Source organism: Pezoporus flaviventris, unplaced genomic scaffold, assembly GCF_033815535.1.
Source record: "Pezoporus flaviventris isolate CSIRO_AGI_PZ_B2104156 unplaced genomic scaffold, CSIRO_AGI_Pfla_v1 ptg000007l, whole genome shotgun sequence".
Lineage (NCBI taxonomy): Eukaryota > Metazoa > Chordata > Aves > Psittaciformes > Psittacidae > Pezoporus > Pezoporus flaviventris.
In genome coordinates, this window is record NW_026892555.1 from 22,600,764 (window position 1) to 22,672,575 (window position 71,812).

Genomic DNA, 71,812 nt, shown 5'->3' on the forward strand with positions numbered 1-71,812 from the left:
AGGTTCAACCCAAAGATCCTGTGGAAAGAGCAGTGCTCCTTTCAAATGGAGAAGGTACTTACACAATAAATTGGTAGTCTGTGCGTTTGGTATAAACCAAAATAGAAGTCTCGCACTCTTGTTCTCCAAAGACTAGAGCTATCATTTAATGTTTTAATTAAAAGTTTCCTCAAAGCTACTCATTTGATTTTATTTTGCTTTGGTTGTTCTGCAGCAAGTTTGACAAGACTGGCACTTTGCAGGCCTGTGCAGCAGCATATGTAATTAAAGTCAACAGGAGTTATGAAGTCTTTAAAACTGAGCCAGAGTGGCTAAAGCCAGTAGCCCAAAATTAGAAGCAATATTTTCAAAGCCAGGTCATGTTCCCCGTGTGTTTGTGTTAGAGCATCACCTAGGGGCTGCAACTGAGATTAGCACTGAATTATCCCTGACATTATAGGGGTACATACAGACTTGGATGCTTCCACGGCAGACACTGTCACAGAGACAACACTCAAACAAGCCCTAAGCATTTTGATGAGAAAGCTCATCTGGTAGATGTATATATGCATATACACAAGTAATTTATGCATTTTTTTAAGCAAGAACCACTGAAATACTGAACTGGAGGGCATAGCCACTGTAGAACACACTTTGGATCATGGCCATAGGAATGCTACTGCTGTAAATTCCCCTAGTCAAAAAAACATTAAATAAGCCATCCAGTTATTTCATGATCATCTGCAAACTGAGATCCATGAAAATTAAACCCATGTGTATGCATAGTCTGGCACTCACATAGTTGCTGATTATAGGAATTCAATGTTTACAATTCACATTCTTTCCCACACTTTTTTTCTGAAGTAAAAAGTCATTTGGTCTTACCATTATATAATTTAGACTGCTGAGGACAGGACTGCTCCTTTGTGAAAGAAGCAAAGTCCAAGCACGAGAGACCAATTCCAGCTTTAACCAAGAGATGATGGAAACACAAGAAGATACAGTTTAAATTCATCATCATGGCTTGACTTTGCGAACGAAGATTTAGGAAGGGTTTTACCCACGCTTACTACAAGCGTGCTGATGACTATAAAGGCCAATGTGGGGGAGGCAAACCTGGTTGCAAAAAGCACAGTGAAGGGTCTCCTTGGGTGGTATAGGCGGGACATGATTCTTTCTACATTCTTTTCTCCTCAAGACTAGTTCTGCGTGCGTTCTCCAAGGAGACAACGGCGTTATGTATGGTGTGTCTCCAAGTCTCCTGATTAGAAGACAAGGTGGACCACTGATTGTAGTCAATATGGCCAAGACTGAGGTACTGTTTCAAGGAGTCCTTCTTTGGGGCGCTTCTCTTGCAGCAGCCAGTGGCGAGTTCACTGTAAAACATAATCTTAAGGAGGCGGCGATCCTTCATCCTAGAGATGTGCCCTGCCCAGCACAGCTGCGATTTCAGCAATTTGGCCTCGACACTGGTGACCCCTGCCTGTTCAAGGACAGTAACATTTGGCGTAGTCAGTCCAATGGATGTTTAGAATTGTATGGAGGCAGTGGGGATGAAAGCGTTTGAGGAGTCACAGGTTATGGCTGTAGAGCCTTCAGAAAACTCTATAAAAGAGTCTGGTGCAATAAACACCTGAAGAAAAGTACAAAGATTAGTGTCTATAGAGCCATTGTACTGTCTACTCTTTTATATGGGTCTGACTCATGGCTTATCTACCACCATCACCTGCGACTCCTCAAACAGTCCGAATTAAAGACATAGGAAGGAGCTGGAAATAAAAAATGATCCTCAACATTTCCAAAGCCCTTTGAGATAACCGTGACTTGGACTAATCCTTAGAATATGAAGGAACTTGATGAATTTTGCTGAGCAGCTATCCAGAGTGAAAAACACACTATGGAAGACTCATGCAGGATCTGCTCTTTATGATGTTCTGGAGATGCATAGCAAACTGTACATTGCCAAATGCAACAGCATGTCTGGAATCCTCCAGAAAACAGAAAAAAACCCAAATACTTCTGCCAGACCTGACTGGGGTTCTAGAGCCATCCTGGTGGTTTATACATACAACTCTCATGTACAGGAAGGTTACTGGCCTGATTGGTGCCATGATGTAAATCAGCATTCAAAAAGATAACAAAGAAAAGCCTTTCTCAGCAAAGCAGAAAGTTCCAGTATTCAAGGCCTGTAGAGGGAAGGAACTGAGGAAGAAAGAGAATGCCATGCTTCTCTACACAGTAGACATCAGGCTAGTGCCAACAGCAGAGGAGCAATCAACAGCTCACAATAGGTTTTGGATATAAAACAACTGGAAACTGCTGATGTGGAAACTGTGGCAGCAGTGGAAGCCAAAGCAAAGTGTTTCTGATACTCACTGACACCTTTATACTGGCAGAAGTTTAGTTGCCAATAGTCAGTCTTGCGGTTCTTCTGGAGGAAGTCTCATTTCTTCTACATGAAAGCCTATCATGAGGCCATCTTGCAACTCTGCTCTCCCATCCAACAGTAAAAGCAAGAAAGAATAATGAAGACAAGATTTATCCTGTATACTAGAGAAACTTCAGAAGGCATAATGTAACTGTTCATGTGATCAGATCTGCTGCTCCAAAACAATAAATTACAGCAAAACCTTAGTGTGTACTATAGGCTGTTCAGGAACTGCTGAATTGTCAGCATGAAGTTACATAGAATAAAATGTAAGAGCTTCTAAAGGCAGTATATAATAATTTCCTATGCCTTGCAGGTACAGACAAACACACACGCTGGTCACATGGGTTGATTTACTGAGTTATTGCAAAATACAATACTTTGCAATCAATACAGAGCAAGTCTATTCAAAAACTATTAAATACATGGTAACATCTGCGTCCTCTTGTGATAAAGTAAAAAATATCAAAGTTTTAACAGCTGGAACATCAAATTATGATCTTCACAGAAGAGTAACAAAAGCACTGGTTGAAATCACACTCCAAATATTAATTTGATGTGGTTCGTAATCTATGCAGCAACTTTAATACTGGAATCCAGTACTCAAGCCTAGCTCTCGTTCACTGTATACCTGCATTTTTAAATTTTCCATTTTTATTTAATCCACTATTTAAAGTTCTTGTCACTACCTCTGCTTACACCACACTGCCCTGAATTAGGCTCCCCTTCAATGACTGACACTATTGATGGCCAGCCTCTGGAGGGCCAATTCAGATCTCTCCATAACAGCCAGGGAGATCACTAGAGGACAGAGAAAGGGAAGAAAATCAGAAGAAGGAAAGTAGGAATGCGAGGCTGTGACAGAACAAGTAATTAAGAACATGACAGTGCACCCATGACTGTTACAAAACACTGTTCACGCAGCGGAACTCATACATGGATGTTTGTCACTAAGTGATTTGTCATTGTAGGTGTTACACACATACAGAATTCAGCAATAGCGCAGTACACGATAAAATTGAGATCACTAATTTTACAGCAGTGATCAAAAGCACCTTTTCAATGCCTGGCAGTGCAAAGCTCACATCCAAAATGATGGGGCTGCAAACACAGTAGTCAGTCAGCGGAGGACTTGTGAGAACACATGAGAATTCCAGCCAGAACTGCTGACAGAGGACACAAAGGGCCATTTTCCAAGCAGCACTTGAATAGTTTACTTAAGTTCCCCCTCTCCCTGGCCATCTCTCTTTTAGAGTAGCAAAAAAACCCAAATCAATACAAAATAAAAACCCCAAAACCAAAAAACAACCAAAAAATCCAACCAAACATAAAAAATTGAAGTAAAAAGATTTCATGGGAAATATTTTTTAAGGTGTTGTCAAACAACATTTCTTCAAGGCCAAGCTGTTGTAATAGTATACAGAAGTCGGCTTCCAACAAGATGACACTTCACATATGCCTTTCCAATAATTTTAGGGTGCAGTTCAGCAGTGTGAGCACCAGGTTTGCATTTACAAAATGTGTGCTTGTCCCCTCAGGCAAGTAGATATTGTACTTCAGTATGTGCTTACACATGTAAGCTTTGTATACATAGTTGGTGTGTATAACCCCGCAAGTACAAAACAGGCTCTCATCTTTGAACACTATGGTATTTAAGATACCTAAACCATTAGACTTCCAATCTTTTGCTTTGGTATCAAATCAATAGAAAATTTACAATGTCATTCTTCAGTCTTGCACAGACTGAGTTATTAACCAAGAAAATTAAAAAGTAACAAGTCTCAGTATGCAAAGGAATCTACAAATTCATTCATCAATATGCAGTACATTACAAATAAGGAATTGCTATAGTATGAATGAAAACCAAGTAGCTGTAGGAAAGCTTGAAAGTCTTCCTAACATATCTGCTCACGTAACAGATGTTTAATGCCACTGTAGCAATGATGATACAACAGCTTCTACTACGTTACTTCCCAAGTTGTACATTTTATGCCTGATTGGAAAGGTGGGTGGGAAATGAAGGGCCTCTGAGGTGTTCGGCAGCAACGCTTAAGTGCATTGAAAACACTGATAGTCTGTGGCACACGGGAATTAATGGATTACACAGGATACTTTTTTTGTATTTACAGTATCATACACTTGCATAAAGTCTCTGCTGCAGTTTTGGTTTTTTTAGTACTTAGCCTGTGGCAAATCACAATAATATTATTCAAAGAAAAAGGCAATCCCATTTTCTTACGAAGACTAAGTGACTAATGGGTATTACTTACCTTTGCTTAAGCTATCGACCCCTCTGAACCCCATAAATCCCAAAATCTAACTGGCACAAAAACCTTTTGATAACTTAATACAGGAACTGATGGCTCTTGATTGTTAACCTCGACTTATCATTAAGCTCCTTGCTGGAGAATTACCCACTTTGCTACATGTCATAGTTAATACATTAAAAAATAATAACAAGAAAAAAAAACAAACCAACAAACCCCTCCCCCAAAAAACTACACACAAAAAAACCTGCAAGAAAGACTGACTTTGCTGTTGGGTTTCTGATTGCATAATAGAAAATACCAAAGCAATGGGGTCTATCACAGTAATATCATGCTGCCTCTCAGATACCAAAGACTACAGCAAGCCTTCACAAATAATGATGCTTATGGAAGCAGCAAGCAACTCAGCTTCAGCAAAAAACTGCCTTATCACCAGGCTCAGTAAGACATCAGAGCCTTCAAAGCAGTTTCTGATATCAGCCTAAAGACACTGGGATTTCAGTTAAGGCAAAGGCAAATTGAGGGGAATAGGAAGGAACATTATACTTAATGTGGCACAGCTGAAAAAATGATGTAAAGGTGGAAAAAACAACTAAAGGACATGATATCTGTCCCTGAGGGCAGGAGGCACAGCCCTCTGCTCTGCAACAGGTTTTTATGCAAGTATTTTAAAACCTTAAAAAAAAAAAAATAAATCAAATGTGTAACAATCAAGCAGAAGGACAATGCAGAACAAAAGAACTGTGTTCAAAGACTTCACATCCTTTAAAAGAAACCTGTACCCATTCCTTCATTGGTAAAATCTCATCACCAGGTCTAAAGAGCCTTTTACATAAAAGCAAGCAGATAAAGTATGGAAATTTTAAATACTTACTGTTGTATAGAAAAGTTTAGTTGTGAGACTGAGAAAGAAGGGCAGAGTTGCTTTTAGTCAAAGGATTGCATACTCTTCTAGAAAATAACAAAAACATAGTAAACCAAACCAAATCAAATCAACTATGCCAACTGACTATCAGTTTACTAGCCTTTAAGATATTAAAAATGCACTTGCAACACCTGAACACAAAACAGGGTGTACCTGCTATGACAAAATTACTTTCCTTTCCAGCACACTCTCCATTAGCTTTTGGTGCCACAGGCTGAAGAAACTAGATTTAAATCAGTGAATGGCAAGTGTCAGCAGGCAATGATCACCACTACACTGGTGGCTCCATCCTGATCATCCTTTTCCTCCAACACGTCCTTTCTTTAATCTTTAAATTTAAAAATCAATCTTCGGTTTGGAAATTCAGAGCCATGTCTGATTTTCTTTGTCACTTCTGGTCACACTGTAGGGTATCTTCAGAAACCATTCTTACTTCTTGCCAATTCCATTCGTTACTTTTGATTTGGAGTGGCGATTCCTCCTTCTAGATGAATGGCTTTCACTATTGACTGAAAGTTTTGGTGGACTATTGTCAGCACCTGCTGAAAGGGAAACATTTTTTTTTACTATATATTTTACACTGTGGAGCTGTTGAGACAGTAAGGCTACCTAAAGCTACAGTGTTTACAAGTACAGATTTCAAGCTAATGCAAACTGGTTGATACACTCCATCTAGTGGCCTATTTTTTTTTAATAAAAATTCTTAAGACTTCTGTAAAATTCTTCCTCCAAAATAAAAATAAAAGTGGAAGTTTGCTATAGCAGGATACAGTGCTGAAACATCCTCCATGTTAAATGACATCAGTAATTAAGCCTCCATATTTTTATTACTGGCAGGTGCTACTACCAGAAATTAAAAATTATGGAAGTGAGGTCACAGATTCTTGTAAGATTATATTTCTTGTTTTCAGTCTTTCATATGACAGACCATAGATTGTAGAATGGTTTGGGTTGGAAGAGACCTTCAAGATCATCCGCTTCCAACCCCCCCTGCCATGGACAGGGACTCCTTCCATTAGACCAGGCTGCACCAAGTCCCATCCAACCTGGTCTTAAACACTGCCAGGGATAGGACAGCCACAGCTTCTCTGGGCAACCTGTGCCAATGTCTCACCACCCTCATAGTGAAGAACTTCTTCCTAATGTCTAATCTAAATCTACTCTCTTTCAGTTTAAAACTATTCCACCTTGCCCTATCGTTACATGCCCTTGTAAAAACTCTCTCTCCAGACTTTTTGTAGGCCCCTTTAGGTATTGGAAAACTGTTATAAGGTCTCCCGTGATCCTCCTCTTCTCCAGTCTGAACAAGCTCAACTCTTCTATTTGACTCTGAGAAAGCAGAGGTTGACAATGGGGACTGAAACAAGAATTCAGGAGGAAAAGATGAAAGAGGCTGAAGTTTGTAATTAATACATAACAGAAAATCATAGAAATATTTACTTGGCCTAAATTCTCTGGCATATATAAGCGGGGCAGGGGGGGTGGTGCAGAAATTAAGTTCAAGCAATTTTCCTCCAAAGTACAAAAAAACCCCACAAATTTACTACACTGAGAATATCAGCATCCAGAAAAAACATGTATGAAATAGAAAGCAGCTCTGCTGTAGGGCTTTCCAAGCCTATGATAAATAAGAAATTGTTTTTAATGATACAAACACATGAAGCATAAACTCTGAGAAATAACTTCCAAGTGGGAATCCTGATAATTGTTCAGTAAGTAAGACCACACTATAGAGTTAATGGAGGAGGCAGGTAACTTACCTTTTCTCACTAGAGGGCAGTTAAGTCAGAGAAGTAGGCTGCTTTTGCTGTTTGTGACCATCAGCACTACATTGACTAGGCAAGTGTCAGTTAAGAATACAAGCTCCAGGGCATTCTTGACCGTTTCTTAACGAGCAGGACCAAAACCACAATTCATATTCATGTTTCAAATCAAACACACAATGTTCAGAGAAAAAAAAAAACAACTGTCCACAACAGTTATGAAATGCATAATAACCTAACAAGAATGGCTTGGAATAACAGCAGAAAAATTCAGCTGCTTCATTAAAAAAAAAAAATGTATTTCTAAGAGTTAGAAGAGAAAAAGCTGCAAAGCAGAATAGCTCTGCAGATGACAGATCTGTATAGCTCCTGCATAGATGTTTAAATAGGTCCAGTCGTCTGCAAGGTAAGTTTCTCAAGCCTCATTTCCTAGTGTTGAGTCTTAATGCTACCACTTTGAGAATATAGAAGCAAAAGTGACAATACCTTTACTGAATTTAGAATGAAGCCAGGAAGCATCTGGACTGTATGGGCTGTCTTCACTTTCTGATAAGGTCTGCAAAAACAAGGACACACGTCATCGGGATGCTCATGGCTCCTGTGATCAGCACTTCTCCTGTTTGCAATGAGACTTGTAAACTTAAATGGTGACAGAAGTCCTCACAAAACATTCAGCCAGTACTTAGGACTTTTTGCTTTCTAGTTAAAAGGTACAACATAAATGATACAATAAGAACTCACCACCTGCCATGTAATTTCTTATGTAACCAAGTATTCTTAATATTCCCCTAGCATTTCACCTGTACAATGGGAACATTAGCTAACCATTCATCCCTGAAAGCTTTGCTAAAATTACAGCGTCATGTTGAGTAACTAAGAGGACAGCATTCTTTAGAAACCACAGTCTAATCTGGGATCTACCCAAGGCCCTCTGAATTCAGAGTTCTTTCTATTGACTTCAGCTACACTCTAGGCCATCCTGCCCTCACCCTCATTTATACTAGCTCTGGTAAAGAATTCTAATATCTATGAGCATAGCAGTATTAACTCTGGTATAAAACAAAACTGGGCTTCTTAATAAAGTACCTTTTCTCGGAGGCCATAGTACTCTGCATACCAAACCATGCCATATAAACACAGGAAAGTTGTAAAGGCCTAAACAAGGAAAGAGAAGAAAAATAATCTGTAAAACTTCTTTCCAAATTTATTGCTGGTTCAAGGTCTCAGAGTCCCTGGAGATTCTACATTCAGAGACTCACGCTCTTTCTCTCTTCATCTTTTGACAGCATGAGTAAGACTCATGCTTCAGCTGCAAGGTACACATACATTCTGCCACCGTGGGGTGTGCAGACCAATTCTCAGCAGAACCATGAGAATACATACACATCACCCACACGCATGCATTATGGTTCTTGTCTTCACCCGGTACAGTCATCATACAAAGGCACTTGTATGTATATTATCAGGGACAACCAGTGTGCGAGAAAAACTAATTCTCCTTCAGGCTGGGTTACATGTTTGGTTTTGTGGTGCTCTGATCTCAGGAAGCAATTCAATGCTTTTCTGAAGTTTCAGGAATAAAATTGTCATGCTAAAGAAGAGAACAACACAATCCGACTCCCTATTACCTGTTCAAACTGTTCCCAACTAGAAGGGAGTACTTATCTGTCAGCCAATTATAAATGCCTTATTTTTCACTGATGATTAAAAATGTGTTTGGCATCAGAGTTACAAGTATGGCAAGACAGACATCCATTTACTGTTATAAAATGGGCATTTCCTGCTGCATTTGCAGTAATCACACTAAAGTACAGAAAGTTGCAGGCTGAGCGAGAATGATTTGCCTGATAAAACAGGGTTCTTTATGTCATTGTAAGACTTCAGTGTGAAACAACATGCATTACTTATTAATGTTACTCATTAACTCCTGTTCCTTTCCAGTGGATACTATAGCAAGTACCACTAAAGTTAGCTTCATTCAAACTCACATTTTATCTCATAAAGCACCCTAAAACTACTGTTTGTTTAATCATTAAACACTGTTAAAGTGACTATATTCTGCTATTTGAATAAATAAGAAAAGTTATTCTAGTCCCTTTAAAGCGTGTTCTAAACAAACTAGCATTTGCTTTTCCTAGTACATGCACAGAGCTCTTTACTGGAATTCCCCCCACAATGATCCCCTGCTGCAATGTTCCAGAGAGGAAACTCTTTAGATGCTTTCAATGCTTTTGCCATGCTTTATGTTTCACATGAGAAATCTCACTTACCACACAGAGAAGCCAAAACACAACGTACAGTATTTGTGTTTTGGAAAAAAGATCCTGTCCAAACTTTATGCACACAATAGCTTCAAGGAAAGCAATAACCCTGTGGGTAAATGAAAGACAGAGGAGGGGGTAGAGTGGTTACAAACACTGAGGATTTAACTCACATGTTCACAACCCAGACCTCAGACCATCAACAATAAACAAGCACTACTCTCTAGCAAGCGCTCCAACACCACCATTAACTGAAATTCTTTGGGAAATTTATTTTTCTTTCCATAATTTTCATCAGCATGAACAGCATACAAAAGCGATCAGCTGGCAGTTCACAATTCCATGAGCCTCTGTTTGTCCAGGGAACAAACAGGAGTGTGAGCCAACAGCAGAGATTTCTATTTATTCCTACCACCGTGCTTCAACCCTCAGCAGACATAAATTTCTCTTCTATACTGAACAAGCAACAGACTCCCTGCTGGGAGAACTAGAACTGTGCTTTGGGTATTTCATTACTGGATGTAAATTTACTACAATTCTAAATAGGCTACTTGGCTTAATTTTCTCACTAAAATCCATCTGAATTAACATGAAAAAGCATTTAAAATTCTCCGAGATTCCACGCATTTGCTCTGGTTTATGTGTAAACTCAGGATCCACAATATAGTAATCAGAGGTTTTCAGGAAAAATCTGAGAGGAAATACTACAGTATTTATTTTCCTCTCTGGCATTATAAGAATAAAACCAAGTATTTCTGGCTCTCTCCCTGTTATCAGATGTGTGCATCTTTTCAGGCTCAAAGCTATGGAGGCTTGTCCACCACTTCATACAATAGGTCATGAATCTATCACCTGCCATGGGAATATATTTAATTTGTATAGGTCCTGGACAAAAAAAAAATTACGTATTTTTAACAAATACCAGTGTAGAAACATGACTGGTGCAGGAAGAGTGTAGAAAATTGACTCTTCTCAAGCTGAAGCAAATCATGAACTATTAATCTTATAGAAGTTTAATACTTGCTCAATAATGTTCATATGTGCTACCTTGAAGACACATGCATGAAAACTACTCCTCAAACACATGCGGGAACACTTAACATCAGGTCAAGTTCTCCAGTCACCCAAACACACCACCACTGGACACATTCTCTACCAGCACTCTCCATGACCAGAGAGCTGTCAAAAATGGCTCTCTTGCTTGGCAGACAGGACCTAGCTTCTTCCATGAAGGAGGGAGGAAAGATGTGTGCATGACTTAACCACTGGTTTTGTAGAGATGGTCTCGGTGAAAATAACAAATGATGGCTTTCTCTGTATCATCTAATGTGATTTACAGCACAATGAGTGGGGCCAAAATTAAGAATCATGGAATTAATGCCTTATTGACCAATACTGCAAGTACATATTAGTAAAAATGCAAGTGCATATTAGTAAAAACTTGAGAGCAGTGTTACTCTACTGGATCACCAATTATTTTTCTTTCTTGGCTTTGTACTATTCTTACTGATCAAGCTGCAGATTAGAAAATAGTTAAACTGAACTCCAGCAGCGGTAACAAAGACCACCACCAGGAAACAACCATATGATGGCATGATATACTAGAAGGTGTAAAACAATAGGCTACTTTCAACAAGGACTCAAAAAATTATACAACTGTGTGCTGCATTTATACATTCTTTCCATTGTTCTTGTCAAGAATGCTTGGGTTAAGCACATTGTACAACAGGACAGCTCTTACAGTTAAAGAGGTGGCAAATCGAAAGACGGAAAAATGCTAACAATGGAAGGTATTAGTGTCCTACTGAAGGGTCATGAGAATACTCCATAGAATTAAAGACACTAAGTGTTATTCAGTCAAAATGGCCTTATAACATCCTAACAGATATCCCTTTTTGAAAGGCTTCACCTTAATGAAAATGGTGTAGTTTCCAGAAGAGCTGTTGCACTGGCCTTGTTTATGCCTTGTATCACACTGACTGTCCATCTATTGAGAGTGCTGCTACAGTATATGTTGAGTCATAGAGCACAGTTTCGTACTAATCAAGACACTAATTTTAATTATTCCCATGGTTAGGCTGTTACAAATTCAGTTTGTGCCTTTAGAAGTGTCTTAATCGACACAGCTACGAGTATTCTATATAATTGCTTCTAATTGCTTCAGAAATTATATTCTGGGTAATTAATCTTCTGGGAAATCCCTACTTTTCCAACAGACAACAGGAACTCCTGGTGTTACTCTGTTTTTTTCTGCAAATTAAAGAAATAAGCAGTATCAAGGATAATACTCCATGCACACTTCCCGCAATTAGATGGGACTATAGATGAATATTCTGTTGAAGTTCTTGTTATGAGATTATAAAGAAATATTTGAGCATCTATTTATTGACATGTGACATTAATGTGTTCAGAGAGAGCTTTGAATCAAGGATAAGGGTTTCTGCAATACTTAATTTTTTAGAGCCAGAAAGTAAACATTCAGCATCGTATTTCCCTTTGGTTTCCAAAGGAATATGTTTACACTCTTTCTCTTGGATGAAACAGAAATGCATCTTTCTTAATGCAGAACTTGAAAATTCTTCCCCCAGAATTAAAAAATTGTTTAAATGTGTCTGGTATAAAACTCTAAAATTACCATCTATAGTTGAGAAAATTTCCTCTTTCATATAAATATCTCAATTCCTAAACTGTTTACAGATTTCAGTAACATGGCTATTCAAACATGGCTCTCCAAAATATTAATACAGTTGATCTGCAACTACTAAGATGTTTTTGCACAAACAGAGCAAGGTTATTTGATTCTGATTGTAAATTAAATGGTAATATTAACTGTGCAATTAATGAGTTACCTTCAGTACTAAAAGCGTGCTCCATACCAAACCCAGAAAGACAGGTTACTCTGCCAGAATCACTTGAAAAGTTCCTTTTTAAGGAGTGTGTATTTTACAGACCCTCTTTAGGAATCATAATATGTGTTTTGAGGAGAGGGATCCTCCTTAAATAAGGAGTTTTAGGCTTACAGAAACTACTATCAACTCCTACACAGCACCAGTAAAACTAGACAAGAACAGTTACCACCTTTTGTATGTAAATGGATGTTACAGTCCTGAGTTTAATACAGTAAGGAAGGTGGTAAGTCAGTGAAAGAGGTTGAATATTTAAGCCCAGTCAAACCCAGGAAGACATGTGTCACCTTGTCCAGGGTACATTAAAGCAAGAGTAGAAACCCCTTCAATTACACTGCAGTATGCTTTGCTCTCATCTCAACTGAATGTTAAGAAAGGGATATTCTTTATCATGGTGTAGTGCATGTGGAAACAAGGCTTCCAGCCCAGCACTATTCCTACAGACTTTGTAACGTTCCAAAGACTAACAGTAAAGATAAGATAAGTTTGCCCAGAGCACTGTCTGTAAACTAGACCTAAGTATTTAATGGCTCATTGAAATGCCATTCCAATCTAAAACAGTACTAGATTCTTCTATTAAACATGAAAATGGTTCAGACAATTCTGGAAATCAAGCATGCACTAATCTTGACAAAGAGAATGAAATGGCTGGTTTTATTTAGAATAACTGCCATCAGAAATTAGCTTCTTGAATACTTTCTTAAAATACATTTTTTTTTTTTAAGATGTGATTTAGGATCTTGTATGTTGTTTTCTCTTGTGTAAGCTTCCAAGCCCTAAATCAAAAGGGACACTACTACACTGCTTTATTACAAGAAGCTTTTGCAATGCTACAATAGCATATGCTTCAGGTTTCCAGAACAGTAAGTTTTAGTCAAGCCATCTGGAGAAGGAAGTTCTCACCAGAAGCAATCATGCAAACTCTTCATTTAATGGTCTCCTCCAAGAGATATGTTGAAAGACATTGTAAGTAACCATTATTTGTAGTATCATTCCTTTCCCTCTTTGAGAATGGAATAGAAATAGATGATAACTATGGTTTGTTTCACTGTCTCCTGTTGTGATTCCACTAACAGTAGCAATGCCCACCTTGATAGCCAGGTAAACAGTGCTCTGATGACAGGCAAGTGGTAGAAGCAAAAGCTTTATCCTTCTCACCTGACTGAGAATATGGGCAGCAAAGCCAATGCTACTTTGAAAGAGCCTAGCTTTATCCAGCAGTTTCTAGTTCTTCTTTCTGTTCTTCTCCTTACTCATTCCATCATTTCCCATGTTATACCTCCAAATCCAGAATTTTCCTTTCCTCTGAACTTGCAAAAAGAAAAAAAAAATAAAGAAAATCTCTCTATACTGTTCCTTTATACTAAAACCAACACAAGACAAGGACTGGCTTCATGCAAAGCCTGTTCCCGTGCTGGACTCACACTGAACATTTGTCCAAGTGCTTTAAGAATGCATCAAGAACACTTACCCGAACACCCAGCACTGAGTTCCCACCCTCTTGCACTGTGTATCTGTGAGGTATGCATAGTATTGCCTGAGAAGGAAAATGAGAAAGTTCTTCAGAGGATTTACATTTGGAAAACAAGTTTATGTTACAAATGTATCTATACTGAAAATGAAGTGCTGATGGTTAAAATCACATGCACTCATGCTGGATGTTTACCAGATGGCTTCAACTCTACTAGAACCTATTATTGCATAGATCAAATAGCTCAAAACAACACAGAAAATCCTGAGAGCAAGGACTGGGAAAGCACCCAAACTAGTAGGCTAACAAAGCTATATATTTGTCTCCTGCCTCTCCACTGAATCTCCAATTCTTCTGGGCAAAGTGCAACAACTTTGGAAGAATTAAGAGAATTCCCCACTTCTTCCACAGTCTTTAACTTACTAACAATTGCATTTTCTTGAGAGTTACAAGTTTGAATCTTGAAAGAAACTGAATATAGCTACTCCATGTCCTGGGTGAGTGGTCTAACCACTGGCATGTTTTCCTCTCAATAACAGAAAAGAATTTCTCACTAATTTCAAATCAGTCTGCAGATCATTCTGCTCTGTTCTTTATGCTCCCAAATTTTAGGATCTTAGAGGGGGGGATTCCAAAGAAGCGAAACCAAAGCTGTTCTTCTCAGTCTCTGATTTCCAATGACAGATAAGAAAGACAAATACTATTAATCCAACAATAAAGGGATTGTTTAAGAATAAAGACTTCAATAGGATGGCAAGTGCCATTAAACACTTAAAAGCTCACCTTTAGGTGCTTTAAGGATGTTTAAAGTGATTTAATTAACAGTGTGAAATCACTGCGCATAACTTCATTAAGCCTAACGTTAACAGCTGTATTTTGGGAATAAACCAATTCATGGTTGCCATTTAACTGTTCAAAGTAACATCACTTTACTCATGAATGGTAAATACCCTGCCTCTTAACTTCAGCACTGTGTGCATTCTATCTACCTCCAGCTATGTCACAGGACAAAAAAAAAGACAACTCTATTAACAATGTGAAATACTGTGCATGACTAAAAGCAGGTTAGTGTTTTTATAAAACTATTAACACCGCATATATACTGTTGTGTTACTCGGAATATGGTAATGCTCTGTCTTTTCACATAACATGCTAATATTTCCAGTAGACAAACAGAATAAGCATCTCAGAAGAACCAACAACTCCTATTTTTCCTCATCTACATTTCTGTGAGCACCCGATTCACCAGCTTGGATATTTTCTCACACAGACCTCAAGGATAAGATATGCAGCTAACTCACGAAAAAGGGAGATGATCACAGAATCCTAAGGGTTGGAAGGGACCTCAAAAGATCATCTAGTCCAACCCTCCTGCAAGAGCAGGGTAACCTAGAGTACATCACACAGGAACTTGTCCAGGCGGGCCTTGAATATCTCCAACGTAGGAGACTCCACAACCCCCCTGGGCAAAAATGATATACAAACAGAAGATAGAACAGGATGGTTTTGCATCCCTATGGAAACACATTTGTACACATTATACCTTATTAATTTACTTGTCAGAAAATACACTTTACTGAAAAGCAATGACTGTTTTGCTTTTTTGTGGTAGCAAAAGCATAGATTTCTTGAAATGTGCTGTACTTGCCCACAAACTATTGCAGTTCTTGGGTGCCTAGAAGTCAGACTACTTTAAACTGAAGAACAACCAACATGGCAACAAAATTACCTTACAGTGGGCGCTGTAATGATTCCTATGAAGAGAATTCTCCCCCAGCTTAAAGGGTGGCTTGCTTGGAACACAAAGATATGTTTCAGAAAGAATGTGTTCAACTCAGTCAGCTAGGGAAAAAAAAAATAAAAAAATGTTAGCCAATAGCATACAAGTTATGTGCAGGTATTAATATGGAAACTAAAACACAGAAGGAAAACTATTTATGCCCCACTATAGCCCTGCTGGTTAGATCAAGGATTCCTGCTCTAGGACAAGCACGGAATACACCAGTAAACCAATGAATCTTCCCCTAGACACCTCTGTGAAAGTATTCACTCTCTTTCCAGAAACTCATTAAGGGACCAGACACTAATTCACACTGCAGAGGTCTTTTAATAATTTTCATATCTTAAATCAGGGTAAATAACTGAGGCAAATTTGGTAGAGAAGAGAGCATTAAATGGAAAAAACCAAACAAACAAACAACAAACAACAAAAAAACAAAAACCCCAATAATAGAAAACCCCCAAACCAGAACAAAAATCACCACCACAAAAAAACAACAAAAAAAAAAGTGTATCAAACACTTCCAATTCTCCTTTTAAAAACTAAATTCAGCAGACTAAAAAGACATTTTAGTGAAGACTGCTAGTATTTGCACGGCCAAAACAGTTGAGACGTATCATACTCTTACTAGATCAAGGCCAGAATTCTAAGTATCAGTGATCCATTCAACAGTCAACAGGAAAAAAAAACAACCACCACCAAAAAAACCTCCAAAACACAAACACACCAAAAAAAAAAAAAAAACCCACACAACCAAACCAAACAAAAAATTCGCCCACCCTAAAACCCCGCTGTATAGCTGTCGTGGTTTAAACCCAGCCAGACAGCTTGTTCACTCACTCCCCCCCCTTCTTGCCCTCCCCCTACTCCCAGAGGGACAGAGAGGAGAATCAAAAAGAATGCAACTCCCACAGGTTGAGATAAGAACAGTTTAGTAACTAAGGTATAACACAAATCACTACTGCTACCGCCAATAATAATAATGATAAAGGGAATAACAAGGGAAGAGAACACAACACCTCATCACCAGCCGACCGAAAACTCGCCCCCCCAGCCCAACCAAGCAACGATCGATACCTCCTCCAACCCCGCAGTCCCTAGCCCTTCCGGGTAACCCTCAGTTACATCCTAGGCATGACGTGCTGTGGTATGGAATACCTCTTTGGCTAGCTTGGGTCAGGTGTCCTGTCTCTGCTTCCTCCCAGCTTCCCCTCCTCCCTGGCAGAGCGTGAGGCTCAGAAAAGTCCTTGCCCAGACCAAAACATCAGTGTTATCAGCTTTGTTCCCAGGCCGAAAGTAAAAAACACTGCACTGCACCAGCTACCAAGAAGGAGAAAAATGACTGCTACTGCTGAACCCAGGACAATAGCGGTTCTTAAAACTGCATCAATTGCAAAGAGCAATCTGATGACCAGTATAGCAATCTGTAACATTTGGGTTTTCTTCCCCCACAGATTCTGTAATTGCACTTCTGAACTATCATGTAACTCCTGTGAACAATGCCCTGACCAATTCTGTATTATCAATTCCTTTATCTGTGTATTTCAAAGACAGACATACATTGCATTAGAGGATCTTCTGGCCAAACACAGCCAGTAAGTAACTGAGCTGATAGCAGCTTTGATTTCACAGAATTTCTTACCTGCCAAATGATCATGAAAAGGTAGATTCCAGCCACTCTTTGAAATGAAGACTTAGGGTCAAACCAGCGGACATAGGTCCAGCTGGCTGGTGTGAACTGTAATACAGCTCTTTTGATTTTCCCTGTGGTCGTGTGAATGTCCCTAAAAAAAGAAAACAGCTGGAGTAAATATGACGAACATGCAAGGGGAAAAAAATAATAATTAAAAAAAATGCAATAACCATGTTACTGGTGTTTTGGAACAATCACACTGTTCTGCTGGACAGCAGAGAAGTTCACAGACACCACAGCGTACCAGGCAAGGGTGAATTAAGAAATATACTCTATTAGGCATTTCAGTAAGGGTACATTCCACCCTGAAGTCCACCCTCCTCTACCCTCAGTCAGTAACTAACTACAAAACGTACCTATCATTCTCCCCATGAAGGGAAGAAATGAGGATTGCAATGCTGCAACTCCTTTGGAAAAATTAAAGGGTACTTCTTCCTAATCTATGCTGTCATTGCTCATATCCCAAAGGCTCCTTGTTCTACAGCTCACCGACATCAACCCTTCAAGAATCTGTCAGATTCATTACTCATTAATTGTAGGAGGGGCTGGCTCCACAAGTCTGAAAACAGTGCACTTCCAGCACACACAACCCCTGATGTTCTGCCATTAGAGGCATGCAAATCTTCTGAAGAGATCCGATAGCACTGCTAAAAGTTAGAAGGCTTTTAAATTCCCTTTTGAAAAGGGATGTGAATGGAAGTTCATCTGGCAGAAGTGCTACTAGTTTTTGGTTTTGATAACATTAATTCAGATGAGAAACAGCATTCATAGGATGGGGAGTCTAAGAAAAACTCAAGTTTCCTTTTCTGAAGGAAGACTAGCAAGGCTACAAAAGTCAGTTTTCACCCTGTTATTTCCCTGGCTCTTCTGGACAAAAAAAAACAAAACTAAAAGATACTCAGATTTGATATTTCTGATATCTGTGTTCCTTTAGGCTAGTAGGATCTTAGAAAATGGGGAACTTTCTAATCCTTAAGATCTGTGTTTATTCAGGGAAGAAAAAAAATAAAAAAAACACAACAAAAGGGCAAATGCAAAAGCTTCTTATTCTATGCAGCTCCTGTTCATATTAAAGATCAAAAAATATACCCATGCACGTAAAAGAATGGTAGGAAAAATTACGTCACAAAGACAGTAAAGACTAGCCCTGCCATAGGTATTCTGCTGCTTTTTCAGTGAACTCTCTAAAAACAGAGGGACCAACAACTCTGATGAAAATGCAGGAAAACTGAATCGAGATTGAAGGCTGAATGGTTCTCAGAGCAGCTAACAAATTTGTGAGTAAGAAAAGCAAGCAGTACAGAAGTTCATGTAGGATACAAATTTGGAAGCCAAGATTTGAGCTCCTTTTCCATCCCCCAAAGCAATATCCTTTGGCTTTGTACTTGATCTGTTTCATCCGTACCATTGGCAACATGCAGGTAACTACCCCTGCCACCAACTGGCAGGGAAGGCAGGAGAGGGATAACAAAAACTATGGATGAAACTGGACAGCTAGGAACTATACTTAGTAGGCCAGAAGCTGTGGCCCTTTTAACACAACAAATGCCGCTTTATTTTGCAATTACTCCATTTGTTTTAGAGGATCAGCAATGGAGTAAGACAATTCACAGCAAAGGTACAATCAGCCTGATTATTCTTCTGCAGTAACAGCTAGTGCTGACAAGATTGCCACACTAATGCCTCATCAAGGTGAGCCCAAATCTAGTTTAAAAATATCATATAATGAGAAAACAATTACAGTTTTTTTTCACTGCCTTCTTCAAAGTTTTGCTTGCACAAAATGAGCTGAAAATGCAAACAGCTTTATTACTTCATATTTTCATTTGACATTAATGCTTGTAACTTAGATTGCAATGGAAAATTATATATACATAACCATATTTACAAATATATGTTGCACAGTAGCATTACTATGAGATGGATTTTTTAAAATTTAAAATAAACCTACAGCACTGCCAGCACATGTAGATGCATGCCCCCTCTACACCACAGAGCACTTTAGATATGCAAAGAAGGAGGTCTATTTCCCAAGGAAATTAATTTCATATTATAACATTAAACATAATGTTTATTTTAATTTAGACCTACTTGAAGCTTGCCCAGTGATAGGTCCTCATCTCCAAGAAACGACAAACTACCATGCCCAACCAGATGCCACCCCCGTTACAAAGCAGGATGTCCAAAATTACTTGATCCCACCAGCATTCAGCAAAATTAGGCAGAAGGTGCATGAAGAAGAGCTACAGAATACAGCAAAAAGATTCTGGGTGAGGAACAGTACAGAATTCACACAAATTCACTTTTCAAGTACACATTCAAAAATCAGCTTTTCAGTGCATGTCATACTTCAAGGACATGAGCCACAATCACTGAAATTTGATGGGCATCCTTCCATTAACTTCAGAAGGCCTTGGATCAAACCACAAAAGACATTAGAGGTTTCCTTCTCACTGTTCCCTGTTGGGGCTATGTGTACATAAGGATATCAGGTAGCACTTGGCCTCTCAAAAGATGATACACAAAACATTCATAGAAATGCATGAAACAAGCAAAACTACTTCATTCCCTGGGGAAAGAAAGTGTTTTGTGCTAAACTGAAGAGCATCTTTGGTTTATTCTTGATAAATAGTTTTAAGAATGTTTTCTAAACCAGCAACAAGATGCAATAAGTAAAATGAATGCATTTGTAACAACTGTCAGTATTAAGCATATTGGAGTTCAGGGCTTAAGACTTTATTTCAAAACTCTTGCATTTACTATTTTTAGGAAATTGAGTGACTGTAAAAAGATTGAGACATCACCAATATTTCAGAGACTACAAACTTTGCTACTACACTTGATTCAGAATGGCTCAAGTTTGAGGAGATATTCCTGCTTGGTCTATGCTAAACACTAATGATGAAGGTACTCATATGATTAAGATACTGGAAAAAAAGCCAGAAATGAACCAACATCAGATTTTAAAGCTGACACCGACTGGACATTCAGTTTCTTAAGTATTTCCCCTGGAAACTTCAGAAATCATTTACCTCTGAAGAAATCTGTTTCTTTCTGAATACCACTATGAGGCATTAGTAAGGCAATTAAATGTATTTATAGATACATTTGATGACTTTGCACTTTTATAGCGTGAAGAACAAGTGGCCAGAGTTAAGGCAAGATGTAAACATGCTACTGAGAGGTAGCAAGGGATTCAGCACCTCTCACTGTCCTTGAAGAGAAAATAATATCCTCTATTCTACAGGGAAAATCACAACAACCAAAAAATAGGCTGAAAAAATTAGCTGTGGACTGGATATCAAGACAGCCATGTGTTAAAGCAGTCCCCTTGGAATCCTCAAGGAGATGCTTAACAAAACACAGAGCAAAATAATGAATACTCTTACTTCCAGAAAAACAGTACCATTTTTGTCAATTAATGTACATACACTGTGGCTGTGGAACATCACTGGTATGACTTTGTAATAAAGTATCTTTTGTTAACAGATGTATAAATATTAAAAAAAAAACCAACCAAACAACCCAGATCCAGGAAAAGGAACAAGGTTTTCTGTAAACAGCAATGAATACTGGACCATTTATAATAAATTACAGTGACCAATATAGGCCATGACAGTTCCTGTGAAAACTCTTGCAAAAGTTTATCAAAGCAACTCGATTTTCTTTGACAAAGCAATGGAAATTTCAACCTGTAGAAAAGAAAATCTGTCTTTCTCTTCATGCCCCAAGCTATACAAAGTTGCTGATTGTCTTGCTACGGTTTCCCTTTCATATTTTAAACTAATTTAATCTGAAAGGGGCAGTAGGCTACAAATCTCAATCTCCAATAATCCAGCCAAACCCATCAGAAATTATAGATAACAAGGCAGCAAAAAACAGCACAGAGGTGTTAGCCAGACTATCTCTAAGGTGCTGTTTTCTCAGAATGAGACACCAAGGTCCGCCTGCATCCCAAATTCAATCTGATAGCATGAAGCATGAGCCAAGTGTCCCATTTCAGAACAGGGAGCCAGCTGAAATCCATTAACGTTAACAGGAGATGCATAGCTAAATCCCTGTGTAACTGCCCTGATAACTTCTGTAGGTTTCCAATGACTCTCCTGAATTAACTAATTCATTAAAAATCCATCTGAGTGGTGATAACCTCTCTATATGTTGAACCTTACCCAACACACTGTCTGTTCCAATAATCTGCTTTTCAACAACAGGGAATACTAGACACCCCATGTGGTATCAAATTGAAGATGATGGTTGTGCGATGATCAACTGAACGATAAGAGTACATGTGAAACAAATCCAAATTTATTCTTTTCCAGAGGGAAAAAATTAGTACAATAACCAGCAAAGTTGGTTTTTACAGATGGGAACTTGTGAAATTCCAGTCTTAAGTAGTTTCAAAATAGCTCAGAAAACAGCATAACCTTCAATGTCACAGAATAAAAATGTGTTTGAAAATACTGGTGCCATGAGTTGCTTTTCAAAACTCAGAAGATTTTATACAAGTAAATCCTTATCTGTGCTTCTGACTGATAAATGCCTTGTCAGGTGAGCCAGGCATTCTCAAGACAGCAGCCTCTATAGAAAACTATGATTTTTAAGATCAAATTCAGGTGTTTACACCCACACTTACTAAGTGTGACAGGTTAGACCATGCTGTCCCAAAAGCAGAATCTAAATTGGATTTTCAATTTTTTTCCTCTGAATTGCCCAATCAAAAAATTCAATGAAATTAAACTCTTTTATAGAAATGCATCCTTGGGTCTGACATGACACATATTCTACTAATCAAGCTCTAAGTTACATGCAAATGAAAATAATTAGAGTAGCAATTAATCAGCTTGAATTCTTAAAACAGGTCTAACAATAGGAACCACTAGTCCAAGCAACAGTTAATTGACTGAAGCAAGTCAAGTATTTTTTCTTTGTTTTTTTTTTAATCCAAAATAGGACTTGAAAGTGCCAACAGTCAAATTACTTACACAGCTGCTTAGGAGAACTGCAGTAAAGCTTGATAGTGGTTCTCCAAACCATGGAACAAGGGACTACACCATGCATGAACTAGCTTAGATCTAGGTCAAGTAAAAAACTCACATATTTATGTCAATGAACGACTTAACTAGGCTTGTGGGTACAATTTAACAAAAGGAGGGCTGTAAGCTCAGGCCTCATGACAGAAAACAACACATTGAATGATGTTTTGCCATTCCATGTAGACTTCTGCTCATAGGTCCTCACACCTTCCTTGGTGATCTCTCAGCTCCACTGTACTTGACAGTATGCATGTCTATACACAGCACCTAACAGTGTTGTATTTGGGATAAGGAGACTGTGACAGTAGATCACAGATATTGCAAGGTGAAAAAGGAGAACAACTGCTCTGAATCAGAGAATATTAATCAACATCTGAAGTACCATGGGTGTTGAATCTGTCGACTCCCGGAACAACAGAAAAACAAATTGTGCGTGACACCAATAGGCTGCCCTAGAGCTCCCTCCTATTCAAGTGGAAGTAAATCACCTAAACCTCAGTTTGCTGTTGTCCAATAATGCAACTGCATCAATTGCTCAGCATCTGGTTTATAAGGCTTAAAATGCAAATCTGTGACTGAGAACTAGTGAACTGTCCTTCCAGTAACATTCACACTTCCCCAAGAACAATTCAAGTCTCACACATTTACTTCCAATTAAGATAAAGGTGTGGCCTACCTCAGTGAGCTCCCAGGTGATACTAATAGTCCAGCACAGCCCATAGCTGCGGATCAGCAAAGCCTTCATAGCCCAGCCCCAGAAATGCCCAAAAGCAAATATATCAAAGTGGCTGAGGATTCTCTCCCAGGTGATAACATGACAGTTCACAGCATACTCCTGTTAATGAAAAAAAAAAAAAAAAATCATCTCAATCAGCAGGCTGGTTCATAAGCACTGGAATTAAGAAAATTCTTTCCATCCAGTGCAACAAGCCTGAAATTATAAGAATATTAAAATAAGCACTATTCTGCTTTCTTGTCCCTCTAAATTTTCTGGAGCAGAGAGTTTAAACTCTCCTCAGAGAGAAATGAAAACTTTCAGTATTAAGACTCAGTATCACCACAGTTACAGCTCTAATTTAAAGATAGACCTTGGTGCCTGAAGGAACATGCATTTCTAATGTGACAGAGGAGCAGCAGGAGCAATAAAATCAACACTAGTAAAATCAGCAAACAATATTCCAGAAAAAAAGAAAAAAAGCTTTTCTTTGTGGGTCCTTATTTGACATAACCACCTTCCCCCATTTTCATGCAGTCTGGTGTTCAGATGTGGCTCACAAGTGGCTAATCCTCACCAGTTTGTAACGCTATGTTACTCATCTCATTGTTCACTTGATTATCTTTTGTGTTCTGTTTTCCTCACGAAAGCAATTTCCCAGACCACATTCTGAGAGAAAGTTCACTTACATGGCTGAATTACTTAATTAAATAAATAAAATTATAGAGAAGTTGCAACTGTTTTGTCACAGATGAGGAGCAGATTCCTTAAGAATATAAATATTTTAGCCATCCGTAACAAAAGAAATGTTTTCTCTTGCCATGTTGTACAGCAAGTGTTAGAAATCACTGCCAAACAACAAAAAAATCTCTATGCCATCAGGAGTCTGCATCTGTGAGGCTCTGTCTTGTCACTGGGCACAAACTGAACTATTGCCAACTGGAAACAAACATAAAAAAAAACACAAAACAAAACAAAAAAAACCCTCTGCTGTCCAACATTCCTAAAATGTACATTGCCACCTGCAGGTGACAACACAGCACTGCTTCCTTAGTGCTGTTAAGAGATTCTCTTTCAGACCAGAACTATTGCTAATCTTTCACAAATGAATCACGACCAAGTTGAAAACGGGATGGCAGAGCAAGGCTTAAATCCCGGTCTCTCTAAAGAGAAAAATGCAACAATTTCACACAAATACTACTTTAGCCCCACTGTGCTTGTGCTCTCTGAAGTGAAATCATGGTATTGCTTCTCATACATGCCAGTGCTGCTGGTCATTCAGAGAAAGCTGCATCACCTGTCCTGAGGACAGCAAAGCTGCCGCTTTAGTACATGTACCCCAAAACATCTAAAACTGGCTCATTTCACAGCATGAGAAGCACAGAATTCACAAAGGAAGGCACAGGCTCCTAGCTACACCGTGATATCTGAAACTCTAATGAGTGAGCAACAGCAAGGTTACTAAAAAAAGTAAGCTTTTCTTCAGGGCTTTTGCTTTTTTGTTCTTACTTTTTCTAGGGCTTTTCCCCTCTCTATCTCATCTTTCCAGCTGCGGCTCTGCCAGTCAGTGAAATGCACTGAACTTTCTTCTATACTCAAGCAACTTTGCCAGCCCTGTACAAAAAAAACAAACTGCAGCCTTCACTGCAGTTGCACTTTAAAGATTTGCTCCAACTTTAAGGGACAGTATCAGGATTGCAAAGTACTACAGAGTAAGTTTCTGCTAACTACAACAGTACGGTGGTTGTGTGCCAGTAAGTAATATTAGTCCTCCCCTGACTTGAATCTATTTATTTCTAACTTAGATGACAGGAGAGCCAGGTGAATCTGACCTGCCAAGACTCCTCAGCTCCCTTTTGTTGCCCAGCAACATCATCAAGCACCACGCTCATGCTCCATTTTGCAATGTGTCCTCCCACAACCCTAACAGCAGGCTGCCCACACCTCACCACCACACATCTCCTGCAGGACAGAAATTCACAGCCCTATTCTGGACGCTGGAGTTGTACAAAATGTACTGCTGAGGTGCAACACTTGGAAGTATCCAAAGTTTTCTAGGTAAGGAGCCTGTGAGCAGCCCTCACTATCAATCAACTTACATAAGCTTACTGCACTGTAAAGATTTTCATTCCTGCTAAAGAGCAGGAGTTTGCAGCCACTGCTGATTAGGTGCTGTGCAGTAGTTTGCATATGCAGAAAATTGCTGTTTGCCAAAGAAAAGCAATCAGTGTATTTCCTTACTCTTGAGGCACGAGTCTGATAACAGCACTCTCATCTCTCCACACAGTAATCCTCTCCTGCTTGGTGCTCAACTGCTCACACCCTCTTCTGCCCGTCTCCCCAGATACCTCACATGCTCTTCCCAGGCCTCCTTTTACTGCCTCAAATCCCTGTGCTAGTGTCCTCACCTGAAAAACAATGTTCTCTGTATTAAAAACTCCTTGCAAGCTGCTCAGCAGGCAGAAGAACAAGCCTGGCTTTCCATGCCACTCCGGATCATGGTCTGTGGAAGTAGTTTCCCAATGGTAACAGCACCAGTGCTTAGCTAGTGACTGGAAGGAAGGCAGGAGAGCCCTGCAGTTGCTGCACCTGGATTTCCACATACTCAGTAGCATGCCAATCATGTACTAAGCTCAGAGCAATAAGGAAAGATCAAAGTTCCTTAAGTGCAGCATTGAGGCATCAAAAAAACCCAACTGATCTGTGACATACACACACACACCATACCAGCCTTATTTAGATACTACCCTGCTAAGTCTGTTTTCAGTATCCAGGCTCATATTTATTGTTTAAAGAAATCCAAAGCCACCCCAGTTCAAACATATCTCACACTCCCAACTGTACACTCACCTGTATTAGAAAAAAAATACAGTGAAGACCATTTTTCACACCAATTGATTATAATGTAAATAAATATGCTCATGGACTCTGTCAAGTATAGGCAGTACAAGTTTGTGCTTATGCCAGCAAATTCAGATTTATACCTTCCCACTCACTCAAAACATGCCTAAAATAGCCAAAATGTCCAATAACGTGCCATGGGTACATACCATAATATCTGCTTCCCTTGTGGCATATCGAAGATTAGGATCCAGCCAGTACATCACTGCTTTTACCTGCTCAAAGTTAAGGAAGAGCACGAACACCAGGAACAGAAAATAGAGCACACTGAGACCTGCAAAAAAGACTCAGCTTTAAAATCATGTTCACTCACAGCACTCCTTGGGACATAGACTCCGAAAACCTGCTATCAAACTTTTGCTCTAGACGTGCCCAGTTTGCACAGATAAATTTTCTACATATGGCAGTTAGTTGTAAAAAAGCTTAAGAAACACAAGTCAGATGGTAATCTCTGAACACTCAGCCCCTTCATATCACCTCCTGTTTCAAGTGACATAATATATGCTTGACTGCATGAACCCAATCCAAACATAAGTTTAATTAGTTCAAACACAAGCACTACACAGCTATGATCAGGAAACTCTTTATTAAGAGATATATTAGGACCTCAGGACTGGATTAGCTCTGTCCCTTTAAGTATTCTTGGTCTCACTAATGCAGGTCCCTAAGCCTACATGTAGAGTTCAACACAAAGATCAATGTAATAATACCACGTGACAATTCTGACCTATGCAGGCAATAAAGAGTACTTATAAACTAATGCATGTTTGAGTTACTTTTGTGAGCTAGAAAATTTGCTGCTTGAAGCTTTTAAAGGTAAAGATTATTCTTATTTGTTTTCACACCATTATAAATTAAAAAACACTATCACATTTGGGACTACTACCTCTCTCCTCCTAATGTCTCAATATGGATTTTTTAAAAAACAAAAAAATTCTGAGAAGTTAAGACTCTGAGGTGTGGGTCTGTGGGCAGATGAAGCCACTGTTGGGAGCATATCTTTACATTATTCAAGTTCACAGATATCTAAGAGCACTTTTGGAAGAGGCATATAGACACTAATACCATTTTCACAGTCTAGCACTCAAACTTACTTGTATCCTGCAGCAATGTCATGGAAAGTAGAAAGATTAATGTGAATAAACTCAGTATCTGCTACCCAAAATAAACCACAGCAATTCAAAAAATGTATTTTCAACTATAACCAGACTCTACATGTTATTAATCCCCAGTGTATGCTAGAGAACAACTTCCATTCAAGTGCACACACATGAACTGAAACATTGTCCTCTGCAATACATCCTAAATATACATCATGTAAACAGAGGCCATACTGCTACAGACGGCACAGCCTGCAGGCAAGAGTGCATCCTGAAGCGCTGAGGACACGCTACTTCTGCCTTTCATCATTTCATGAATAGGTCCAAGACCTCAAGCGTGGCTAAATAAGCCATGCTAGAAGCAGCAGAATTACACAGGGAAAAACATTGTTCTAGATTCTGTATGCAGCCCTTTCCTGAAAGTACAGGGGGTCAAGCTTAGACAGGATCAACACTGAGAATGACCTTTTATTTTCCTTTGCTGAAACCTGAAATGAGCAGTAGGACCTCTGTCTCCCCAAACTTCACAAGGCGCAGGATTCTTTAATGGGTACTACCTAATCAGCAGTATCCTCTCAATGTCAACAGATGAGTAATCAGCTACTCTGGAAGGCTACTTATTTTTAGCTATATAAGGTGTCAGGAGACAGTAACATTTGGTCCCCTTAAAAAGAATAGGATCAGCTTTTAAATCCAGTGTGCCTAATTCTCTGCAAATGTGCTTAAAGTCTGGGATATGCTGAGTGAACCCTGAATTATTTAAAAATAAAGTTCCTTATGTTTTTTCCATGTAATTCAGATATTTAAAGAACAAGAGTTCTCAGTCAATTCTGTAATTAACAATTATTTTCCAAACTATGAATGCAAATATTTACAAGTATTTCTACTGAAATTTTAAGAATAGGAATATATAAATTTAAGTATATTAATGAATGTATGTTAAGCTATACAATGACACAATTTAATTAACATACAAAGTAATAGCATATTTTGTCAATAATGAAAAGCAACACCTTGCTAAACTGGATTTAGTTAGAAGTCAGATAGCATATGCAGTAGCTATTAAAAAAAATCCGAACATTTTTTGGGGTGGAAAAAGATGGCAGTAGGAAGAGTGTGGGGGAAGGAGATTAGGAAGCACGAACACAAAACAGGATTAAAACAGAGTATCAGAATGTATGATTCCTTTCTGGTGATTTAATTTACACCATCCTAACACAGAATAACTACAACATTCCCAAACATAACTAAGAAGAGATTATAGCACTTGGTCAGAAGTGAAAGTGACATTCACACAAGTCTGATGCACAATTATGTTTCATAACAATTCCATTCATCTGGAAGTTAAAGCAAACAGTGCTGCAGAAGCACTGGAGAAGTCAAAAACACAACCTGAACTTACCAAAAACCATCCTCCATATTGCAGGGTGGGGACGTGTAAAGGGTCCTGCGGACAATAAACAAAAAGCTTATTAGAAGACAATCTATTTTTTAATATATCTCACAAGGATTTGGCAGGAGCATGAATCAGTTCTCCACCAAACTATGAAATACACCCAAAAATTGGGGCTCTATGGTAAAAAAAAAAGTTAACAGCAGATTACAGAGAGGAAAATGAGACTGCCAATTAGCAGGGTATAGACAAAATTTTCCATTATTTTCATAGTTATTTCCAGAACAGTAGTAGTCTGTTTGCTCAGGAGACACAATATCCCAGATGTACCCAAAAACTTCTTGATCTGGTTTCTAGACCACACCTCACACATGGCTTGCTCTCAGTGATCAATTATAAATTTCTGTGTGTTAGCAAAGAACCATGGTGCTTAGCCTTCAGACAACCATGAAACTTTATGAAATAGGCCTACTAAAACTTCCAAACTGAGTATATATAGCTGACAAGAAGATATCTATGCTCTTTACCAGTGTCAATATTTACTTTAGAACCAGTGACTAAACTGACTTTATGAGATTAAAAACCTCTCAGTTAATGTGAAGAGCACAGAAGGCAAGACTAGTGAAACTAGAAAGCCTGTAAACATGAATCATACACTTAGGTAGCAAGAAGTAGTTGAACAAATATTCTCAGCACACACTGCAGACTGCTCTTTCACCACTGTATAGATAAAACTCATTTTTCTGTGGCATTCAGTTTTCCAGGGATCACTTTGTGAAAAGTGCGGATTAATGATTTTTAAAACGAGAAAAACACATCCCGGCTCTGAAGCACAAAGCAGCCCTGAGCACAAGTACTGTTTTTTTCTGAGCACTGCTAATCATGAGAGAGTTCAGATTTGACCCAAGAATTATGCTCTTGCTGACAGTAATAAGTAAAAATTAAAGTAATACTATAAATAAAACCCCCCGACCAAAACTAAGCAGTAAGAACATTTCCTCCACAGAATTGTCACACAAGGGGTTTTTTCACCTTTTTGCACTTACTGCTCCTCACACAATTATCAAAACCTTTGCCTAACTTAGCCTTCTACTGTCGAGCCACAGCTTTACATTGTAATGCAACTTAAGAGCATTTCTAACTATCACTACCCTCTGGTAAAGCGATTTATGTAAGCTGTTATATCTCTGCGAATTTGTAGATTGACACTTTTGTTAAAACACACTAAGGCAGACTCCTTTTAAGCATTATTTAAGGATCTGCAGCATCATTACTTCGCAATCTGAGCTGCAACTACGCACCTGCAAACAGAGGCACCGATTCTGAGAACCTCACTTCCTTGTTAGATACAGACAGGCTATAAATAAAACTGCACTTTCCAGTTATCTCCACTCAGTATGACTGCAACCCATTTTTAGACTGTTCCTTAACATAAAGGAATTTAAAAAAGTAAAAATACATTAAAAATGGTACTTCAATAAAAATCAAAATAAATTCAGTGGCAATAAAGAGTAATTAACATGCAACAAAAAAAGTGAAATATAAACAGTTTAAACCTTACTCACCATTAGGAAAAGCTAGAACACTGATGATTAGAAAGAAGAAAATCACAGAGAGGATACCCCTCCAAATATTATCCTCTGGGACAGAATCATCCCTGAAGAGACACACAACATCAAAGTGTTAAAGTACATTATAAGGATGAAGTTGAAAGGCTTTATTATTTAAATAATGACTATATGTAAATTCAGTATAACAAAAAAAAAAAAAGCATGCTGATTATATAACAAATCAAGACAGTAACTGCACTGAATGATCTTCACTGTGCACTTCCGGGTATCACTTTCTCACAAGAGAGTTAAACATATAACCAACACATGCCAGCCATAAGCATTGTTAGAAGTCAATGCAGAAGCAACAACTAAACACAAGGTGAAAAAAATCTTCCTGCTTCTTTCCACTGAAATGTTGACAGAAGCATCATCCAAAGTACATTTACACAGCAGAGACCTAGACCAAAACTACTGGAAGCCTGGATGCAATTCCTAGGTGTCCCTCTCCTATTCTGGTGCTGCTCACAATGCCTTTCACTTCCCTCAGCCTCTTTCCAATGCCAAATGCCTGAGGTGAGTGCAGACAGGGCAGAAACAATAATTACAATCAGCCTTTGGAAATAATAACTGCATGTCTTAGAATTCATGTATAACAGAGACACAGCACAGCTTAGAAGAACCAAAGACAATATCATCTTGCTTTTAGATCTCTTAAGCCAAAGTTCTGAATAAAATACTAGGTATTATTTGTGCTACTGTCATACTATGGCCAGAAGAGAGACCTAACAATTCAGTTTGGAATGCCAAGGCAAACTTGACTGAGCTCTTCTTTCTTTTTGGGCAGGTAGAATATAGTGAACAGCAGTGAGGTTAACAAAACCAAGCCCACCCAAGTTTTATTATAAACAGGTTCTAGGATACCTTGGCAATACCAATAGAAACAATATTCAGACTATCAAAATGTGTACAGCCAATATTTCATAATGCATTGCCAACTAGAACTGAAATTAAAGTTTTAAATTTGGGTAATTTTCAGGTACTTAGGATCAGTTTATCTATTTAAATATATTCCTTTATTTATTCCCAACCCATGATACCAAAAAATTCCCAGCAAACTTCAGCAGGATAAAGTTCCACCTGGCAGATCATCTGTCACATTTCTGGATGGTTCAGTAAAAAATGTGTGACAGTATAAATGTGCTCCACATTTGACATTTGCTACAGTTACAAAATATTTCTCACTTTGCCGAATTATTTCTCTTTTCCTCAAAATTGAACCTTAACAGCTCCACAGCAGACTTGCATCATTGTGAGGCATTTAAGTACTGTGTTAGTTCAACTGTATGGCAGGAAAAAGTACATTAAACATGAATGGTTTCTCTGCAGGCCTTAGGGACTCCCCACAGAATTTTTTTCTTTAAACCAGCTCAGTCCAGATTTAACAGTCATTTTCCAGCAGCCATGCAGCACAGGCTGACCCTAATTACACCAGATATGAACCCCAAGTTCCAGAGCTTAATTCTGGCTCCCTTGGCAATCTCAACAGCCTCATGCCATCCAGTGTGCTTCCTAGCCAGAGCCTCGGGCTCCAGTGGCTTGGATAGCAAAACCACATTCCTGTTTTAACACACACAAATAACACATGCACACGCTGTCACAGGTGTCACCAAGAGGAGGATTTTCTTTTTCTTTTTTTTTTTTTAAGAAAGAATAGATTACTAGAGTCACATCACTGCACAATTCAGCATGAAAGTGACAGAAGTGACAGTCACTGTGATCGCATCACTTAGTTTCACACCAACTGCACTGAAGGGTCTTCGCCTTTCCATATTAGGGTTCTGGGTACTATTCAGTTTCAGGACAGCTGTCCTAGTCATGTTGGCACCACTTCCCCCTAAAATCAACAAAGATGATGTATGTAGTGTTAAACACCTTGCAGATACCTTTCAAAAGGGACAGACATTCAATCTTCCTGCCAGAAGCAGGTAAAATCGGGAGAGACTCACTTCTGTGCACTAATTACTTAAGGTAAGAATTATAGTATTTGCCTGGAAAGACTATTTACTCCTGCTTCCATAACCCCCTGAAATTTCACACAGAAGCTACTGATTTGTCACCTTTCTCAGTCCTGTTGTTGCGCTCCACAAAATATCCCCCCAGCACCCACGTGCCCTCCTGCTGGTTGCCTCTGGGCTCAGAGAAGCCCACATCCCTCTCTCTAGGGAGGAAGAATACAGGGAAAGCTAGAGCCATCCCATGCCTCTGCTCCAAAGCACAGCCTGGAAGCAGAAGAGCCTGCATCTGGATCACTCAGCATGAAACAACCAAGACATTTGCAGCCATTGTCAGAAGCGCTGGGACATGCTTTAAAAACCAGAATACCCTCCACTCCCAGGTTTAATGTGGAAAAGTTAAACACACATTTCATTTTCTGTATTATTACTGCTACCTGAAGATTACTGCTGTCGGAAGTCTGCATCATCCTTATCTATCAGCTCAAAGTCAGCATCAGCTGCTCCCAGTGATCACAAGGGAGACCCTACATTATTGCTTGGTACATCCAAGGCAAAAGCCTTTTCTACAATATTCTGAAGCCCCACATATTTCTGACATAAAATAATTATAGAAGAGACAAGAAAGACTTTAAGGGAAGAAGAATTTCCTCTGTCTATGCTGAAGTTCCTGAAAAAATACTTTACTTGGCAACATCAGTATGAAACAACATAGAAAATACTCTGTGTAATATGTTTATCAGGAGAGCTATGTCAGCATAGGAAAAGCAAAGAATCACTTGTCACACTTTACTGGGAAGTCTATAATGCCTTACGCCCAGGAGGTGGAAATACAAACACAAGCCACTGGAGACTCAGTGCAGTAAGGTGATGAGAATAGAAAGGCCAGACGTGGAAGCATGTGGGGAACTATCTCCTCTCCTGCAGTTTCTCAAAGAGTACATACGGTTTGGGAAGTGTCCCAAATAAGGCAATGGAGACAGCACTCTCCTATCTCTCAGGAGATTGAGGAAACTCCTGCGACAGTTGGAAACAGCAGAAGAGTATAGGGGAAGGAGATAAAAAAAATAATCAGAGTAGCTTCCACAACCCCAGAAGAAACAGAAGAGTTAGAAGTCAACAGTTATTTAAACACAGGAAGTGGGGCAGACCAGGGACAGATAAAGAAGAAAATGAAACTGGAGAAGTCAAAGTGAGAAAGCTAGCAAGACAAACAGAAAGAAAAACCCCTCTTGGGAAAATGCAAGCAAAAACCCCAGAAGTGAAGCACCATTCTTTGGGCCTAGGAGGCTCCATGGTTCTGAAACTGCTGCTTGGCTCAGCCTCTGCTTGAACGAATTAATGGCAAAATTCTTCTTCCCCAAAGGTGAGTGATCGATTCTATTAATCCTTCAGAATGATGTCTGTTACTAATTCACAAGTCTGACCTAAATTAGCCCTATAGTGAGAAAAGTGATCGGGTGAAGGGAGACTGGACAAAGAGGAATGCTTATAGCAAAGGTCTCTACTTAAACACTGTACCAAAACACAGAAACCTGTTTCTTATTTAACAGTCAAGAGGAGAGCCCCTGGGACTTCTACCTTAGCTAAGGTAACAGTATCTAAGTTAAACAAGGGATGTGTTCACCAAGAATATCTTCCTTAGGGCCATGCACAAGTTGAAACTAGACAAAGCACGCCTCAGACTATCTGCAGCTACACTATTTTACACTTCCTTATGCTCCTTTCTCAGCTCAGCCCGGGCTTGACCATTACTTTCATAGCTCATAAAAACTATCTATTAATTCTTAGAATGCAATGGAAGATCACACACTGAACTCAGGCCTAGAGACTAATGATATTCTTATGTCAAATGCACAGTGTAATCAACAAGGCCATTGATTGTGCACATACAATCCCATAAAAGTAAATGAGTCCTAAACATAACACAACTCAGCAGAAACCTCTCAGGAATCACTGTTTGCCCATAGACTGTACCATTTAGCCTAAAGGAGGATTAAGTTATAATCTTCACAGCCCCATTCAGTAGGAGGCAATTAAAAGCATCCACAACTCAGAAATAATGCAAGACACCCTTCAGGCTGCACTGCTATGCAGACTGCATTCACGAATAACGCTCCTGGAAATAACTGTGTCCATTCTTAGCTTTATTTCCATGAATGACTTCAGTGGCAAAGTCCACAGAGCTGTTCTGCAGTGGGGAAAGGATGTGGCTACCCGTATCAGTACCAAGGCTTAAGTCAGTGTGTGACTGGCCACAGACAGCATGCTGTATAAAAATGACACAGAACAGCTGCTCCCATCCCCTTAACACTTGGTAAATTATCTACTTGAATGATGTAATTGCTGGGCTTCTTGATAGTCTAATAAAAGCCATTTTGGACAAGTGCTTAACGTGCACGTTTTGGTAAAGACTTTTAACAGAGACCCTGAAAACGACCAACAGGTTCTCAGGAAACGCAGCAGAGGATAACGGCTCTCTGAAAAGAGGGCCTCCCTCCCGAGCAGGGTGCTCCCCAGCATCCCACCGCCACAACACCCCAGCAGAGCCCACAGCGAGTCACGGCCCGACACCAGCTCTCCGTTATCCCTCCCCCAACAGGAACCACCGCCCGCTCTCGCCCCGAGCACCAGCCCCCTCCCCAGGAACCCCCTTTGCCCCAGGTACGCGCGACCGCGGCGCCTCCGACACCCAAGGGCGGGGCGAGGAATCCCCGCGGCAACGGAGCAGTGGGCCGCGCACCTGGTGAAGGCGAAGGCCATGAGACTGAGGATGGTGAAGCTAAGGAGGGTGATGGTGTGCGGGCGATAGAAGAACTCCAGCGTAATGTCCTCCACCTGCTGCTCGTTGATCATGCGGAAGTGCAGCCGGTAGTTCACGTCGTCCTTGCTCAGGGTACGGCTCCCCACACACGACGCCATCTCGCCCCTTTTCCCTCGGCTCAGAGCAGCACTGGCTCTCCCGTGGCGGCGCGGCGTGACCCGAACCAGCCCGGCTCGCTCGCCCGCCTCGCTTCCCGCTGTGGCGACGCCGCCGAGAAAAGCGGCGGCACGCCCGCAGCGCTGAGGGGCGGAGCCGGCACAGCCTCTTCGGCGGCGCTCTGCGCCCACGCGGCGAAAGAGGGCAGAGAGAAAAGGACCGGAGGCGCTGGAGAGAGGCGGAGCCACACCAGCCTTTGAACAAGCGGTGGAAAGGACCCTTTTCTGCCCGCCCCCACACCCCCAGCCCTGCTCCCGAATGGTTTCACCCGAGTTGAGGGTGGGGCCGGACGCTACACACGTGGGCTAGGCCGCGCAGGAGCGGTATGAGGGGCAGGTGAGGCGCTAGGGGGTTCTTGGGAGCGGATGGCGGGGCCGGCGCTGTGCTCACCATTCCTCCCCTTCTCGCTTCCTCCGCCGGGCTCGGTGCGTGCGGAGCGGCACGGCCTCATTCCGGCTGGGAGGAAATGCTGCCGGCCTGCAAGGGGTGGTGAGCGCGGCCCGGCGTCCACCCGCCTTTCCCTCGCCCTGTGGCAGGGTGTGAGGCCGTCTGCACGGAGGGCCCCGTCTCTTGCGGCCACTTAGGTCCTGGCTGCGTTTCCCCTGTGTTCCCAAGGGAACTGCTATCATTCACAGCAGTTGGGCGGTGGCGTTTAGAGCCGCTTCTTCTCAGTTACGTCTTCTCCGTCTGTCCCGCGCTCAAAGCCTGGAAGCGGTACTTAGCGCTTTGTAGCGAGTAATTTCTGGTTTTAATGCGCAGGGAATTAACGCTTACGCTCCCAGCCCTGCGGGCGAGGGGAGACAGCGCCTGCGTTGCTCCTGAGCAGTTTCTCTCCCAGCAGGATACTGTGCTGAGGTGCAAGATGGCGTTGTGGGTTCGGCAGGTCCCCCACTGGTGTTGCCTGCTCAAAACAGCCCGTGCTGCTGAGTTTCCTCGGAGGCTGAGGAGCTGCAGCATTACCGCTCAGGCATATGCGTTTGCGCCTCTGGCTCTGCGGCCCTCTAGAAATAATACTCTTCTGTGGAGACTGCAAGCGTACAGACATGTATCTGTAGGAAGCTGTTCTCCGTCTGATAGTGCCATGGATGGATCCCTTTCTTCTCCTGAAAGTAACTTGCCTTCATCAGTAGAACAGGAACAAGCAAAAGCAAAACCATTACCTGATCTGAATGCACAAGTACTGTATAAAGGTAAGAGGCCTTAGGGATAGCATTTCTCCTGAATTTCTGTATCATACTTTTAGTATTAGCTCTCGTTCTTTTTTTTTTCTGACTGTTTACCTAAAATATTTTTCTGAAGTTCATGACATTCACTTGATGTTAGTCCCATAGGTAATGCAGAATTCCACTCTAGCATACGAAGAATACCTTTAAACCAAGATAAAGGTGTAAATATTTAGGTAAAAACGTCAGTCTGGATCTGCTGCTTGAAGGGCTTTTCATAACTCTACTTGCAGCAGCTGAGCATTTGCCTTTCTTTCATGGATGTGCTGGTACAAAATAAAGGGGTTTGTTTGGCTTTGGTGTGTTTTTTGAGCAAGGGTAGGGGAGGCCATCCCTGAAGCAGCTCGCGCAACATCAACCGTTTCTATCATCAAGGATGAACAACAGGAGGCAGCAGTGTGAAGCTTGCTTAAGCACTGCCCTGATGAGGCGGGCTCGTCCAACTGTCTCCTGAGAAAAGGAGTTACGTATAATGTCGCCTTGGTGGTGTTGCCCCGACGAAATTGCCTCACTTTTCTCTGTATCTAAGTGAGGATACAAAAAAAACCATCCTCTGGAAATAATTCTAGTATGCTGAGGAAGCTTGCTCTGGATTACTAAGTAGTCTTGTATGTTCAGAATCTGCTTTGAGCCCTGCCAACTTGGATCCTATAGAGCTTATTTTTGGGGTGGCTCAGAGCTGCAACTGAGATCTGTGTGTTTGTGCAGCTGGTTCTGGAAACAGTGCTGCGCCAGAACTGACAGGTCAGCCAGCTAATATGCGTCTGCACCTGTGGTGCAGTTTATCTACATGCCAGATTTTTACCTGCCAACAGGCTTGCTGTTGTGTATGTGTATGAGGAGCATTTTGCACAGTTGGCAGTGTATATAATGGAATAAACATAACTGCTAATTTTTATGTTCTTGTTGGTAACTTGAGGTATGTTTTCTCACAGGAGGTCTAAAGAAATTAAAGTGACAAAAAAAGGGGATCTGTACTTCCGGAGTAGATCTTGGTGTATATTTGTTCAGTCCTCAATAAGTTCAAAGAAAATATTTGATATCCATATAGACTCCTAGCAAGTTCTTATTACCATTTGAAGTGTAAACCTTGCTAAAAATATTTTACTGTGCTTTTATTCCTGAGGCTTTGAGAAAGATAAGTGGCAAGACCTTCAACAGCTATTGGGCTAGTCTGTGCAACTCTTTCTGGAACATTAGGATCATCTTACTTTAAAATCTGTCTTGGTACTTCTGGTGTGGCTTTGTTTTCTTGATACAGAAGAGTGTTACCCTACAAAGTCATTGTACAAAGGCACAGGGCAGAGAAAATCGTCATCCTGAAGAGTTTATAATTAGGGTTGTTGGTCAGTAATGGGTTTGGTAATTGAGGTGGACACTAGCAGCCAGCCTGCAAACAGTAATCTTGATCCAACTGCTGTGAGCTCCTGTCAATGGAAAAATACATCAATTTACAGAATTAATTATTATTATTTTTTTAAGAGCCCTGTGACATGGAACACTGAAGGGGAAAGAAGCATAATGATGTTCACTTGGAAAATCTTGATGAGTAGGAAATAGAGCTTTATTTCTTTAGCTATTAGAGGTGGTGAAGTCAGCAGCTATTCTGTAATGGATAAGACATGATAGCTTGGTTGGAGTTGGCTGTGAAATACCTTGAAAGTTAAAACAACTGCAGTTCAGGCATCAGAATCAGAAGAGGGACAAAAGTAATGGGCTTGTCAGATTATGAGAAATAATCTTTGCAGTAGTGTTTGATCTGGATATGAAAGGGCAAGAATGCATTTATAAAGCCATGAAAGATTCTTTTTCAAGAAGGTGATGTGATTTGTCATCTGCAATGATCAAGGCTGCAGACTGAAGGCAAGCTTGCTGGGTGCCACACTCAAATTTGAACACATGAGGAAGAGTTGATGGGCACTGACAAGGACGTGGAACAGAGACAAAAACTATCTGAGTTTTTGGAAGTAAAATCTGTTTTCTTATGTTGATAAATAATAATAGATTGGCTGTTCATCTCATACACAGTGTTCTTGCATTTTGAAATAGATTAAGAGATCTGTATAGCATCCAGTAGGAGCAGCACTGTCTTTCACAAAATGCATTTGAGTCTTCTATATTTGTTTCTTAGACTGGGATGATGTTCCACCTTCATCTGCTTTGGAGGAGATTTCTGAGGAAGAAGCTGTGCAGATCATTGCAGAACCGCTTCTTCCCCTTCAGTCTTCCACGCTCCGAGATTATGTTGATCACTCGGAAACTTTGGCAAAACTTGTCCACCTAGGTATGTATGGTTTTGTGTGGTTTGCCTACGTCTGGACCTTTGGAGGTTCTATAATTTGTGTTCTGATCTTACTGGTTGCCTTGTAAACTTGAAAACAGGCACAGTGACCAATGGCTAAAAGCAGCAGTTTCCAGGGTAAATAAAAGAGAGGGGACTGCATAACTCCTAGCAATGCCATATTACTTGAAGACAAATCTTGCTATTTCTTGCTCTTCCACAGCTTCCAGAGGTGGGGAGCACTTTGTGTAATTTGTTTGGTCCTTCTTTTGGATTCATTAAAGATGTTTTAATTTGCTGCAAAAGAAATTGCAGTTTTCCATCCATGGAAAGAAGGAAGAATAATTTCTGTGCAGAACCTTACCAGTGGGGCACAGCAAACTGGGGAGGCAAGAAGGAAGGAAAAGAACCTTACTTCTCATTAAAGTCTCTTAGAGTGTGAAGAGATAGATGAGCTCAAGGTTGCTGGCCACCTCCTTGTTCCCCAAAAGTGCAGGGAGATCTAGAAAGAGGTTGGAGAAATAGATATTTGAGGGGGAGATCTCTGTCCATGTAGTAACAAATTTCTACACGTGAGCCAGTATCCAAAGGCATTACACTGCAAAATTGTCCTCTTCCCTTGTATAAAGGAGTCGGGAATTCATTGTACATATATGTTCCTGTGCTACAGGAGTAGGTACCTATATGTGGCATGAGCTAGTGTACTTGATTCCTGACATGCAGGATTCACTGCAAATGCCTTCTTTAAAAAAAATAAACTCAGCAAAAGTGTCTAAAATGACTGCTTGTTTTATCTGGAATCTTTCCAGGGTATACAAGGTGCTGTGACCTTGCTGTGTTAAGCAATTTCACATATTATATCAATGCATAAAAGGAGTAGTCCTATGAATTCCAATGTGCCTTCGTGAAACATTTATAGGAAGTAGGGTCTGTATACAATTAATTTCTAATTTTGTTTGTTGTAGGAGTTGACTTATCACAAGTGGAGAAACGTCAAAAAGCAGGTCAGCTCTTACTGACCTTGGACTTTGAAAAAGATATAAAAAAAATACTTCTGTTTCTTAAGGATGTCGGTGTAGAAGACAATCAGATGGGAACATTCCTGACCAAAAATCCATACATCCTTGCTGAAGATCTGGAATCTTTGGAAACCAGGTAAGCCTTTCAAACAGCAGCAAGGCGCTAAGCGCTTTGGCTTGAAGATCTAGTTTCCTAGTTGGCTTAACCTTGCCTGAACTTGCATTGCTGCTGTTTCCTTTCTCCCTTGATCCCCAGCTCTGTGTTCCTGTGCCTTCTCATCAGTCAGCATTAACGTGATGATATTGTAAGTCGAGGCAACACCCTGATCCACCCGAAAATGGATCATTAACAAATTTTACTGCTCATCCCTGTTTCTCTGGCACAGAGGAAGCAGCTTGCCATCGTGAGCCATTTGCTTTACATGTGTCAGCTTAGGTTCCAAAGCAGTCCCTGACGCTTTATCTGAAGTTGTGGAACAGTATTAACTTCTTCAGCCATGCTTTGAGACCGCCCTTCTAGATAACATGTCTACCCATACCTTCCAAGTTCTGCTATAAAAGAAGCAGACCAGATCTCTTCTGTGTTTACATCTACAGCAGATGGTTTTGGTAACTTTTCTTTCATCATAGAGCTCAAACTGAGCACAAGGCTACAATAAACTAGTTTGTGTGTGTTCACACTTGTATGGACCTACACTGTTTCTCAGGCCATAAAATGGACTTTTATTCTTAAAATTACTCCAGACTGGCTTGCAATAATACACACTTTGTAATGAACTCAAAACATCTTGGTATTTAAAAATTCCAGAAAAGAATGTCTTTCTGCTTGGCTTTGCACTTAGTAGCTGTCCAAGACAGAAATCTGAAAATACAGCTTTTTTGGAAACGGGCACGTTAGCAGACTCATGTCTAATAGATCCAACTTTTCTTTTGTTCTCCTCTGTTCTTCCATCCTCCTTTCAGAAAAATATACCAAAAGAATCTGTGTCATTTTCCCAGCAATAGCTTTGAGTCTAAATGTCAGAGTTGCTAATACTCTTCAGAAGAGAGTACTTTTGGCATGATAAATATTCTGACTCTCCTGTGAAGTCAGACGTCAGCTGCTTTTCGATGACTGTCCTGTGGCACTGCCTAGTCAGTGAAGTAGAGGCTGAACAGGACAATTCCAATTTCTTCTTAGTTTTCTGCAGCCTATTTTTTCAGTAAGTTTATCTCTGTCACTGGTGAATGCTTTCCTACAAAGTAAGTGTGCTGTGGCGAGTGTGTGGCAGGCTGTGGATTGAATGCGTCTGAGATAGCTCTTTTGAAAGCCGAGTATCACCTTTGCATAAACACTTTGGTGCAGATGGACATGGTATTGGTTACATCACTTTGGAATGTTTTATTGCTGTGGATTCCATGTTGCCAGGAAACAAAACACAAATTTCAATAGATTTGGCATTTGACTTCAGATAAACACTGTAAAAGTCAAAACATTCCATAATTTATAACAATTCTGACAGTTGCAAATCGGTGTCTGTACTGCAGCTGCACCAGATTCTTTGTTTTATGGTGTTGTTAATTATGACTTGAAACTGTTAACATGCCACATAGAACTGCTGACCCCTGTAGTAGAACGAGGTGCCAACACTCAAATTTATCTCAAACTTTGGTCAGGTTGTATAACTGTGCTTTTTTACTACATTAGTTTCTAGAGTTAGATTATTACAGTCTTGCCATCCCTCTTTGAAGCTTCTTGCTTCTCCAGGATGCAAAGAAATGCATCAGGTGTGAAGCAGCATGACTTGTTAACAAGTGAAGAGAATCAGGACAACCAAGAGGTTTTATTTTTAATTTGCTCACTTAGCTGTATTTCTAGGATGCTTGGCAGTCGTGCCCTTGAAAAAAAAGAATGGAAGTAATATAGTGCAGCCAAGCTGCAGCATTCAAAACATAATGGGATAATTTTTGAAGGGCTAGCTATTTATTATTGTGTTCTGCATTTCTCCCCCTTCTTAAACTCGCTTTGTCTCTGTGGCTCCTGCAGCCGGTTCATCGGCACTCCCTGGAGCCTACGCTGCTACCTTCTGTGTTGGTGTGCCTGCTCAGTTAGGAATTGGTCCTCTAGGGCTTGTTCTTAGATCTTACATCTAGAGGTTTTTGGCTTGCAATTACCTCATTTTTGGGGGTTTGTTAAAAGAGAGGAAGGTTGTCGTGACTAGAAGGTATTTTTATTTTCTTTCTCTCCACAAGACATGATTTAACACGCAGCCCATTTTTTTTGCCAAATATCTGCTTCTGCAGAATGTTCTGCAATCTATTTAGTATTTTAATTACTGCCAAATAAAATTGGTCCTTGTATGCTCTAAGTTCATCTGGCAGTAAATACTTCTGTATATGCTCATCTATAACCAAAGGAAACTTCTTCAAATTATAGTTTGTTTGACTTTTATTTTTTGTAGAAGGTGGTACGTGGGTCAGTAAGTCTCTTTATTGTATGTGCTGTACTTCTGACCCCCCTTCCTTTTTCTGGGAGCTAAGGCAATAATCTGTTGCAAGTAGTACTTGAAATAGGATTTCACTTTCAATGAATTGAGCAAGTTTGGAAGTTTATTATAAAACCTTTAGTCAGCTCCTTTTCCTTTCTGATAACCAGATGTTTTGTAACTAAATCCTTGGACCAGTGACTGAAAGTAGGGACCTATTGTAATAAAAGTAACTTCAGCTGATTTAGAAATGTCTTTTTGGACAATTTCTCTACAGATAGCATTGTTGTATGATATTTCTGCTCTAGTGCTATTGGCAAAACAGGGATGTGTATGAGTACAGTACTCCGTTCTTTCAAAAGTAGAAATGGAATTCATTAAAATAGCAAAAGGTTGTATATATCTTCTTGTCCATACCCTATGATGATCCATTAATGTGCTTCCAATCCAGAGGACAGGCTGGTAGTTAAACATAGGTTAACATAGTTATCTGCTCAAGTACAGCTGGAAGGAATTAAAATCTGTCTTCAGTATTGACATTCTGGTGCTCCGAGGTTTATTTTACTTCTAATTAATTGAAAGGGGATGGTATTTTGCTTTTACGATAACTGCAGATTTCTCCCTAATTATTTTTGGCAGGGTTGCATGTTAATGCTAGAACATCTGTCCGTTTATAAGATATCACTGAGGAATTTAAGCAAGTACTGAATAAATGGAGGCAATAAAATTTTCATCACTGGATTTTATTTTGTTTTTGCTCTCTTTCTAGAGTGGCTTACCTAAAATCAAAAAAATTTGGTAAGGCAGAAATTGCTCAGATGGTCTCAAGAGCTCCGTATTTGCTGTTGTTTTCAGTGGAAAGACTGGATAACAGACTGGGTTTCTTCAAAAATGAACTTGGTTTCAGTGTAAAAAAGGTAAAGACTGTACACTGAAGTCTTCAGGTATTTTGTTAGTGATAACTCTAAGGCCTCTAGAACATGAATACTTCAAGTGTTTGGAGGTTATCCACAAACACTGGTAACACAGAGGGTTATGGGAGGATAACATGATTTTAACTGTCTGCAGAAGCAATATGGATATCTAACATTCAAAGGTTCTTGAAGATGATCTGCTACAGTTATTGTCAAACAGGTATGTGTGTGTCCAGCTTTGTTATCTGAGCTGGGTCAGAGTACCAAATTCATTACTGAAACAGGAAGCAACATTTTTAACTTCTAGAAAATTAATTGGCTCTCTTATCTCTTTAAGATACTGTAACATATTAACTCATTTGTGGAAAAAATAGTCTAATCTGTGAATATCACATTAAACTAAATGCCAAATCACATGCTCATCTAGCCCCTGGGTTCACTTGTGAGCACTTACCACATTGCATGCTTAGCAGGTGTTTAGCACTGTGCTTTGGGATCTTCAGAGGGGGTAGTACCTGGATTTCTGGGAATAAGTGGGCACTGTTAGTTGTTTCCTTCACTAGCTGGGGATTGCAGTCAATGTCAAGTTCCAAGTGGAATCTGGTGTTCTTCTATTGGCTTCTATTAGCTCAACAGTCACATAGCTGTCAGTGCCTGTTGCTAGCATTTACATGCTTGAGGTAGATCTCTCTGGAAAAGGGTTTAGTAACTGCCTTGTACTCAGGGTGGATTACAAATAATCACACATTTTAGGGCTTGTGAAGTAATTCCTTGTGTTGCCATAATAATGAGGTTAAACCATATCCTGAGATAGACAAATTCCACTGCAGCTGAAAAAATCCTTTTATAGCCTCTATCAGGTAGTGTTTTGTTTGCTTAATAAATAAATAAATAAATAAAGGTGGGAAGCACAACTTGAGCACCGAGAGAGACTGGGCAGTTGAGTGTACTTTCTGCTTTTGGGTTATCATGCTTTTACTCCCTTTTCCTGACTTTTACAACAGTTCTGTTAGGTTTTGTTTTCAAAAAAAAACGTATTTTTGCATCTTAATATACTGCTGCTTAATGCAAACTCATCTTTGGGATAGAAATAAAATGAAATGTGAGTGAAAGTGAATCCTCTTCCGGCTGGGGGGAGTAGGAGAGAGGTTTGTATGAGATCTCTTATCTTTCGTTCACAGATTCACAAGCAAGCTTTCAGTAATAATCTATCTCTTGTTTTCCCTGACTGTAGACAAAGGATTTGGTAATCCGTCTTCCAAGGCTTCTGACTGGCAAACTAGAGCCTGTAAAAGAAAATCTTCAGGTGAGCTTATTAATAGATATTAGAAGTGTATTGTGTATCCACATAGTTTAAGAGTTGTCAGAAGATAACATTCCTGTAGAATCCTGTGCAGAAGTTAAATGAAATCATTTTAGTGGGGATATAAAATAACTGAGGGTTTTGTTAAACAATATGTTTTCCGTTATAGCTTGCGAGTTTACAAGATACATGGAGCAGAATCTTATTCTCTACTCTGATGTAGGTTAGAGTCCCTTCCTGCCAAAATTGGTATCTGATGACACAAATTGTTACCTATTTCTTTACAATAAGTGGAAAAATAGGGCCTGCTTCCTCTTTTTTTTTTTCCCTTCTCTCCCCTTAATTATTATATTTTTTTGCTAACTTGGATTGTCCATGAAGATTTAGAAGTAAGAAATGTGCAATTGATTATTTTCCTCTTGGCAGGTAGCTAGTCTGCCAAAATGTGCATTTGACACTTATTGTCTGATAGCAGATGGTCGTTATTAACAACTGTTGGGTAAATAACTTCAAACCGTAGGGACTCCTTTCCCTTTTGAAATGTAACTATGTATTGGTTTGATTATTGTGCTGTAAAGCCATCTAGGCCAAGCAGCATGATGTAGTGTAACAATTTCAGAAATCCCATTATCCTGTAATGCATAACTATGGATTAAAATGTATAATTTTTGGACAGACTCACTGCTCTGGAACTATTAAGCAGTGGAAATCTTGCAATATGAAATGTGTGTGTGTGTGTGTGTGGTGAGGGAGGAGACTGGAAAGTAGCAGACTGTTCCAATTAAAAGTGCTTTCTTTTTAATGAACATTGTTTCCACAGGCTAGGGATTCAGTATAATGAATGTGTTTTTAAGATCCTCAGTCCTATGCAACTATCTTGTCTATCTACCAAAAAGTGTGTAGTGTAGCATCCTTTTTTTTAACGTATTCTAGAAAGGGAGGAAAGATTTTTAGACCCCCACTATTCAAATCTTCTGCTACTTAGCAGCTCCAGCCTTCAGGAGGTTGGATGTCTCGGATTCAGAATCTGTGTCCAGACCTGTATGTCCTAAGCTGGTGATGGGCAGGCAGTACTCAAAGTGAAACCACAGACAAGTAATTCAGAAGTGATCTGGTGGTATCCCTTGTTCCAAGTCTGCTGTCAGCTGCAACAGTTGTTCTAAGTAACATGGTTGTCAAAAGATACCAATCATGGACTAAATGAGCTGGAGGATGGCTTATTGCAGCCTCTGAAGGTTTCATCAGGTACAATTAGATTCACTGGTGTGTAAAACTGGAAAGTTTGCATTACCACTGCCTGTTGTGGGAATCATACAGAGTATGTTGGATATTGCTGGGGCTCACGCAGTAAAAGTGTTAGCATATGTGATCTAGAATATTAGTGAATTTAAAGGTTTGATATCAAACTGAGTGCAGTCAAAGCAACTTACACTTGAGCTTACTGCTCATGTCAAGAGAGCTGTTCCATTTCACAGAGTAGAAAAGAAAAACCTAAGATTCTTGCCACAATTACCTCTACAGCGGGGCCAGCTATTTAACATCACATCTTACTCTTGTATGTTAATGCAGTAAATAAACCTCTTCCAGCTCAGATCTGTGGAAGACGTCGCTAAAGTGCAAACACATCTTTTCATCCTTGAATGCTGTCTTAGCTGAGTAATATTTCATGTGATATGCAAATATTTATAAAGCAGGTAAGAAAGAATGAGGAGTTGAAAGACCTGGTTATTTGCCTCTAGAAACAATTTCCTGTAAGGACCTGGAAGTCCTAAGGTAGCTTCAAAACCCAGATCCTAAACCCAGCCCTTTGTATTTGCCAGGCAGTTTTGGCACATCAAACTGGAAAAACGAAAAGCACCACCTTTTTGGCAACTGAAAAAGTACCTAAGTTGGATTTAAAAGTCTGGTTATGTTGACTGGCAAGCACACCCACTTTGTGACTGAAAACAAGCTGCTTGTAAATGTCACTGGAGAATAGAAGAAATGGCTCAGTTACCAGACACCCTTGTATACTGAATTCCTTTCTCAACAACTCAATGAACTGCTTGCCATTCTGCACTTTGGGAGGAGTGCTCATTGGTTTACTGAAAAAATGTGTTTTGTTTTCATTTTAGGAAACCATAATTGAAGTCAAGGCAGTCTCTGAAAAAGAAATCTTACTTTAGACATTCACCAACTGTAAAATAAATTGAATACACTGTACATTCTGCACATCTCTTTCAGGTTCAACAGACTTCAGCTGAAGATGACAGGACTGAAATTAAGCTCCCTAATATAAAAATCTAATTTGGGTACATTAGTGAAATAACTAACACATTAACAAAAGTAGTCACTAGCTATTTGATTGTTGTGTTTTACAAAGCTCAACAGCTCTACAACTAGAAAGTCAGTCTCTCTTGACAGCTTGGTATTGAATCTGATAAAAAATGCTTAGGGGAAAATTCTTATGCTTGTAATGTCTGTGCATACTTTTTGTTCATCTCTCAGACAAGGTGAAAAATACATAACATTCACAGAAGTAATCTTTACTCCAGGGATACTTCATAAACAAATTACACTTTAATCCAGAACAATAAATAATTTTCACTGACTTCAGAAGAACGAGTGGCAGATATTATTGTGGGTTGCGTCTTGTTGCTGTGGGACAAAGGGTAGAAGAATTTTGCATCAATTTATTTCAGTGGCACATTAAATTAAGCTAAACTTGCTGTAGCTGACTTTAGAAGATAAAATTGTGCTCTTTTTCAGGTTTGTCAGATTGAACTTGGCTTTCAAAGGAATGAAATTCAAGAGATTGTGTTTAAAACCCCCAAGATTTTAACTGCAAGTAGAAATAAACTCAAACAGACATTTGACTACTTACACAACATAATGGGCATTCCTCACCACATGCTTACTCGCTTTCCTCAGGTGAGCTGTTTATCTGGGAATAAACTGTAGGTACTCTTTGCACAGCTGCTTCACTCCTTTGGTGCGGAAGGTGGAACCTCACTGTATGTAGGACACACATGAATTATACTTGTCCGTGACTTTTACTCTAATTGGGGTAAATTTTATTCGCAATTTGGCAACCATTGAGAATTCCAGTGTGCATGCGCCCTTCTGCTTCCCCTGGCACAAGTGACCCCACCACCACCACCCTCAGTCTTGTGAATTTTTAAGTTTTCAGCAGAAAACTTCAGTCATGGTCATCTTTCCTGGATTCATTCAAGATCAGTACATACTGCCTGCTTAAGGATTCCTTGTCCTCAAATTCCACCTAAGAGTCACAAGGGAAAACAGATCACTCATGCATATATAACATTTATTTCAGATTTGTCTACTTAAAGAAAAATAAATTCTACACATCCTAGGTTCTGGAAATATAGTTTTAGGTAAGAGAAGTCCTGTGTGTTAGGCAACCAGATTCTTACTGACCTTCCTAGTGCTGTGTTGACAGCTAAAAAAAAATCACAGGAGTGAAAATAGATCAGTTTCTTGATGCCTATTTTGTTTTTATCTGTCTCCTCTTTCTGTTATTTCCTCACAAATTAAAAGTTAAAAGCATTAGTCATTTCATCCAGTGCTGACATGCAATCACACTGGCTTCTTGCTAGGAAAAAAAAGCACAAATTACATCTTCAGAACTGCAGTAATTTTCTTTCTAAAGCAAGACTCGTAGGGAGTCTCACTGTCTAATCTAGCTGGCTAAAAAGCTGAAATTAGATGGTGAAATCAAACTACTCCCCAGGATTTTCAGTACTTGCTATTTAATGTATCTTTGCTTAACAAGGATCCTTGTTTTAAGTAGAGTGTCACTTTTGCCCTCCTTGACCGTTAAATGACCCCAAGTCTTGCTTACTTCCTTCTCAGTTGTCTTATTGTTGGCTTTGTGGTGGTTCACCTCATTTTTTTCCTATTATTCGGAAGAGCAAGGAGAGAGTATACTCTATTCCTTGTTCTTGATGCAGGCACCCTTTCTCTTCCCTGTTCTTCCCTTCCATCCTCAAAAACTGAGTTTCAGGATATGGCTAATGCAACTCTGCATATGGCCTGGCCATTAATTTGTGCATTCACAAATTCACATACTTGTTTCCATCTGTTGTTGCTTCTATCCTGAGTAGCAGTAATGCCTAAAATAGAGGCATACAGGATTTTTTTGTTACACGCTCTCTGATGTTTCAGCAGCAGTTGTAAACATCCTTCCTGTCAGCCAGCTCTATAAATGGTGATGAAGGATTTTTTTTTCCTTTTTTTTTCCTGACTCCCTCTTAAAATTCAATGAAGGCAGAGGACAGTTTTGCTTTCTGTCCTAGTTCAAATTAGTTTGCATCCTTATGCATCCTTCCTTCAGTAGTGTCTCCTTTTTAGTAAAAACTCCACTTGATTTCATTGCTTTAGTGTTCATATTTTCACCGTTATCTTCTCTAAAGCAGCATCTCCCTTCAGTTGTACTTCTCAGAAATGCAGTTAGATCTCTGCTTTTAAGACTTCTTAACTGCATCCTTGTCTTCCCTACTTCTAGATGTCCCACTGATTTATTTCATTTTTCCCTTACCATTGCTTTTGCCTTTGACTGTCTAGAATTCTTTTTGTGACAAGTATCTTCAAAGGTAGGCACTGCTGTGCCTTTTGGCTGCATTATGAGAGGTGACACAGACACTCCTTTTCTGTTGCCACTGTGCAGGTTCACTCTTTTGTGGTCACCTGCTCATTTCTTCCTTATGATAATGCTTATCTGAATCTGTCTGTATAAATAAACGCTTCTGATAGTATATGGAAAATACTTATGTATTCCTGCTCCCTGTTTCTGAATGTCTCCTCTCCATTTGCTTTTTTGTGATTACACAAAAATAATATAGCTAACCTGTATAAACAAAAAACCTAACTGACTTGAGAGTTGTATCACTCCCCCATTTCCCTTGTGGTGTGTGTATGTCAGCATATTGAATGGACGCATTTATTTAGAATTTAAATAATTTATATATGAATGTAACCTACCTGATGTTTGACATAAATGAGAAGATGCAAATTATTTTGCTTCCTAGATCTTCAGCTTGTTAAAAATAATGGTCTTATTTTAGATTCTGAAATACCAGTCTGAAATTTAGACAACCTAAAAGATTCTTTCCTATGTTTCTTAGGTTTTCAACTCAAGACTATTACGAATCAAAGAAAGACATATGTTTCTTACGTTCTTGGGAAGAGCCCAGTATGACCCAGCACAACCCAGCTACATCTCTCTGGACCAGCTAGTATCCTTGCCTGATGAGGTGTTTTGTACAGAGATTGCCAAAGCTTCTATACAGGACTTTGAAAAATTCTTAAAAACACTTTAATTAGTAGCACATGTAAAAAGGAATAAAGTTACGAAATAAACATGTTTTATAAAATTATTCCCTTCTTAATTACTGGTTTAAGGAGTTGTTACTTCTGAAACATTTGTAGGATTTAAAGGCTCACAGTAAGATTCTTCAGAATGTATTTCAGAAGGATTGAGTGAATATGTTGATTGCTACTGATGCAATCCTTGTAATTAATGTCTAACTTCAGAGTGAATGATGCAGCACACTAACAGAAAAGTAAATTTAAGTGGATTCTTTCTTATTCTTTCTTCCCCCACCCCCCTCAGTACTTCCAGAGGTCTAGGAGATGGAAAAACTGGCTAGTGGCTTATTCCCTGTCTCACCCTTTGTCTTCTCCCCTTCACCCCCTCCTCCCAGAAGTTACAATAACAAGCTAATGCAGTAGAGAAGTGACATGTTTGCGTGCTATTATCTTAAGAGCTAGCAATGTTATTCTTTTCCGTGTATGGCAGCAAGAAGTACACTGTTACATTATGTGGAGTCCCTCATATAAAAAAGCATTTTCAACAGGTTACAAAGGTGCTTCTTTGCGAAGCTGGCTGCTGAAGTTAATATCCTAAAAGCTGTGCAGTGAAACTTCATTTGAAATAACAAAGAAAATCAGCAAACTGGATCTAGGCAAATTACAGAAAGAAAATATATCTATAAATGTCCCTGAAATCTAAGAGGAGCGTATTTTAAGTCACTTGTCTCTTCTCGTTTAGGGGGAGCAGTTTTTTTCCCATCCGTGTGAGATTTGTATGACTTTAGTAAACAAGTAACTATATGAAAAGAAGCTGTAGTATATACTTAGAAGAATTGTCTTGTTCGGTGTTAACAAGTGAAATAAATGCTAACATTAATAACCGCAGGAGCATTTAAAGTATTTAATCCTACCAGGAAACAAGTCACATTAATATGGAATTATCAGATGCTTCACAGTTTGTTGTGATAAAGTGAAGAAATGGAGTAAACCCAAATGCAAAATGTCTGATTGTTCAGAAATTTCCATTCTTTCAGTTAAAACCTTTCAGAAAACTGAAATCCAGATGTTTTCATTTGGAGTTAGAATCATAGAATCATAGAATCATTAAGGTTGGAAAGGACCTTAAGATCATCTAGTTCCAACCCCCCTGCTGTGGGCAGGGACACCTTACGCTAAATCTTATCACCCAAGGCCTTGTCCAACCTGGTCTTGAACACTGCCAGGGATGGAGCATTCACAACCTCCCTGGGCAACCCATTCCAGTGCCCCACCACCCTAACAGGAAAGAATTTCCTTCTTATATCCAACCTAAAGTTCCCCTATTTAAATTTTAACCCATTACCCCTTTTCCTGTCACTACAGTCTCTAATGAAGAGTCCCTCTCCAGCATCCTTATAGGCCCCCTTCAGATACTGGAAGGCTGCTATGAGGTCTCCACGCAGCCTTCTCTTCTCCAGGCTGAACAGCCCCAACCTCCTCAGCCTGTCTTCATACAGGAGGTGCTCCAGTCCCCTGATCATCCTCGTGGCCCTCCTCTGGACTTGTTCCAACAGTTCCATGTCCTTTTTATGTTGAGGACATCAGAACTGCACACAATACTCCAGGTGAGGTCTCATGAGAGCAGAGTAGAAGGGCAGGATCACCTCCTTTGACCTGCTGGTCACGCTCTTTTTGATGCAGACCAGGATACGGTTGGCTTTCTGGGCTGCGAGTGCACACTGAAGCCGGCTCATGTTCATTTTCTCATCAACCAACACCCCCAAGTCCTTCTCTGCAGGGCTGCTCTGAATCTCTTCTCTGCCCAACCTGCAGCTGTGCCTGGGATTGCTCCGACCCAGGTGTAGGACCTTGCACTTGGCATGGTTAAACTTCATGAGGTTGGCATCAGCCCACCTCACAAGTGTGTCAAGGTTCCTCTGGATGGCATTCCTTCCATCCAGTGTATCAACTGAACCACACAGCTTGGTGTCATCGGCAAGTTAAGCTTATTTAATGAATAATCCTCAATGGTTTAAAAGCTGAGTGTTGGAGCTTAAAATACCAATTTGTATGCAGACAGCAGAATAAATTTCAAAAGGTTAAATTCCCCTAATAGGTGGGAAGTAAAGTAAAGTTAAAGAGAAGAGACATTTAAAGAATGAGTACAGTAATGATATCTGGATTATTACTTGAGTCTTTTATCCAAAATAAAAAAAAAATTGGAATTGGAATTACAATACCCAAGTAAAGAAGTGTTGTCAGAACAAGCAGAGTGCAAAATGATTTACTGGGCTATCACTTAAGCACAGTAAAAAGCTACATTTATTTTCTGTAATAGTATCTGAGATGTCCTCTTTTGTTTTCTGTTCTTGTTTCCCACCCCACTGGCCTGGGAAGATCACTCAAAATCTTCTATTAAGTAGCTTGTTCTTGGTAAAGATGCATAACAAATTTAATCTAAGATGGTGGCTGAAATGTGATGGCTGAGCACTTTATATCTAATTCAATATGCCTATTTAGATTTTGACTGTATTAAAGGTATTAACTAAAAGTGGCTCCATAATGCCACAGAATTTGCTTTTGCAGGTTTATTCTGCTGTCCTTATCACGATCTGTATTACCATGTGACAAACTGTTACAATACAAAATTACATTACATAATGCATGCATTTTGAATGTCTCCAACTTTGGGCTTTTAATTCCTTTAATATTTTTAAACGTAAAAATAATTGCTGCCAGACCTAAACCAGAGGTTTTGAAATGTTAAATGCATGAGCTTATGCCAAAATAGCTTCCCAGAAATACCACGAAGAAACAAAGCAAAAGATTTTATGGGAGTGCTAAAAGGAAAGGGGAAAGAGTATAGAAGTTTTTGAGGATCATGCCAAATACTTTTTGGCTTTAAGATGAAAAAAAGAAAGGGGGGGTTTAGACGAAATGTTTGGCCCAGAACTTACTATACTCTGCTGTTCTTGATAAGGGCTAGCAGCCTTTGATTGAGCATGTTGAGGCTTGATGGGTATAACACGGCAAAGGCTCCTTGAGCTCTGCTGACACACGGTTTGAGCTGTGCTGTTTGCTTGTGTATCACAGTCAGCTGCGTGCTTTTGAGTGACATATCTACTGTAGCAATAGTGCTAGTATAGTTCCATATACTGATTTCTTTAGAAGTGCAGCCGTCTGCTTATGAAGGGATTGCTGGGGAGAGGCAGTGATGGGTGCCTCAGGAAACAGCTGCTCACGTGGGAGCTGTGATACCTGAATAGAGAGAGGTTTCTGCATCTTTCAGTGATTGACTTTGTGCTTACTGTATTCTGAACTGATTTTTAGCCGATACCTTCACAACTGCTGGTCTGAAGAATCTTCATAGCACCCAGTTCTGCTGCCCTGATTGACAGCTGGTTTACCTTACACCAAAGCAAGCACTTGTTCACACCAGCTCTCCACGCACTACAGCAGTGGCCACGCAGGTGAGTACCCGGGCACCGCTAGCAAAGGCAACGCTCGGCCTGGTGCTATAACATGTTGGTTTTTGCATGGCTGTCCGTTTGCAGAGGCACTGCGGTGCAAACACACCGTGAGGAGACGGCGCTGTCACTCGTTCTGAGCAAGCGTTGCCTAATCTTAATTACCGATCCTCCAACACCGAAACCGCTATCTAAAACCGCTGTAGGAATCATGCGCTTCACCGTGTCCACCAGGGCCTCCCCTTTGCTGCTCTCTGCGCCCGCGGGTGGTGCCTCAGAGCAGCCCGGTGCCCTGCGGCAGCAGACGGCCTAGCGAGACGCCCCTACCTGGAGGGGCCGTACGGCGGAGACTCGTGAAGCATCCCCGTCCTCCGGGACGCTCCGCCTGCCCGTGTGAAAACGCTGGCTGGGAAAGCCTGCAATCCTCCCCTGCCGGCACCAGCCCGCCCGTTGCCTCCCCCCTGCCGGGGCGCATGCGCCAGAGCCGGGGTGGCATTGGCGGGGCCGGTGCGCCCCGGGAACGCTGCGGATTACCCAGAAGGCAGTAGGCCGCGCCGAGGTCAACATGGCGGCGAGGGCGTCGGGTGAGGCGGTGGAGGGTTTCCGGGGTGGTCGTGCGGGGCCGTGCTTGCCGCGTTTGTGGTGTGGGGCTTGTTCTGTCCCGTCCCGTCCCGCGCTGGGAGGCGAGGCAGGCCGTGATAGGAAGGTGGGGAGCCGGTGGGCTGTGTGCGCTGTGTGCCCTTGACAGGGGAAGTGCCGCAGCTGATGTATCGCCGGCAGGGCTCTGTCGGTCGGGTTTCCTCACTGTCCCTCCCGAGCGGCGGCCTCTCTGTCTGGGCCTCAGCGGAGGAACCTGGATCCGAAACCGAGGTTTTTTTGAGATCAGGGGGCAGAAGGTGTTCGGGGGCAGCGCTGGCCTACCCAGGTACTGGCACCAGGCTTAGATGGTCTAATGTTATTCCTTTTCAAGCCCTAAAAAACGAAGGAATAAGGCCTGATGAGGGGGTATGCAAATGATGTACTGGTATCACACATAGCACTGGTTTTATGGGGTGTCACAGTGAGATGACATGAAGAACAGTTTGCCCTGGATTCATGGCCCATGTTATATAGTTTCAGAGTTGGTATTTGGTACTACACTGCTTGATCACAGGTAAAAATACCTTTGCTATCCAAGATCATCGTTAAGGAAAGGTGAATATTCTGCATGTGGTGTGCTTTATTATTTTTAGTTTTAAAGCAATTTTTTGAGGTTTCAGTGTTGACTTTCCAGTTGACTTTGTCAGCCTTTTGAAAAAGGAAACTCTGGAATAGTATTTAAGTAACTGGAGAGGAGAGCAGAAGGTTAACAACATAGTAATACACTGCCTTTGAAACTGCATTAATCTGTAGTGAGAGATGTGGAACTTCAATAAATTGTTTGGAAAGCATGATGGTTTTGCTGTACGTAGAACGTGGTTTTAGCTCAAGTAAAAGTTACACAGTCTGAAAGTGTTACTGCTGCCTTTGACACCAAACTGTTAGCATTGATGCAAGTTTTAAAGCAGTCTAATATTCAAATTTAGTGAAACAGAGGCCAAATTACTGTATGTAACAAGCGCTCATTCTGCCTGTTCAGCATCAGTTAAGGGATGCTGAAAAGCAGAGAGGCTAAGTCAAACTTGATGCAGTATTGAAGGACTCTTCATTAGGGACTGTAGTGACAGGACAAGGGGTAACAGGTTAAAACTTAAACAGGGGAAGTTTAAATTGGATATAAGGAGGAAATTCTTTCCTGTTAGGGTGGTGAGGCACTGGAATGGGTTGCCCAGGGAGGTTGTGAATGCTCCATCCCTGGCAGTGTTCAAGACCAGGTTGGACAAGGCCTTGGGTGACATGGTTTAGTGTGAGGTGTCCCTGCCCATGGCAAGGGGGTTGGAACTAGATGATCGTAAGGTCCTTTCCAACCCTAACCATTCTATGATTCTATGATGAGTGCATGGGAAGGAGGCAAACAACTGTTTGTGTGCTGTCATAGTAGTGTTTAAATGTTGAATTTTATCTTGCTCTGCAACTGATACTGGTCCCGTTCAGTCGCAGGAGGCGGTCGCCTCATGGACAAATTTCGCAAGTGGTATTACAATGCAGCTGGATTCAACAAACTAGGTAAGTGTTTCACTGAGCTTTAAAAAGTCTGCAAGACTGACAGTCTTCAAACAAGTTATGGGTCATAACTGATGTATGTGCATGCAGCTTACATAAGTCTGTTTGGTCAAAATTAGCTGCTACTTATGTGGGGAAAAAGTTAGCAATAGCTTTAGTCGTCATGATTGTGCCTGGTAATGTATCATTGACTTTTCTATTATTTGTGTGTTTGCCGTTCTTTTCAGTGAAATAACTTGCAACAGCTAAGGTTAAACTGGAGCAGTTAAAAAAACTTTTACAGAGTGGTCCTGAGAGCTTTATTATTTATCTCTTCCCACCAAGTCACTTTCACTGGCCAGTATCTTCTAACCCAAAGTCTGCCCTTGAAGGTGGACAGGTTCCCGCTGATAGCAGTCAGTCTGTGTGCAATACTTATACTAAGTATCCAAAGTGCAAAAAAGGATTTAGTTAGTTCTGCCCTTTGCATCACCGTAAATTCACTTGGTGTCTCTCTGGCCTTCACAGTCATGAAGTAGGTGTAAAAATAGTGTTTCCTTAAGTAGAGGAGGTTACCTTGACAATACTGTCTTCAGTTTGTTCAGAGTTACGAAGTTTGTTTCAACTATTTATGCAGTAGAACTGTCCTTGGGTGACAAGAGGATCTGAATAGTCAGAGGCCTTAATTTACTACTGATCACAATATGAGCAAATATTTTAAAGAAATGTAACATAACTGCCCTGAGGAAGTTAGGAAAAAAAATGCAAGGAAATTGTGGAAGAGTAAGTCTAGGTCTTTCCTTTGGAGATGCAGTGCTTAGCCCCTCTTTTTTATATCTGTCTGCTGAAATTGTTCATAGAATCATAGAATGGTTTGGGTTGGAAGGGGCCTTAAAGATCATCTGGTTCTGACTGCCTTTGGGCAGGACACCTTCCATTAGACTAGGTTGCTCAAAGCCCAAAGTTCTTTAGGGTGTTAATACTTTTTGCTGCTTTTCTAGGAATATGATAGAAACTGAGGAGAAACACCACATTTAATGTAGTGACTAAATTAGCAGCCATGCTCCCTGTGCCTTTGAAATAAATTACATACCTGAATTCAAGAATATGTAGCTTTGAGGAAATTTCTGGCTTAATGGGAGACTGTTGCCAACTCAGTCACATGAGATCAAAGCTGTTAACCCCAAGTCAGTGGGTGTATACTCCCTTAATCTGCATCAGTCTTGAGATGTTACAGAAGTAACATTTTGTTCTATGTTGTTAATACTGAAACTTAAAGCAGGGTTGGTTGAATTTCAGGAATCGTTTGTTCCGCAGACAGTGTGGAGGTGTTCTTGGTTTAGAAAACTAGGTGCTTCTCCCTGATTTAACTTCTGGTTTGGGGCAGTGTGGGAGGGAACCGACTCGTGCACAAACATCTAGCTTCAGGTTTCCGTAACTTAATATAGTCAGTGGAGATACAGTCATTATGCATAGTGAAGTTTACTTCAGTGCTGAAGAATTATTCTTTAGTCACACCTGTGGCTGACTGATGGTAATGGATTCAGAGCTCTTAAACCCTTTTCCTAGACAGTCACCTTAAATACAGATATAAAATTAGATGAGCGTAAGTTCATAAGTTTTTATATATGTTCTGCATATATACTCTTATGAAACATATTGAATTAAATACCCATTTTCCCTATTCCTCCTTCAGAAAAGGATTAAGAACAAATAAATAAAGTATGTGAAAGCTAGTGTTTAGAGTTTGTTCTCTGTGAGTGACTAGTGGTTCTCTTCTGGATTGGTTTGGGTTTTATGCATTGGAAGCATTTTTCCCATGTCACGTAGAAACATCTGTGTCAATCCTAAATCCTATGTAAGAATATTTTTTCAGTGATACCATAAAATCTTATTGATACAGGATTAATGAGAGATGACACATGGTATGAAGATGATGATGTAAAAGAAGCAGTGAGGAGACTCCCAGAACATCTTTACAATGAAAGAATGTTTCGTATAAAGCGAGCACTTGATCTAAGCCTGAAACATCAGATCCTCCCAAAAGACCAGTGGGTGAAGTATGAAGAGGTTTGTGTACATAACTTTACAGAATTTTTCTGTAAAAAAAAACGGAAACTATAGCTCAGAGCCATTGAACATTGTTTGTATTCAGACAAAACATTTCTTCTAAACTATCAGATAAAGGAATACACTCTAACTAGCTTTGAAAGTCTTATGAAAGATCTCTTGCTTTTGTGGTTAATTTCTGAATTTTAAGAAAATCCTGAGCCAAAACTTTTATTCATGAAGATGCCAAGGAATGATAACTTAAAGAGAAACCTTGCATTAAAATAAGTGTCATCTTGTAATTTGGAAAACAAACTACACTTTTCTTTTCAGATGTAATTAAATTTTTATTTGTAGTGATTGATTCACAGACTTTGTATTGTTGTCCATCTCTTTCTCCAAATTACCTGGCAGAGAGGAATCTTATCACTAAATGTTTGACTATAGGATAGCCTAAGGGCATTATGTTTCCCTATATAAGCAGGGACTGTTTCTTGTGGTATTTAGGTAACTGCTGCATTGAATAACTGTCTGTGTAGTTCCTTAAGCAGTATTTTCTTTATGAGCGTTAAACACTGTTGAAATGTTCTATCAAATCCAAGTACATAGCACTGTTTGAAGTTAAGTTCAAAATTAGTTCCTTGAGTATATTATATTACGGTTGGACTTAGAACTGAAGTGGATATTGTACATTTTGTTATCTGCCAAAAGAACATCGTTTCTAAAGATACAGCTGGAAGCATCGCTTTGCTTGTTCATGTTGGCGGGGCATTAGGAATTAGTGGTTGCTGTGGTAACGAATTTGTCACTGCAGACTTGAGAGATACAACATTTACCTTATCAGAGTAAGTAATGTTTGATTTTAATTTTTTGGTTAGGTTTTAGTCAAATCGGAGGACAAATGAGAGACAAGTAGTCGGTAGGAATGGCTTGAGATGTTTCTGGACCTTTAGTAAGTTTAAATATATTCTCTTCTTTTTCAGGATCACCATTATCTTGAACCATACTTAAAAGAAGTAATCCGTGAAAGACTTGAAAGAGAAGAATGGAACAAGAAATAACTATTGAACTACTTCATGCAAATATCCACATATTTCTGATATTTTTAAACATTTGGATATAGAAGTCTACAGGGAGGCAAATATGAGGCTGAGGAATACTGTTTCAGCTTGTTCATTGAATCTATTCATCCAAGTAAAATAAACATGTCAAAGTATAAAACCTACTTGGAAGAGTTCTTTGCAAATGTTAACAAGCTAATGTTCGGATCTTTCCTATGAGCGTATACATTACATATCAGCTTAGTGGTATGCAGTCTTCATTCCAGCTTTTTGATTCTTACTCTTTTCATAGTACAGCTGTTCTCTGCAGTTGTAGGAGTAGGTAATAAACACACAAAGCTGTTGGTGCTAGTTGCCTAGTTAAATTAAAAAAGGGGTTGCTTATTTCCATCATCACTTCTGCCTGGAGACGACAATACTGGCCCAGTGCTGGATGTTATAGTGCATCATGAGACAACAGAATGCAATATTCTGTAATATGTATGGGTTTAGATGCACAATAATGGAAAATACACGTGATTCCTTAATCATAAAATCAGGAAGTGTTTCACTAGCTTTTTTGTGCCATATACATTGTTAAAGGCTGTTTTCATATAAATCATAATGACCATCTTATTCAGTTTCTTGAGATTTATTTTTTTTATCCTTTTATAGGGCAAAAGTGATATGCTGATGTACTTTCAACAGCATTAATTAACTTCCCATATATTTTCTTCATCACTTAAGGCATGCTGTTGTTCACAGTGATTGGTATCAAGTGTTTTAAGTAGTTAGGTTAATGACATTAGAGATACACATGGAATTTGGGCTCTGCTAAAAAGCAGAAGGATTTCAGTTGTATTGAGAAAATACTGGCTTTTGCTGGCTGAAGACCTCGCATTTAGTCTTCCACAGTTTAATGGTAGTGTTAACTTGAAACAGATTTTTGGAATTATATGTAAAATTCAAAGCCTATCATATAGCCCTCTGTGTGAAATGCAGAGTCTTGTGTGATAGTCCCAATGTTTATGTTTTTCTTTGTTATGCATGCTTGTCTGCCAAATGCAAGAGCCCAGTGACCAAAACCTAGAGCAATTTAGAAAAAGCAAAATTACATAAATATGGAGTAAACTGTATCTGTAGTTTTGAATTGATATGCCCAGATGATACAATACTGGGTTAGAAATTAGAATGGAAACAGGCTTTTAGCTGTGTTCATCACTCTCTTACTAACCTTCATCTTCTTGCTTCAGTTGTTCCCATCCAGTGATCCTTGGATGAAATATTTATTACAGAACATCACAGCCTGATGCGGTAAAACAAAATGCTGCTGAAATACCTGCATCACTGATATTCCTTAAAAGTCTGTGGGGAGATTATACTAAGAATGTGAGGGTTTTTTTCATCTCCTATAGTAAAATCTTACGATGGAAGTATATGTAGTTTGAGAACTTTCTGATTTTCTTCCGAGAGGCAGAAGAGGCCTTAATTTTCACACTTCTTTTCTATAATAATTATTGCGGAATTATTAGAATACTTGATTTTTTTATGGAATTAGAACTATTTAATCTGTTAGAATAATATTAGAAGACCTAACTATCTAATGGAAATAGAACTTGAAAGGCATAGATGGTCAAAATTCTACAAAAGCTGGGATTTTATAGAAATACAGCGTCTGCTTATTTGACCGTAAATTTGGATTAAGATTAGTATGGTTCAAAAGTATGTAAAAAAATTACTTTGTTTAGAGTAAAGGGTTTTGTTGGCAACAGGCACTTATAAATACTTACAAATTACCTTTGAGGGGAATGCATAGCAGCCGTACTCCAACTGGCCTAACATACCTGAAATCACTGGCCGCTTTACACTCAAATTTAGCATTTTTAGAATAAGAGGCAAGTAGAAGTAGTTAATAACAGTATTTTCAAGTGATCTTTATAGCAGTTCAGTGGAAGGAAGGAAGAGGAAGCCATGTTAAGAGCTTGCCTGCTCACCGAGGGCGAGGTTGTTGGCAGCTTTCATTTACACGTGTTTTCAGATGCTTCTAACTTGGATTGATCATTTTTAAGTTCATGTAATGTGCAGTAGTCTCCCGTTGAAGTATTTGAAAAAAATCAATACTGTTTAGTTGTATCTTAGAATGATACTAGTCAGGAAGATATGTTTGTTGGTTTTTTTTTGCCAGAGATGGTGCGTGTTCTTTGAGAATCTAAAAATAGTGAGAAACATGGAGGAAGGGGGTAAGTGTAAAAGCAGGATGTCTGTTGCCTGGGAACCAGGAGCTGTAGTAGCTTTGTGTTAGAGACTATAAACTTATCTAGAATATGATACGAGATCTGAATGCTTGTGCTACTGGCTAATAGATGAGTAACTTGGAAGACATTTTGTATTTCATACTCTGGTGTTGCCCTCTGTGCACTCTGCTAGAAGCATTAATCTATCTGGAAGAAACGGGAGTTTTCTTGTGTGAAAGATCTGAATCCTTTTGGTGAAAAGTTGGAGAGTTAGTGTCATTCCCATTTTTGAATCCTTGCCTTTATCCATAAAAATATTTGGGATAGGAAGGAATAGCCTTGCAAAAGTTAAGGATTTTCAGATCTTCAGTTTCTTCTAATGCTTCCACCCCACTTGTGCAGTGCTTTATGGGATCCTGCCATATTCCCTGTGCAGGCTGTGTGCTCCTCTGTCAATGATCCAGGACTGTGCAGCCATGAGCTTACGATCTGCAAAATGAACTTCTTTTAAGGAAAAACTTGGTAACAGTGAAGGGGGTCAAATTGCCAGAGGTGAAAAGATAGTCTGATGGTGAAGGACCAAGCATGCCGGTTTGGAGGACTGGGTTTTCTTTCTGCTGCTGTCATCAGGTTCTTTAACGCTGAGCAAGACTCCATGAGTTCACAGAAACTCAGAGAGTATTTTGCTAAATGCTTAAATTATGGTGACTGGGGCTACATCTGCAGAAGTGCAGAGTAATCACATCTATAGGTTCAGTAGATCTGTTCTGAAAATACTGGGTGAAAGTGTCAGTATTCATCCATACACACTGGATACTACAGGTGGTGGTACCAGGAGCAAATCTCACAGGACATCTCAGATCTGAAAAAGACCTCACAGTCTTTATTCTTCTGACAGTAAGTACTTGCAAAGAAGCTGAGACATCTGTGGCCTGTACAGAGTGCAGAAAGCAAGGTTGAGCTTTGCACTGAAGGGGATTGAAAATAATTCTCTGAATGAGAGAGGGGTTCCTATGGGGAAAAATGTGAACCTGCAATTTAAGGTCATATCATATAATGCACAAGGCGATGGTGCATCTTGCAGTTCATAATTTGACTTTGAAACCTTCATTACTGTAGGTTTTGGATATAAATTCTATACAGATTCCATAAATTACTGAGGGCTCTTTGTGGTTTGGGTTCACAACATCTGGCACATCTAAATTACGTGTGTCAAATTAAGAGAGAGTCTGAGCTGATATTGCTAATCCTGCAGTTTGATGACAGTTTTAGATTGAACCTATTTTCATCACATAAGCAAACTTGCATGTCACTTGAAGTTCCTTTAATAAATTCATAGTGAAATATAAGAATACATTTTGATTGCTGAAGATCATGTTTGTTATGGCAGGCCAATTTCTTTAAATTTCGAATCGGTCAACCCAGAAACAATGGATTTTTTGCAGCACTGTAACAAGAAACATATGCTTGTTTTACATCCAACTTCCATCCAACAGAGAGCTGCAGCAGATACAATTCTCATAAGAATTTTGATGAAATGTCACTCTTGTCATTATAATGGAACTGTTTTAGCATTACTATGATAAACACATTCCTACTTGAAGCATTTTTCTCTCTAGATAGCACAGGTCAAAGATTATCTTCAGGATTTCTCCACAGTGCTGCTGCGCCTTTGCGGTCACTTTTGATGACTGAAACTTTGGCCAGGGTAAGGCCAAGTGAAGTTCCTTTGCAGTGTGGAACAGGCAGAGGCAACCTGAGTCACTGCTGCTCCTAGGTGACACTGAACTCCAGCCTCAGTCTTCCTGTCTAGTATGCAGCTGACCTGAATGCCTCAAGTGACTGCAGTCCTCTTAGCATCTTTCAGCACAAGCTAAGATCCTGAAGAATCTGTAGGCACCTCTCTCCATTGTAAATAATTTGGGTTTAGCATCCAAGTATCCTCAAAGAACTGGGCTTGATCCCCGAACTCAGTTTCCTCAAACTCCTTTGCAGGCTATGCAGAGCTGCAAGCTTCCTTTGGGGCAGTTAATGTAAATACTTCAGTGTCAAACAGTTTCTGGCTTGCCCAGGACCTGAGTGCTGGTTGTGCTGGAGCTAGGTGACAGCCTGGTCTGGTGTCCCAGGGTGCAAGAAACAGCACGCACTTCTGCTTCCCTTGCATGGTGGGTGTTCTTATGGCATCTCTGGAGGAGGAGCCCTCAAAGCCTTCTGCTCACTGGTGACTTCATGCTAGCTAATGCCAGCAAACTGTGGGCTCAATTCCTTTCTCTTTGCAAAAAGGTGTGGATTCAGTTCCTTGCTCTGTGAATGCTTTAGTTCTTTTCTGGAGTGCAAGTGGGGCTGTTAGTCCCTTTGGCTAATTCTGTTCTGCTTTTGAAAGGTGTAATTAACTGCACCAGGAGAGTCTGTGACTTGAGTAGGTGGTTAGAGCTGTTTTCTAGGCTGCTTCAGAATGAGGGCAATGCCTGACTGCCCCTGCATAGAGGCACTTGCCTGCTTGGGAAGTTACTGCCCAGAAGCTAACTGCCTTCAGCTGTGATTTCTTCCATGCTCAGCTCTCTCCTGCAGTACCCAAGTTCTGAGCAATTCCTGGCACCTGGACCAAGGAAATAGGCCAAGGGCTGGAGGGAGAAACATAAAGTGGGTGAGGGATTGTGGTAAACCCAGGGTTAGGAAACCATGCACAGGGATTTGGAAGAAGTGGAGGGAAAATAAGTTGACCTCAATCCCCTTTGCCTGCTTTGGGGCTGTGTGGTGAGGATGAGGTGAGGTTGGGGCATTTATGTGCAGACGGCCACTAGAAAGGTGGGGGAAAAGAAAAATGTGGTTAAATGCATTTTGGGGTAATGGGACCACTGAGTAGGATGGTGTGGAAAGGGAGGTATGTGGTGGTTTGGCAAAGGCCAAGGTGATTTGCAGGCCACTGCAGAGGGTGACACCCATATGTCCTAACCTTGGAAACCCCAAGTTCATGCACTCACTGAGGATTAAGTTTTTCCTAGACAATTTTTGGATATCATTCATTGAACTGAATCATGAGTAGAACCCAAGCTGCCTTTGTCCTGCCTCCAGAATGTTCATCTCCTCTGGCTCATCCTCATCTGTTTTCTATGAAAACCAGAATGGATTCAAGAGGATGTCCAGAGCAGGTCTGTGCTTGGGGTGCTCATATCTCTGCAGCAAAAGAGGAGCACTGCATCTTTCTCTTCCAAACCCTGAACAAGTGCTGGAATTACTATTGCTGTTTTATGAGAGTGTGCTGCTTCAGTTCCTGCGCTGGGAAGGGATCTGGGGCTTGAAACTTGATCAGAAAGAGGTACCTCAGCACAGCTGGGCTATGCTCTCCTCAGCAGTTCCTAAAGTGGTTCCCTACTGGCCTGTGCGGATCTGGTTCTTTGTGTCTAAATCTTCTGGATTGCATGGGAAGGCTGAATAGCGAGACATGGAGTTAAGCACTGCTGCACTCAGTATTACAACACCTTAGCCCTTTTATGAAGCCTCATACTCCCACTGTGGCCTAGCAGATTGAAACGATTGTTTATAAGCAGCTGAGTTCAGAGTCCAAAGCTCAGATCTCTTCAAGGCACTTCAGAGGCCTTTTTTGTCTGCAAGTTGTGCTCCCTGGTGGAGTATTAGCTTAAAAAGACACTATTATGAAATAGTCATAAAAGCAGCTAGATACGTTTGGTTTACTTCAATTAACTAAAAACTATCCAAATCTTACATGTTCCTCAGCTACAGGCTCTAACCCTGAAGAAGATGGAAGAGAACTGCTTTAGTTTTCCATGGGTGTATAAGCATGACTCCAGCGATGCTCGGCACCCAGCCTGCCTTGCTGGAGCTCACGAGGCTGTCACAGCAGCATGGAGGTGGCTCTGAGAAAAGGCAAAATGTATTCTGCTGCCAGGTGAGGTTTGGCTCAGCTCTGGTCTGCTCTGTGCACTGCAAAACTGAGGTACCATAGGAGGGGTGAGACCAGCATTTCGTAGCTTTCATGGAGACAGGCATCCCTGCCTAGGAGCACTTAGGCTGTAGCAGGGCAAAGTCAGGACCTAGGGCTGTGCTGGGAGCAGCCAGAGATGCTTTAGTTTGAAAAACAACAACAAAAAAAAACCCTGCAACCAACCAACCCCCAAAAAACAACCCAAAAAAACAACCCGAACAGAATAAAAGACATTCCAGGGAAAGTGTTAGAAAGCACATTTCCCTTCAGAAGTGTTTCATAGACAAGCTGCTATTCCCATTGTAAGACAGATGATGTAATTATGGCAGGTTAGATGTTTAGATCTGTAGTTTAATTTTTGCACATATAGCCTAGGTTCATCTGGCTTACACCAGAGAACATCATTATCCACCCCATCTTTTGTTGGTCTTGAGAGAGACTTCTGCTGGGAGCAGGATCTTCTGCTGGACAACTCGTAAGTGTGTAGATGTTCCCCAGAGCTGGATCTTGGTGCAGAGCTTGGAGTGCAGAGTGCTGGACTTTGTGCAGCTTTGTTCTTACCTGATCACAGGCTCCTGCTGTCTCTCAGCAGAGATGCAATCACCTGCACCTCTGGAGCTTTGGGGGATCTACTGTATGAATGAAAGCTTGTCACATGTGTGTCAAACCCAGTGGAGTGGCTGGACACCTCCAAAACAGCCGTTAAAGTCTTGATACTTCATGATGATTCAACAACCTACTTCAAAAAGAGCATGAGGAGGTATGATTTGAAAGGGGACTTCTCCAGCTAGCACTTTAAAAATGCATAAGACACAATAAAGTACATGTTGACATAAATGAGCTTCAAAAAAAACCATTGGATTATTTTGAAGGAGTATAAACACACATGGGGAGTTAGCATCCTTCACCCAGCGAAACAATTACATCAGTGCAGCTTGGACTGGGATCTGTTTTAAGATCTCCCAGATGTTGCAAATGGCACAGTTGCTGATCGGTTGCTCTGGGTAATTATAAACTGTCAAATGAAGAAGGAGAGGTTAATTCTCAAAGGAAAAAAAAAACCTTAAAAAGGAGATCTTTTGGAGGAATAAAGAGAGGGTTTGCTGTTCATAGCTGACACACAGAGCCATGACAGACTCCTCTGATGCCTGGCTTTGCCAGGCTGATGCGATGTAGATGGCTCAGACTCTACCTTATGCCTGCGCTTGGGCATGCTTTGTAGAAGGGGTAAGTCCCCCCAGTAAGAAGTAGCTGAGAAATCTTGTTGGCAGCTTCTCCCAACCTGCGGTGAGGGATCTGCTGCCTACCTCACTAACAGGTCCTGTCTGCTCCTGAGGCAGGGGGTGCCAGCCCTAACACTCAGATGGGGAGGGGGACCTGGGAAAAAGCTGCAGCTTTGCTGTTCCTGGGGGGAAACAACTTACCTGGCCGCAGGGCTGGTCCCCTGCTTGGTCCTGTGCTGTGCAGCTGGAGGAGGGAGCCCCAGATGGGGTGTCAATGCTGTGCTGCAGCACAAGAGGAGTTCAAGACTTTGGGAGCTGCAAGAAGGTGGGGAGCAAGTCCTTGGCGCTGTAGCTAGGTGGCTCAAACACTTCCCAGAGTCTGTCCCCAGCTCAAAGGTGTGGTTTTGTGCAGCTCATAGCATAGAGAAGCTGTGGGCACAGGGAGAAAGAGTCTTGGTGAGCTTGTGTCAGGACTGAGCCCCACCTCCTCTCCTTCCCAAGGGTGGGTGCTACCCCTTGCACCCATGAGCAAAGTACTGGCCTTGTGGGGTGTTTTCAGATGGCCCGCAACCCCCTCTCAGCCCTTTGAAAGACACTGGAAGGCACCAGTACACTGAAGAGCCTTTGGGACTCAGGAGGCCATGGGCTAAGAGATGCTTCAGAGAGCCTCAGAAAGAGAGGGGATTTTGGAAAGCCCCCATGCTGATATTTCCATGGGGTGACATGGGCTGGTGAGCTGCCTCTCCAAGGTCCCTTCCAACACTCACAGTCCCACTGGACTTCAGCCATGCCATGCCTCTTGGCTTTTTGCCCTTTCCCCAGGTGGTGAGTAGTGGTGTCCATCCAGCTCCCCGCAGCATGCAGCAGAGCTACCAGCTCATGTTCGTCAGCTTGCAGCAGCACACCAGGCTGTGAATGATCACAGGTGAAAACTGGAGGCAGTGCCATGCCGCTGCAGTAACAGCCTCTGGCATAGGGCAAGGCAGTGACCCCTCCATGTGACAGCCCTACCAGCCAATGCTCCCAGGTGCTGCAGCAGAGGGAACATGGCTCCAGGCCCAGGGCTCTGGCTTCTATTACTGGCACATCACTGCTTCACCAACACCAGCCCAGCGAGGCTGCTGACCACCGGTGTGGAGCAGGGTGCACACTGGAGGGTGCACTCGCCCATTGCCCTCGCGGGAGCTGCCCAGTGCTGGACACAAACGTGGCTTCATCAGCACACACAGATAATGAGCTCAGCAGCAGGCTGGCTACGCAAAAATGAGCCCCTGGTAATGCCAGTTCCCCATGTCAAGGGGTGGTTTCATCTGGACATGATGGCAACAGAGGAGAGAAGCATGTCATCCATCCCAGCATCGCCACAAAAGCCAGTGCACCCTGACACAAGGTGGGGCTGTGCTGTAACAGTACAAGAACCACCAGACCCTCCTGGTATTGTCTTCTTCTCTTTTTTAATTTCATTTTTCAAGATGACAACACTTTAGAGGTTTATGACCAACAGGAGAATTTACTACTAAGTCATATACTGATGTAATGAAATCTAATATATGCTGTGTAATGAGTTATGAGATGTTATTTAGTTTCAGGGTTTTATTACTTCAATCAGTTATGACCATATTTCCTTTTATATGATTGCTCACTTTTTAAACATACCAGATGACTGTATAAAGAACACCTAATAAAGTCTGGAGATGTTAAAATATAAATGTTTTAATTTTTGCCATAAACTTGCTCTAATTCTACCAGTGGTGGCTTTTGCACTGGAAGTGGTGCAGTCCTTGTTAGCAGTGCAGGCCTTGGTAGTGCTGTCTCGGATCCTTTGTGGGAAGGAGCTGAGCAATACGTTTCATTAAAAAATACAGTTAGTCACCAGTGCTCACTGTTGGTGATTATACACACAAATGGAAATGTTTTTAGAAGAAAATGAAAGACAGAAGACATTGATCTGTGAAATGTCGTTGTCTAAATATTTACCAACATAACTGCAGTAAACTGGAAGTATTTAAGGCCATGTTGGATGGGGCTTTGAACAACCTGATCTAGTGGAAGGTATTTCTGCCTATGGCAGGGTAGTTGGAGCTGTGTTGTCTTTAAGGTCCCTTCCAACTCTACCCCTTCTATGATTCTATGAATATACGTGTTCTGTTTTCTACCAGTCTTCATAAGGGGAGAATCAGGCTTATGATCTTCAGCATCAAAATCACATATATGAATGTTCTGCCCATGGACCTTTTGGCAATCCTATTTTTTCCATATTTATGCATTGTATTTGAAAGTCATTTGGGATAACGTCATAGCAGTAAAATTACGTGGTTGTAAAATAAGATCAGAATCAAGTCTTTAATAAATCAGTGTTTGAGCGAGTGAAAGACTTCAACTGCTGAACAATTGCAGGAACCAAGTGGTTTAGGGTCCCAGCCATGACATGTTTGTACTGAGTGCTGAGTTCTCAAAAATTACTGTAGAACACTTTTTACAACGGTTAACAACTCTGCATCAAGAGCTTGTGTCCACATTAATACAGATTGCAGCTATTGTAAGACTTTAGCATGCTGCTGCTATCTAGTATGCCACCTGCTGTGGGCGCGCAGAGGTCTCCGGCACTGCTGGTTGGGTCCTGCATGGGTGTCACCTGCCTGGAGATGGCATCTACATAGAATACATCTAGGTACAGTTTTTTGTTTCCTCCCCACCTCTGCAACAGGCAACACTCGCATGATTTGCTCAACCCGACTGAAGAGCCCACTGCCCTGTAGCAGGGACTCACTCTCTCCTGCATCAAGCTGGATATTTCTGCCCAAGCCAGGTGCTGGTCCTGGCCTGAGGACAAGCTACCGTTGCAAAGCTACTGCAGTGAAGTGATAGAGCAGGAAGCAGTCCCCTCTGCCTGCAAACTGTTGTTACGGAGGCTTAAGTAGCAAACTGTTCCATACAAGACCTTGAAAACAGTCTTAGCAGCAGAGTATGTGTTTCTGCTGTGCTCAGACAAGTGCAGGACTCTGGTGCTGGGCTTGCTGTGAAACCAGCCTGTGGTGCACTAGGCTGGGTGGCTGAGCTGCTGCATCCATGCGAGAGGGGTGAGCTGGCAGGAAAGGACGTGGTAGACCTGAGTGTGTAGACTTTTTTCTGGTCAGCCTCAGAGGAGGGACAGCTGCCTTCTCGTTACAATTTAATTTAGAATTTGCAGCAACCAGAAATATTTTCAGCATATTTAATCTGCCTTGCCTGTGGCTACGCCTGTATCATGGCCCAAGTATGACTTTCTTTGGAGTGATGATCCCTGCTGCTCTATTGCTTGCAGCAGAAAGATAGAAGGCAGTTTGGCAGAAGTACCCTCCCCATCCCAACTCCAAGCCCTTCTCCTGATCAGCCTGTGTCTCATTTAAGCTATGGTTAGTATTGCTGCCATCTGTAAACTCCTCCTGGTTCCACAAGGCAGGGTGCCATCACAGCACAGTCCCTCAGGACAGCTGTTTGTCAAGTCAATAGTATTAATTTTTAATTGTACGTACATGAAGATGCTGTAGTTCTAGTATTTATTCAATTATTGATAGAGATACTAACAGCAGTGACTCATCTTGCTTCTCCAGTCTATTAATATCTCTATCACTAATTGGATAAATTTTAGGAGAAGAATTACAGCAAGTAATGAAATAAAGACTTTACTATCCACAAATCTAGGATAATAATTCAGCCAAAGAGAATCATACATCAAATAAATGGCCAACCATACTTAAAAAGTGTCTTTGTACAGTAACAAGGCACAATTTAATCCCATTAAGAAAATGTTGGCAGTGGTTCTGTGTTTGGGAACATGCCGCTGAACCGTCCTGCTGTAACCGTGGATGTAGGAAGAGTTGAGACAAAGCAGCATACTCAGTTTGACACGTCTTTGCCCTTTAGGTCCTTAATGATGCAATGAATTACTAAAACATTTCATATTGTTTAGCTGCAGAAACTGTCTTATGCGCAGAAGCTAACTGATAATGTGCTGGCTGAGTGTGCCCTATCTGCTGCTTCATGTGCAAACTTTATTTGCATCTTCATAAAACACAGATTTCTGAGCTACCTCAAAAGAGCAAGTCCACATATTATTTTAATCTGCAAGAAACAAAATCTTTGCTCCATATATCTTACTTAAAGAATAAAGACAGGTAGGTTAGTTTCTCAGTAACCAAATATTCAAGAAAAACATTGGGGTTTTTTTTTCAGGTGTTTTTTTCAACAGGGTTACCCTGTTTTACTTTGTCCACAGTATTTTCAGCAGGATCTGGAGTATTTGTCTTTTCTCTTGTACCTTTCTCTTGTCTCTTTCACTTGTATGTGGCACTCAGCTGCCAAAACGATTGACTCTTCTTATTTGTCATTAAGAAGGATTTAATATTTACCATAGAAAAGATAGTATGCCTAGATCCATTTCTCATGGCCACATATTTTATCCTTGGCGTTTTAGCTATAGATCTTGGGGAAAAAAATACTATGTGGATAGTTTAAAGCATTAGATTTTCAAGATGAAATCACAGCTCGTTCAGTATAACATAATACCAGCAGCATGCTGGGCGTCAGCATGATGGGGGTCCACTGATGTGGAGTGCTCCCCACTTCTCTGCAGCTCAGCAGGGTGCTGTTACTGCTTCTCCCCATGCATGCAGCTTTCTTCAGAACCGTTGGTGTTGCGTTTCCTCAATTTCTGTAAGTGCAGAAGGAGAATGGGTGCTTTGAGTGTTACTAAAATAAGCAAACAGTGCAAGTCAGAGGTACCAGTATTCAGTGCTGTCTACCTATTCTCTAAGAAGGACTTTCCCTTAAAATGTCAGCTGTCTGTTTTTCCTTTGCTGTTACTTGCAATATCATGCTATCGTGGGATGAATTACTTGACAGAGCTTTATGTCTCTTTGTACTGTAACAGCTTCTAGAAGAATTCAGACTGACAGTTCCTATAGTAAGGCATGAGGAAATATATTTGAATAGTCCATGTGTTTTATAGTGCAAGGTCAGAGAGTACACACACATCACAGGCTACAATGGGGAATAAGAGGGTAACTATAGATATACGCACAACACACAGGCATGAGTGATTATTTTTTTAGCTCTTGATTCGTTCTCTGGCATTTGCTGCCAAACCGAAGGAAGAAAAAATGCTGTTCCCTTTCTGTGTGACTACATAATGAGGTTTAGAAACCAAGGAAAGCAAAGAGGATGGTCCATGGCAATAGGATAGCCCCATTTTTCTTGCATGAGTCGCAGAGCTAAGGAGCTGGCACGGGTGCTCAAAGGGGCTATATTCCTGTGCCAGCATTCCCACAGTCACAGCCAGGATGAGGTGATTTCCAGTGGGTTTCCTTTGAAGAGCAGAGGAGCAGGGTGGCTCAATGGGTTGATGTCCCCTAGGTGGGCTCAGCACAAGTGCTGGCTCCTAAGTGGCTCTCTGCTGCCGACAACCTCCTGTTGATGCCTTAAGGGCAGCTTGCTGACAGCAGAAGCAATATGACAAAAATCAGGTAGGCAAGAGGGATTAAAACATGTACAATTGTGCAGAATTTTTTAGGTTCAATTACATCAGTCAGGAGCTAGTGAAGTGTTTGAAGACCTGGAAATAATTCCAATTTGTCATATCAGGAGTCTTCTTCACAGAAAAGGCTGTGGAAGCAGAGGCAAGTGCACCATATGGAGAGCAGATGTCTCTAGGGAGCTGAAAAGAAGATACTTTGCTAGTACCAAAAATATTCAGTACGAAGAGGTGATAACAAGTGCTTCTAAAGAAGAAGCAATTATTTATTATCGAGTAGACAATTACTGTTTCCTAGAACACAAAATTATGTGCTCAAATAATCTTGGGCTGTCACGGTGCAGAGGCTCTGATTCACAGCCTGGGGCAGAAGATAAAATAGTAAGCAGATTGCACATCTTGTTTAACCATCTGCTTTTTAAAGCATGTTTTATCACAGGCTGTATCACATTGAAAATAGGTAATGAAACAGGAAGACAATGAGTTACTGATCTACAATAGGTTTAATGTACAAAGCAGTACGCTTGCCTTTGCCATTTGTAGCTTGGATGTTTTACATTTTAGCT

The 71,812-nt window shown here is 40.6% G+C and overlaps 3 protein-coding genes across 5 annotated transcripts; 2 read left to right on the top strand and 1 right to left on the bottom strand.

The window, feature by feature from the left end:
* Positions 1-5,671: 5,671 nt before the first annotated feature.
* Positions 5,672-35,182, bottom strand: PTDSS1 (phosphatidylserine synthase 1). Of its 2 annotated transcripts, none has more exons than XM_061448058.1 (13): positions 34,924-35,182; positions 30,181-30,272; positions 28,625-28,669; positions 26,272-26,396; positions 23,183-23,341; positions 19,565-19,716; positions 17,423-17,564; positions 15,730-15,842; positions 14,001-14,066; positions 9,633-9,732; positions 8,449-8,517; positions 7,849-7,918; positions 5,672-6,138 (listed from the first exon to the last, which is right to left on the bottom strand). In XM_061448058.1, the coding sequence occupies exons 1-13, from the start codon at positions 35,100-35,102 to the stop codon at positions 6,029-6,031; spliced, it is 1,422 nt and encodes a 473-aa protein (XP_061304042.1). In that variant the 5' UTR covers positions 35,103-35,182; the 3' UTR covers positions 5,672-6,028. The 2 variants fall into 2 exon arrangements, with proteins under 2 accessions (XP_061304042.1, XP_061304041.1); XM_061448057.1 differs by having other exon boundaries at positions 5,672-6,141.
* A 144-nt stretch (positions 35,183-35,326) lies between these two features.
* Positions 35,327-49,740, top strand: MTERF3 (mitochondrial transcription termination factor 3). 2 transcript variants are annotated; one of them, XM_061448060.1, is made up of 8 exons: positions 35,327-35,496; positions 36,002-36,350; positions 38,515-38,667; positions 39,630-39,819; positions 42,918-43,065; positions 44,297-44,368; positions 47,114-47,275; positions 49,489-49,740. In XM_061448060.1, exons 2-8 carry the CDS (start codon positions 36,023-36,025, stop codon positions 49,681-49,683), a joined length of 1,248 nt encoding a protein of 415 aa, XP_061304044.1. In that variant the 5' UTR covers positions 35,327-35,496; positions 36,002-36,022; the 3' UTR covers positions 49,684-49,740. The 2 variants fall into 2 exon arrangements, with proteins under 2 accessions (XP_061304044.1, XP_061304043.1); XM_061448059.1 differs by lacking the exon at positions 35,327-35,496 and having other exon boundaries at positions 35,652-36,350.
* Positions 49,741-53,594: 3,854 nt separating this feature from the next.
* LOC133266641 (cytochrome b-c1 complex subunit 7) lies at positions 53,595-58,516 on the top strand. Its single transcript, XM_061448061.1, is given in 5 exon segments — positions 53,595-53,631; positions 53,634-53,705; positions 55,195-55,266; positions 57,146-57,312; positions 58,275-58,516. Coding segments are annotated over 5 exon segments (426 nt in total). The 3' UTR covers positions 58,353-58,516.
* The last annotated feature ends 13,296 nt before the right edge of the window (positions 58,517-71,812 follow it).

Coding starts and splice junctions, on each gene's coding strand:
- MTERF3 (XM_061448059.1), top strand. CDS start 35,912: ATGCGCAGGGAATTAACGCTTACGCTCCCAGCCCTGCGGGCGAGGGGA. Junction 44,369..47,113: donor CTGTAAAAGAAAATCTTCAG/GTGAGCTTATTA, acceptor GCTCTTTTTCAG/GTTTGTCAGATTGAACTTGG. Junction 47,276..49,488: donor TGCTTACTCGCTTTCCTCAG/GTGAGCTGTTTA, acceptor TATGTTTCTTAG/GTTTTCAACTCAAGACTATT.
- PTDSS1 (XM_061448057.1), bottom strand. CDS start 35,102: ATGGCGTCGTGTGTGGGGAGCCGTACCCTGAGCAAGGACGACGTGAAC. Junction 23,342..26,271: donor CAAGGGAAGCAGATATTATG/GTATGTACCCAT, acceptor TTTCATTAACAG/GAGTATGCTGTGAACTGTCA. Junction 8,518..9,632: donor TGTTTTGGCTTCTCTGTGTG/GTAAGTGAGATT, acceptor TTCCTTGTTTAG/GCCTTTACAACTTTCCTGTG.